The sequence below is a fragment of the Thalia democratica genome, unplaced genomic scaffold, assembly GCF_965202585.1.
Source record: "Thalia democratica unplaced genomic scaffold, ktThaDemo2.hap1.1 HAP1_SCAFFOLD_188, whole genome shotgun sequence".
NCBI classification, from domain to species: domain Eukaryota; kingdom Metazoa; phylum Chordata; class Thaliacea; order Salpida; family Salpidae; genus Thalia; species Thalia democratica.
Window position 1 is genome coordinate 1 of NW_028139317.1, and position 55,853 is coordinate 55,853.

Consider the following 55,853-nt stretch of genomic DNA (forward strand, 5'->3'; position numbering starts at 1 on the left):
TATTTTACTATAAAAACTGATGATTTTAGTAAAACAAATATGTATTAGTTTTAAATTAGTATTAGTTTTCATTCTTAATAATTCAAAATAATCTCTGAGTTGAAAAAAGTTTTTCATAATTTACAAGTATCTTAAAACTTTATAATTTTATAATTTTTTTTCTGTAAAATATGTAGCTAAAAAATATGACTCTATAAAAAATCCAATTTTCCAAGTTAATATTTCTTATTATGTTACTCCATAACTTCAAAATTATATTCATTAATTTTTGGATTGCTTTTTAACTAATGCATATTTGTTATCGTTTTTTTATTTTATACTTTTTTAGATTGTTTAGTACACAAACTAATAGTTTTTTAATTCTTAGGCTTGTTTATAATTAAATTTCAAACTTTTGTAGGTATTTTAATCAATTTCCTACTATTCTAGACTGTTTGGTTACCAAATTAATAAATTCTTACTATTTTAGATTGTTTAGTAATCAAAAAATTATTTCTTACCTTTTTAGGTTGTTTAGTGGTCATATTTCTTCTGGTATTATAAGGAGACGAAGTAGCTGATTTTGACTGATAAGTTTTTTCTGTAACAATTATTATAAGGTTTAAATAATTAGAGTTTGTTTTTCACTTATTAAAAAAAATTACTTTAACATACTTAAATATATGTACTACTTTAGCTGTGAATTTAATTATGGCCTTAAATATTTCAATTTTGAGTAAAATAAGTTTTCTTGTAAAATATTGTGAGCTAACTCTTGAAATTTATTAAATTGTCTATTTAAAACTACTTTTTAAACAAAAAAATTCAGTTAAAGTTTAAACACTAATTTTACTATTAACTTTTTTTCTAACTACCATAAAAACCTTAAAAGTATTTTATTAAAACCAAACTACTTATTTAAAACAAGCTAGTCAACTAATTATTATGTACATTAAAAAAAAAGTATTTACTTTTAAACATAACTGTATAGATAAAAAAAAAATTAATTAAAAAAAAGCTGCTATAAAACCACGTATACTTCGAAATAAACAAATAAACCCATAAAATAAAATTAAAAAATTAATAAAATCTGTTTTTTTGCTCTAAATCGTAAGTAAAAAAGTAAATGGCTTATAATTACTAAGAAGTATTGTCTAAACAAATAACTCTTATTTCTTTTATTAAAGTTTTCATCAATGATCTTGCCTTCTAAATTTTCCTTTAAATTATTCTAAGATCATCTCTTTAGTCTATTGTTTAACATGTACACTGTTTGAAGAATAGGTGTTTGTGATATATATTTTTATAGCACAAATTCCCAAAATAAAAATGACTAACACTTACTGTCTACAAAGTATCTCTCAAATTAAAGTCTTGTTTATTTTTTACCTGAAGCTTTGAACTAAAACCAGGTATAATCTTTTCTAGTAACTTAAGACTTTATTTTATACAAGTTTTTAAGTACTTTTTACAGAATTAAGTAACTTTATGTCAACAGACATAAGTTTATTTAAATAAAAGTATTTTAAATTACATCGTAGTTATTGCAGCTACAAAATTTGTGTATTGCAGTAGTTATTTATAAATTCTAATAGAACCTTTTTATTTAAAAACAGAAACAGTTTCTTTTAATACTTGCTAATAATCTTAATATTTAATTTAGATAAAATACAAATAAATGTAGAGTATTTTTTTGACAACAGCATAAGTTAAATGCTGTCAATTTAGGCCATACTAAATAAAATTAATTTTCTCTTAGCATTTCTTACTTGTCATTTCCAAGATGACAGATTACAATCATAGATCATGAAATAAAATTGGCAAATTATTTACTAAATTATCAAAACTTGAAAGAAAAGTTGTTTTAAAAATAAATGATGACTAAACTTTTTTTTTTGATTCTTACAGAACTTTGAATTTCAATAAAAATTTGTACTACAACAAATTGAAAATTCTAAATATGTCAAACATTAATATTTTTACAAAAATTTGTATAAAAGGATCAAAAGAATCTATTAAAATATCGGCTTTTAAAAACCTAGTTTAAATTAAAACAAATGTTTTCATTAACTAAAATAAAGTTACCCACAATTATAAAACATTTCAAAAAGCAAATTAATAAATACCTATTTGAAGTTTTTCAGTTCTTGTCACTGCAGACTTCGGTTTTGTGTTTCTGAAATTGAAAATAAAATAAACAAAATAAATAATTGATTTTATGGTAGGATATAAACAAAATTTTGTAAACAAATTGTAAAAAGATCAAAGGCTCTTTTGTTTACGTAACAAAAGAAAACGTAAAATCTTACAGACATTTGTTTATAAAATAAAAAATAGTCTAAGATATTTGTTTATGAAATAAAAGTTTATTTGTCTTAATATAAAACTTTTTACATTTATGTATAAAATAAAGTTATAAAGTTTTGTTTTTTTAGTGTGTTTTATATAAAAAAACAACTTTTAGCGTATACCTTAATGTTAATCTTATAGAAAAAAACTTAAATTACATGTAATTAAATACCTGTTTGTATATTTAACTTATTGTTTTCTAAATTTAGACTAAAATGATCTTAATTTTTTTTGTACAATTAAAAAAAAAAAAGAAAGTGTAACGCTTTATTAATTTTGATATCTTCTATGCAAGGTTGTCACACTGATTAAATTTTCATGAGAATATAAAATATAGTAATACAAAACATTGATTGTATTAAAAGTTCTTTTTAACAGTCAGTTCATAGTTACGCTATTAATTAATTTGGAAAAAAATGACACTGAAAATTTGAACAATAAGTGTTTTGATATACCATGAAATCTGAAAATTAATAGGAAAAAGTATTCGAAATTAACAATTCATAAATGAACAGTGTATGTAAAAAATTGTAAGTTATAGTTATTTTGTTGATGGATATAGATTTAATTAAAAATAAATTTACTTAAAAAACCTAAAGTAACTAACTTTTAACTTTATAAACTACTTCAAACTATAACAAATATTTTTATAGTTATATATTGTTTAAGAGTATTCTAAAACAAAAAATTCTGTGTTTTAAATTTACGGAATGTTAAATTTATTTTTTAAAAGAAAAATGTAAAAAAACTACCTGGATTTAATTCCATATTTTTCTTTAATACTTTCAGTTGTTGGTTTAGGAGTTTTGGTTGTTGGTGTATCAGTTCCTGTTAAAAAAAATAAGTTAAATTAAAATGTAATTATATATATATATCCAATTGTACATTTATTTAAATGTAAACTATTATGTGAATTTATTTTAATGACTTAATAAATATAATTGTTATTCTTCTTACCAGTTTTAGGTACAATTGTTGTAGCTAACCTACAACCAAATATATATTAATTTTGTTTTATATACTCGTTTTTTTTGTATTTTAAGTTAATTATTTTTTTAGAAAATTGTACTACAATGTAGGTATTTAACATTAAACTTTTAATAAACAAGTTAAAAAATACTAAATAAAATTCTTGTTTAAAATCATACTGTTACTTATTGAAATTGTAATGAATAATCTCATATACACTTGTAATATTATTTGATCCTAATTGAAGTTGGAGCCAATTCACTAATTACATTGAGATTTAAATTGATTAGCTTGTATTAGTTTACCAGACTGGTTTACTATAAATAATAAATTTACTTTTAATTTATGTAGTATACACTAATCTAGGTTTTAAATTGTTTTGTAAATAACAAAGTATATGTTTGTTATACAAACTAAAAACATTGAACAAAAGTTTAAATTTATGGTAGAATACGTATTAAAACTAAATTCAGTACTTTTAAAAGTTGCAAAAAGAACAAGTTGTTTGTTTATTTGTTCTTGTAACATGTACTATCATACAACTTTTTAACTAAAATTAGCACATTAACTTTCAATCACTAATAATATTTAAATAAAACAAACCATTTTTTTGTGCTTTTAATTTTCTTACTCTTGATCTAATCGCTTTTCTATCTTCATAAGTATTGTTTGAATCGAAAACCTAAGATTATTGTATGATTAAAAGTTTAAAAGTATACACAATATAAAAGTAAGTTCTATTGAAAGTTTAAATTTTTAAATTTTAAGAAAACAAAAAGCCAAAAAACTATTTAACATTACATTATTTATATACTAACCCTTTCTGTAAGAAATTCAATATCAAAATATTCGTCTAATCTGTCCAATGAAAAGTCGTCTTTGCTTGGTTCGGCTTTTCCTTTTTCCTGAATGAAAAAAGGTTAATAAAATTGTTGAAAGTTTATAATTTATTTGGAATTTAACATTTTATGTTGTCTTTAATAAGTGAAAAAAAAACTTTATTTAGTACACTCGTAAAATTGAGATGAACTTGCAAAAAATTGAATTAAGTTTATAGATCTTTACAAAGAATCAAATTTAATCCTTATTGCATTTATAGCTAATATTTGGTAAAACTATTTATATTTTATTGAAGTAATTTAAAACTAAAAATTCAGCCTAAACACACCATGAATAACATATTAATTTTCTAATGCTCCAAAAACCTAGTGTAAAGTTTATTTAGAGCAAGAAAATATATTTTTAAAATCATGAATTTGCGGTTTTCCTCTAATTAAGCTAATTCAAATGTTCACCCACAAAAATAACTGAAGAATTATTTGTGGTTTCGCGATATAATTACAGTATGAATTAGGAAAGTGTGTATTTAGGTTTGTGGAAGTTACTAACATTGTGGGTGGTTTTAAATTTTTTTTTTGTACATACAAAGGTATTAGTTTACTATTTATTAACATTCTATTTTTATTCTGTTGCCCTAAAAATAGAAACATATCTTTGAAACACTATAAATTTAAGCTAAAAGACCTGAATTAATTAAAAATAAAAACATTTTTGGCTAACAACTTAATTAGTTACAAAACCAGGTATAAAGTTGAACAGAACAAATATTTTTTAAACCAATAGCTTAGCTCTCTAACACAAACCATTTCTTTTAATTAACCATTTAAACTATGACGTAATTAACCAATAAAATTATTACGTAATAAACTAGTCAATAACCATTTGTTCTCAAGGTAAGTTAAGTTAAATTAAATTAATTTCAAAGGTGAATATCATTAACAAAATATCAAAGTAGTTTTTATGAGACAATTAAATTCCACAAGTAAATGTCAAGCTTATCATTAAAGTAATTTATGTAATTTTTATTTTTTTGAATTCTTAGCTGTTTTTAAATAGCCTAATCGAGATAAAATTTTTTTTATTTCAGTTTTAGTTTGGCTGAATAGTGATTTCAAATTTTTTTTAGTAATTTAAACAAAAAATGATGACCATAAAGGATCTGAAAAATTATGTTTTGTTTTACTTGTTTAGAAAACTAATAAAATGTACTATGATATTTGGTTTAATAAAAATTAAGTATATCTCTATAGAAAAATTTACTCAAATTTATTTATGTATAAAATTTCAAATGTATATCACAAGTAGCGAAAGTTGAAATGAAATGTTTATTTTGCACTAGAATTTCCACTTAAAATACCAAGTACATCACAACATACTTACTGTGTTTAATGTAATTTTTAGTTCTAGTGCAAAATATTGAGTTTTAAATATAAGTTAAGTAATTTTGATACTTTGATACATTTTTGTATTGGTAAAAACCAAAATACATTATTTTGTGCAGTAAAAACTTAACAAATATCTTAAAATAAATATAATAAATTAACTTACTATGCTAAAACAAATCAAATCATTGTAAACATTAATATTTTTTTATTTACTGTAATCTTAACACTATAAGTTAATGTAAAAACAAAATAAGAACTAACTTCGTTTTCTGTTTCAACTGTAGTTTCTGTGACTTTAACTTCTTCAACTTTTTTTTCATCTTTTGATTTAGCTTCTTCATTTTTATTTTCTTCAACTTTTGATTTAACTTCTTCATTTTTACTTTGATTAACTTCTACTTTAAATTCTTCTTCAACTTTTGTTTCAGAGACTTTTTTGTCAGAGACTGGAATTTCTACAGTTTCATCTGAAGTTTTGTTTTCTGTATTTTCTAACTCAGGAACTTTTACATCTGAAATTTGATCTTTAGATTCCTCGCATTCAATTTCAGGAACGATCTTTTTATCTGAAACTTCGGAAAATTTTTCAGGTTTTTCATCAGGAGTAATCTCTGTAGATTCATTTTTTGTATCAACTTCTTTCGAAATTTTTTCATTATTTTCTTCTTTTTCAATATCTAATTCTTTAACTTCTTTGTTTAAATTTTCATCAGCTTTTTCTTCTACATCTTTTTCAGTACTTGCAATTTCTTCATTAATTTCTTCTTCAACAATTGGTGCTTTTTCTACTACTGGTGATTGTTTAATTAAAAGTTTTTCTTCAGCTATCGGTGATTTTTCTTCAACAATTGATGCTTTTTCTTCAACTACTGGTGATTTTTCAACTAATGGTGATTTTTCAACTAATGGTGATTTTTCAACTACTGATGATTTTTCAACTAATGGTGATTTTTCTTCAATTACTGGTGATTCATCATTAAAAATAACTTCATCTTCTGTTGTTGTAGTCGTTGATTCTAAACCTAAAAGTATGATAAAGTTTTAACTTTTGAGCAAAACTGAAAACTAAAAATAAAGTGTTAAGTATTTACCTTAATATAATAGTATTATTAAAATATAAACAACATAAAACAATAATTATTTTTTGGTTGATATGTTACTGTAAATATACACTTAATAAAAAGTAAAAAATTGAAAGTAATGTATAAACTCTTATTCAATTTTTTTCATTCTACATTTCTTGTATGCTTAACATGTTCTTTTTATTAACTTAAATCACACTTAAACAGTAGTACTAGTAAAACAGATACTTAAATGATTAAAAAATAGCAAACACAAAAAGAAAACAGTAGAATACTTTCATACTAAAATGTTGTACTTATTAGGATAAAAACACGAAAATTATTCAACTTTCGGTGAAATTATTTCCATTTTTGTGGTTTTGTTACCCAGCAGATAAACATTCCACAATATATTTAAAATCTGATAAATCCCAAACTATATTAGAAACCTGATAAATACCAAAGTAAACATTTTAAATGTTAATAATATCTGGTTTAAGCATGAATAGATAAATTATATGTACCCGCTAATAACTGGTTTATCTTAATTTGTATCTAAATCTCCTTAAAACACAGTAAAGCTTTTGAATGTTCCACGAAATTAAAATTGCCAGACGGTATTGTTTCTACATTTTAATTTGTTACATGGAATTTTAACAACAAGTCAATGTTTTCTTAAAAACTTTTGTAAGTTTTTGAGTTTAAATTTAGGTTTAGTAAAATGTCTATTGTTAAGTTTATACTTTTTAGATAGGAAAGTAGGAATTTATTAAAATTAAAAAAAATACAAATTCTGAATAGGTACTGAGTTAGTTCTTACTCGAATTAATTTTTAAATAAACAGTTTACAAGGTAAGAAATTGAAATTAGAATAACTTTAAGCATAGAAATATATTAAAAAAGTTTACTTTAGCTTTCAATTTAAATGAACAACAGCTCTAGAAAAAATTTCTTAAAATAAATTTATCTTAAAAGTTGATTTTATAGACACATCTTTAATACTTTTAGAAATTAAGAAAAAGTCTTATCAGTGATTAAACAAACAATAAAATAAAGAATAAAAGCAAATAGTGGATAAAAATAAAAGCAATAAATACTTTTAATACATCTCCTAACAAAAAAAAACTTTTGCAATTTTTAATTTTTTGGTGGTAGATAATTCAATATTTTTTTAAACTTTATAATAAATTAAAATAAAACAAAAACCAAACGAACATTTCCTTCTGCTGGATCGGTCGCTGGAAGCCACGCTCGTTCTTATCACGTCACAATCATTAGACACGTCATCATTCGCTTTTGTCACGTCATCTTCCAACTTTTGCGACGCAACGGAAGCCGGAGAAGGAAGCGACGATTGTGACGTGAGAGAGGAGTGGCGATCTTTTTGTATTGTGACGTCACAGCTCTTCATCTTCTCCTCCAAATATTTGTTCCTCCGCCTGATGCGCCTCCTCAGGTTCCGGGTCACCTGTGAAAATTGTTAAAAAAATTTAGTTTGAAAACTACATAGCTTTAAAACTATTTAAACTAGGTAAGTTTTTAAATTTTAAAAATTTATAATTTTTTTAGTGAATTATTTAAAAATCACTGGAAACCTGAATTTTTTAAAATAATTATTATTAATTTGCGGCTATAAGTTGATAATTGTTTTAAAAATCTATGATAAACTATATCAATTGGGTAGGAGTCACTTTTGCACGAGGGGCCACTTTTGCACAAAGAATTTTTTGCACGGGTTGAATAAAAAGAAAAAAAAATACTATCACTGTTATCCCTAACCCTTGGTCGGTAATTTTTCTTTTCTTCTTTTTGATTTTTTTAAACTTTTTTCATTATTGTTATTTTTTTTAAATAGTTTTTAACTTTATTAGTAATTTTTATTAGTTATTATTTGTTTTAATTTTTACCATCACTGTTACCCCTAACCCTTACCCTCGGTCAGTAACTTTTTTTTTACTTTTGTGCAAAAATGACCCTCCGTGCATATTTGACCCATCTTAAACATAACACAAATCTTTACATTAAAACAAAATTTTAAAACAAACCTGCACGTCAGAATCTTCAGTTGTGTGGGACTCCCCGGAGACGGAGGGGGTTTTCTGGGTTTCCCCGCAGTTTGAGGGGGATTTTTGCGTGGCAACCTGAGGGTTCTCGTTGGTTGCCACGGGCAACAGGGGACTCTGGGGCGTTTGTGGGCTGGTTGCTATGCAGACTCTTGGGTTCTGTAAATTGAGCTCCACAGGTTTCGCAGCTGTTTAGAATTAAAAAAATAAATACACGAAAATATAATTTAAAAAGTTCTAAATACACAACTAACTAGGTGAAAGAATTCATAAACTAAGAAAGTTTTACTGTATAATAGATAACAGAGTATCCTGTATAAAGATAAAACATTAAAAAGTTTAATAAAAAAAACCGTAAATACTTTATTTGCAAATATATGAAAAAAAAAGAAATATTAACTACCAAAGTAAAAAAATGCAAAAAAAAGTTTTCACAAGTTAGTGTAAAAAATTCATGTTTAAATTCAAGTCTGTTTTAAAACTACGTAACAAATATTATAGGAACAATGAACTTATACAAACTAAATTTAATAAAACTGTTTATGATTTGATTGATAGTGTTAAACTAGCATTTAATTACAGATAACAAAAAAATGTCAACAAATATAAAACTAAAAAAAAAATACAATTCATTTAAAAAAGTTATATGTGTTTAATTCATGATAAGCTTAGCTGATGAAAAATTATATTTTTTTTTGAAATACTTTAAGGTGGCTAATTTGTGTTTAAATTTCTTAGTGTTAGTTAATATCAAGACAAAAATTAAAAATATAAAACTAATTTTATTTCGATAAACAAATATAAAACAAACGTGAGACTCTTGAGAACATGTCAACAAAACTTGCAGGTTTTGATTCAGATTTGTTTTCATTATTCTCTGCTGCTACAGGGCTCTGTTTATTAAAATAATGTTTTATTTATTTATTAGTTTTTCTTAAAGAAAGGTTAGTTATCAGAAAGTTTAATTATTTTTTACTTTAAAATTCTTATAAAAAACTGTTAATTATATTAGATTGGTTTATAGCTCTATCAGACTAATGAAAAAAAAAACATTTAAATCAGATTTAAAATACTTTTTTATTAAAGTTTCTTTGTGCTAACTTAATTAGTCTGCTAGAAAAACTAAAGAAGAAGCTTATGACGACTTAAATTTTAAGATGATTTATTTCGTTGTTATGATTGATTAACAAAAATTGTTTGTATTTAACATCTTGCAACAAGATTTAGTGTATAAACTTGTTATAATCAAAACAATTAATAAAAATATTTAACGAATAAAACTTGATAAACCAGACAATTTAATTAAAGTTGTTTCCGGATGGATTGTAATTAATCAAAATTATTTTAGGCTAACTAAATAAGAATTAAGGTCAAGTTAAAATGTTTAGATTTACGAGTAAAAATTAACTCATGCATTTTTTTAATACTTTTGATGTATAAGTTGAATTTATGTTTTATTTTGCGAAAATACGAAAGGATCAAAATACTATTTACAAAGTTTTTGTTTAATTATAGTTTTTTTTGTTTAAAACTTAAAATAAATATCTTAGCGTAACAGAAATTTTAATATTAGACTTTTTTTTTTAACTAGTCTAATCTTAAGAAAACCTTATGAATACTATTATTTATTTTATTATAAGTAAACTAAAAAAACAAACGTTTTCTTTAGAACTACTTTCTAGAGGTCCTTCTGTGAAAGATTTCATTCTGATTCTCTCAACTTCTCCGTTTTGTATAACTTTCTTTGGTGTTGATGGACTCTAATTTATTAAGAGTGTTTTATAATAATAACATTTTAATTATTCCAATTTGATATCTAGTTCAAAAATGTGATCTTATGGTTTAAAAATTTCAAAAGCTCTAAAACAGTATTTTTTACTCTAAAATTAAAAAACAAATTAAAAATATAAAACAAAATATGATATTTTACATAAGAGTTCTGATTAAATGTATTCTAATCGTTGAAACTTTGAAAGACTTAAGTTATAATATATTAAAAATACCACTTAAAAAGTTATTAGTGGTTTGCTAACATAACTTTAAAGCTAAACGTTAAAGTTCACAGTTAAAAATTTACGCTTAATTCAAAATACTTGAAGCACTTCATAAATAAATTGCTTCAATTTAATAGGAGTACATCTTGTTAAAAAGTACGTCGGTACAAATAATTTTTTATCAAATCGTTTAAAAAATAATTTAAAGAAAATGTTAAAAGTTTATAAGTTCACTTTTACATTCAGTTTTCTTTGTCAAGATTATCATAATATAGCACTTTTATTATGATAATACTTTATTATTTTTATCAACTGCTTTACAGTTTTTTTAATAGCAGATGTATAACTTCATTTTTGTTTAATAACATACAAGTAACAACTACAAATTAAAAGTGTGCCAATGTTACTATTGAAAAAAGATTATAAAAAATTAATCTGTTATAAAGTATTAGATATGATTGAACAAAAAAGTTTTTTGGATAATTCATCTGATTAAATTTATAAATAAAAATGCTGTACTAATAAAAGTAACTTCTAACGTTTTCCTTGGAGCTGGAGGCGAGATCACGCGATTCGTTACGCTTGGGTGACTTTTCACGCTTCATTGACTTCGTCTCAACCTCCTTGGCAACCTCCTTCTGTTTGTGGAGTCTCCTCCTGGACCTTGCTTCAGCGGTCTTCGGTCGCTCCTTGTTGTTGGATCCCGCGTCCTGGAGTCGCTTCATACGAGACGAGAGTCCCTCCGCGGATCGCAAGCACCTGGAAATACGTCTGGTGTGTACAAAAATATAAAAGTTAATATCTGATTTGTAAGAAGTGATAAAATTTATAGTAAATAACTAAACATCAAAGCATAACGGTTAATAATTGATATAAGTTATCTCTTTGTAAGTTTAAAATGTTTTGATTGGAAAGTTATTAAGTCAAACTTGAGTTTGAACAGATCAATGATAGAATATGAAGTTTAATGAACACGCAAACATATTTTAAATATGTTATTTATTATTTTTTATATATTAATTATCAAAAAAACAGTATAGAAACTACATACTAAATACTTTTTGTTTTTTAAATAACCTACCTTTGTGCAAATATAAAACTAATAATATAACAATCACCAAATTAAAACAAAACCTTTATTTAGTATTAGAACTTTAGTTTTAAACATGGCAGTAGATAACAAACTAAATTTTTAATTTTACACACATAAAAACCTTTTAAAGTTATCAGAAAAATAAGTTTCTAAAGTGCACTCAACATTGTAATGAATAATATAATTCATTATGGAAATATGATATATAATTGCAGCAGTTAAAAGTTATTTTAGGAAGCTACAATTTGATGGTACATGTTTATAAACTTTAGCGTGACTTGTTTTATTTAATAAATATGGTTATTATTAAATAAGTTTTCTAAACTTTTATTTTAATAAATTTTCACAAGCTTAATACTATAATGTTGGAAAATTAATGGTTTTAAACAGAAAAAGTATTTGAATAATAAAGGATCAATCTGTAAAAACTCTGTATACCAAATAAAAAATTGTATTAAAATTTTAAGTGTAGAGACATGATACAAATTTAATAAACAGCAATCTATAATCAAAATAAATAAATAATAATAAAATACAACAGTTGGTCGTAATATCTTTTCAAAATTTAGAAAATAAGGATTAAGTTTTAAGCATTAGTACAGTTTACTAAAATGCTTTGAAAATAAAACAAACACTAATATTTCAACCAGTTTAATTATTAAACTAACTTCTATAACTATTTAAGTAAAAAAACTAAATGTTTAAAATTCTAACCTTTTTTCATATTCTTTATTTGTAGCATCCTTATTTTCTTTTTTGCTCTCAGTGGCCTGAATCCTGGATCTAACAGATCCGAGGTTTTTACCGAATCTCGAGCTCATCTCTTCTTCACTTAAGTCTTCTTCCGGACTTTTTACTTCTTCAGTTGAAATCAAACTAGATCCTTCAAACTTGGGCTTGTAGGAATGAGTTGGTTTCTTCTCGGAGTAACTCCTCACTAAAGGTTTGCTCAATGGTTCTTTTAGTGACGAATCAACGAAAGAAAGAGGTCTCTGCAAGGGGGGAGTCTTGCTTATTCTGGAAGACAGAAGTCTGCTTATATTTGACAGAGATCTTAATTTGCTCTCTGCTGCAAAGTCTGTGGCAACTTTCTTTTGCTTGTACACGAAAACCGACCCTGGTTGCTCGATTTCTTGCTTTTCACGGATCGGGGACTTTTCCGGAGTGGTCTTTTTTTTGAGGAAGTCTGAAGGTCTGCGGAATAGTTTTGTAGTAGGGGATTTTTGCTTGTTTAGCTTTGAGTTGTCGGCTACTACGTAAGTTGAGGAAGGAGAATTTAGTTTCCTACTCTCAAAATTATCTGCAAAAATAAAAAAATATGTGAAAAAAAACAGTTTTAGAACTTATACTAATCAAACAGTGATTGCTACACATTATTTTATGAAAAGTGTCTTAAAAAATATCAAAATAGTTGTAATAAAAATACAGAACATATAATTTAAATAATATAATAATTATAAAGATATAATTTATATAAACTTTATAATATCTAAAATATAATTCAAACTTTGTCCTAAAACAAAAACTTTAGTATGATTAAATTTTAACTAAAAAAAAAACTGCAGTTAACAAAAACTAAATAATAAAAACATAAGCAACACTTGAAGAGTTTAAACATTCAAACTGATATATAAACATTGAACTTATATTTATATATCTTCAAAGTATTACCGTGACCGTCTTAAATAGTTTACTTATAATAAACGTTTCTAATTTAAGCGCGTCATATGTTTATAATAAAATATACAAAAATATATCAACTCTGAAATTGAATTTTAAATAAACATTCATGACGTGATATTTTGAAAGTTTTTTATATACAATTAATGATGTATTATATAAAAAATTTCAAGGTATTGTGTTTTGTTTATTCTTTGGGCTGGTCGCTAGAATTTATTGCTACTTAATCAAACTTTGGTGTTTTTTGTTAGCAATGTAAATAAATTTGTTTCTTTGATAAAGTATTTACTACTATATTATCAAATATTAGAGTACTTGAAACAAATAAACACTCCTAGGTATCAGCTGTTTTAATCTTTCATTACTTTGACCTAGAACTTTAATCTAATAAATAATAAATAAAGTAGGTAACATTTGTAAAAGCCAGGTAACTGCTGAAGTAAAATTGTTTTTTTAAAAGTAACAAAAACAAGTATAAAAATTTTCTGACTCGATTTTGTTACACTTCAAAAAAAAACTTATTACACAGTGTATAACTCTCTTATACAAATATACTGTACAAAATTTAAAAGAATACAATAAATAAAGAAATATACATAATATAAACTATGATTTATCATTGCAGGTATGTAAATTTTTAAGATAAACCACAGCTTAAGTAGTAAAAACGCCAGAAAACATATAATAAACTAAAACAATTTATACAACTCAACATAACAAACAAGTTTCAAGCGTTTTACTTAAATAAAAAAGAAAACATTTTATTTCAGTCATTTTAAAACAATTTTTAAAAACTTGATCAAATTTAAAAACATGTATATACAACACACAAAACAGTAAGACAACTTTAGTTTAAATACATGACAAAACTTTAAAAAGTACACCAAGTAAACTTAGCTATAAAAAAAATTTCAACTCAAATTTATAGCCATGAAAGTCTACTTCAATAAAGAAAACAAAGATAAAAGCATCTAATACACAAAATAAAAGCAAAGATAAACTTATAAACCCAACTAAATCCAACAGAATAATTGTTTACATTTGAAGTTATCACGAAATTGTACTTACAAAGATTTAAATGTTATTACAAAGTGAACATTTCTATTCATGTTTTTGCAAAATTGTTTTGATAAGAATGCAGTCTGATCAAAGCAATTTAGTGATCTCTAAAACAAATAATTTTTTAAAAGGAACACCTACTAAGTTTAAACCTGAATTGTTTTTGAAAACTTAATGCAAGTATTATTATAGCTTCAAACAACTTTTATTAGTTTTTTTTTGTTAACTTATCTACAAAAACAAATGACTTAACAGATACAATGCTAATAATAAAATACTTTTAACTTTTTATTTTTAAGTGAATGCATTAATCTGGTAATTATATTGAATCAAAGTAAATTTAAAACAGTTACTAAACTACAAAATAATTTTCATAAGTATATAAGGAACTTTTTCAATATAACTTTTTTTAATTAAAAAACCATAGTGCTCTGTTATACAAAAAACATTTAAGCTTCATATTTGAGTTATTAAACTTTCAGGTAACAATATATTCTAATACAAACTTAATACAATATCAACTTAACGTTTCTAATTGTTTACAATATCGTATAACTTTGTCGTCAATTGAAATTTTTTCAAACTATAACTCAAATACTTTTGCCAGTTCAAAACAGATTTTACTAAGATTTCCCACTATAAATGAGTATTATACTTTTTTCTCAAAACAAAATATTTAAAAGGATACCAGACAAAACATTTGGTAACTTTATAAAACACTAAGTGTAGTGTAAAAACCAAGTTGTTTAGGAGAATATTATTTTATTATAAGTGGTATAAAAAGTGAATATGTTTTAATACTAATACCTTTTAATTAAACTACGAAAAAAAAATTGAACATTTTTCCCACAACTTTTAAATGTTTGACCAGAGTCAATATGGTATGATCAAGAAACAATGAAAAAGTCATCAAAAGAAATAAACACATGCCCCCTTAGTCAACAGTTGTTTTCAAACTTGTTTGTTTTAACTTTATATTTGTTTTAACTTGCTAATGCAAACAACACAGTGTTACTCATATGGAGAAAAGTTATGGAGCTTTTTTGAAATGTACAATCTTCTGTGTTTTTGTTAAGACTTATTTAGTAGTTTTTCTAATAAAATAGTCAGAACATTTGAAAATTTAAGATTTTAACATAATTGAAAGTAACTTCAACCAAAATTTGTTTGTTTTAATCATTTAATAAACACAAATATAGTCAATATAGTGGAAACTACTCATTTTTCATACTAAGTTTCTAGCGTTTGGAGATCTTATCGTATATAAAGACTTATTCTCAGCAACTTAATTGTGACAATAATAAATACGAACTTTAACACAATTAATAGAAAAGACATTGAAAAATAACAAGTGGTTTGTTTTATTTTGACAATTATTTTAAGTCGCAAATACAAACAACACTATTTAGTTTAATGGAGAAATAATTTTAAACGCTTCTTGTTTATATTACCTGAAGTGGTCTAAAAAAGGTTTTTAGTTGTAAGATACCTTTAAAAACTAAAAATTTTTAATTTAAGAAAACACCAGGTTATTTGTTTCAATTTCTAATACAAACAAAACAGTATTAGTTATGCTGAGAAATTTAAAGTGACATTTTATCTCTTCAAAAGTTGTTTTAAAGATTTACTTTGCAATCATTTTACTTACAACAACAATTGTTGTAAGTTTTTTTGTGACCTTTTGGGCTACTTAACTATAAAAACAAACCAAATTTTGTCTGTAAAAATTTAATTATTGCCACAAAAAGTTCAATTATAGCCACATCCTTTATTTTTATTGAGCCAATAAAAATTTTTATGGGTGGAAAGTTTTCCTATAAAGTTTGTGGTTTAACTATTAAGAAAAAGTTTTAATTTTATTAAATGTATAAAAGTTTATAAGTTAAAAAAATAAATTTAAGTTATGTTCTTAAAATAAGAGTCTTAGTAAAAACATTGTTATAACTTTTATAACTTACCTGGTAAAAATATACAACAAAAGAATAAATGCTATTATCGAAACTAAAAGTACTAATTATAAAATTGTGAACAAATTATATTACTATTACTACCATCAAAAGTGGAACTAACAATTATTATTCAAAAAAAAAGTGAAGTATAAACTAGAAACAAAAAGTTATATTAACACTTAAATATTTATAAAAGTTTGGAATGTAATAACATTATATTTATTAAAGCATTAAAAACTTTAGTTCGCAATTTAAGAAAATTAACAAAATTCCTACTAGGAAACAAGTGTATTTACACCCAAATATTTTTGAAAAATATGGAATTTATAAACCACAGTAGTTGTAAATGAGCATTAAAACTATAATGGGAAGATTTATTTTTTGTATGAAATATTTTTGGCTGAAATATTTCAAATATAAGTTGTTTTAGTCATACAATTTATAAAGTGTATGACAAATGTCTAAGTTTCAGAAGTAAATAAATATTTTAATTATTATATAACTTAAAGCAAACAAAAAAAAAAAAGTAATCAAGTTTATTTATAATCTATTTTATACAAAAGCAATACTAACTAAAAAAATCACTTAACAAAAAACTGTGAATTTATTAAGCTAAAATAATTTCCAAACTAGTTTATTTAAAAAAAAATATGTTATAACAAATAAATACTTAACTGTTTTAAAGCTAAAAGTAAGTACTAGTATTGTTATTTACATTTTTAAACTGTTCAAAACAACAACAAACAATAATTTACTTTAGTAACAGTTTAACCTTAACACTAATTAAGTTTAAATATTAGTTTTAATAAACAGCTTTTTTAAATGCTATTATTAATTTATCTTAACTGATTTAACTATATTTATATACATAATATTATCTATCAAGAAAAAATACATACATTCTAAATATCAATTAAGATTTGAAAAAGTCTTAAATTACTTATTTAAGTTCAGTAAAAAAAAACTACTAATTTAAACAAATATTTGTAACCTAACTAAAACTATTAAAACTTTAATAAAACTAACAAGAAAAATAAAATAGAATTTTCATCTAAAACAACATATTAATCAAAAAAATTTTCAAAACTGACAAATCTTTCTTAGATAAAACAAAGAGTTAAGGTTATACAAGACATGAGCTGAAGCAAACTGATTTAAAAATGTCATCAGCTAAAAAGCACTTGTTCACGAAACCAGTGAAGCATGTCGAAATGAGAAATTAACCGACACTTGAAATTATGCGAAATATTATATTTCATTTGAAATAATTGTTTTTGGTATAAATAATTGTGTTTATTTAGTTTTATTTTTTTACGGCGTATAACACTTTGGACTTTTACAAAAGGTTATAAAAAGTCTATATAAATATTTTAAACATTTTGATATATAATACATAGAAAGTAAAATGTTTGATTTTGGTTTGTAAAACTATGAAATATGATTCTTTTTGTTAATTTTTTTGTAAAACAAATTTCAAAGCTTTCCATGTGAACAAGATTTTTCGCGCCTAAATAACTGTATTAAAAAAATTCACTTAGTATAATAAGAAGTAAAAATATTTAGCTTTATAATACAATTTTAAAGACTTAGTAACAACTTTTAGATTTAACGCTTTTTTAAACATATATTTGTAAAAACTACTTTAAATTATTTAAACTTTTATATTCTAAATAGAAATAAAAATAAAAACTTAGTATGGTATAAACCTAACTAAAATAAAACCAACAATAACTAAAAATAAAATTTATTTAAAAACCTTGTAAATAAAAAAAATATAAACTTCAACAAGCGTATACTTAAAAATGCTGTAAAATATTTTGCTTGAAATGTTTGAATTTTTGGTTTAAAACATTTAATTCAAGAATTTAAAAAGTAGACATTGAAAGAAGGGTGAAAAGTTTAAACTGAACTGATTGATTGATTTTGAATAAGTTTTATTTGCTGAGGAATTTCAAATAGTTATGGTTTTTTGCACACAGCTTATTAATCATTTTTTAAACAGCTAAAATACCAATTTAAAAATTAAATATCTTTTGTTAAATAAATATACAACTTTATTATATTTTCATAATTTAAGCTTCTAAATAACTTTCTAACAGCGTAAGAACTTTTCTAAAATTTTTTTTTTGTATCAAACTTTACTGTATTAAATAACTAATTCTACTAGCTTATGCTAACTAACAAACGAAAAACTTTCAATAACATAAAGTTTCATTTACGTATCAAATTTTTATGTTTTCAAAGAAAACTTTCGTTTTAAGTGAATTTAACTGTCACGTATTTATACGGAAATCGAATTTTTCCATGTTTTTAATGTCTTAATGTGTATTTCATAAGCTTAAAATTACGTTAAAACAAAATACAACTTTTTGAAATACAATTTATATAAGATTAACTTAAATTTTAATTGTTAACAAAGTTTTTTTTGAACGCTTAAACCGCAAAATTCACGTGAAATATTTGGAAACAACCTGTATAATTTTTAAAAGTATTTTTTTTGTCAGTTTCTTAGTAAACACATGTAAAATATAATTCATGACGCATTTCGTATCATAAAATTACTATTTCAACTAAATTGTTATTTTTTAATTAAATCAATATACGTTATATAATCTCAACTGAAATAAAATACAACTATACTTTTGTGACAATTTAAACACAAAAATTTCTTGACAAATTTATTCATGCTCAAAATGCCACAAATTCAATAACATTTTTAGTTGGAAATAAATAAATAGTTACATAAAATCAACTGAAATCGTTGAAACTTGCTAATGAATGCAACATTATTTTCGCAAACAAACAAAAACACCTTTTTTGTAAAACATATTTTCTAAGGAAATTAAAACACGCTCGAATTCATGTAAATGGTAATAATTTTTTGAGAGAAATTGAAAAAATGCTTTTAAAAGCCGCCAACTTAGCTACAGGCGAGAACTTGTAAAAAGCCTTATTCGGTTGTGAAGATGACTTTTTATAGTGACGTCATTATTGAATTTTTTTTGATAACTTTTGGAATAGTAAATTTTGTGTAGGAATTTTAAGAATTGTTGAAAACTTTTTTTCTACCTTTTATTGAACTAAATGGAACAATTTTTTTGAAAATATTTTAAAGCATTTTAGAATTAAAACTTTTTAAATATTCGTACTAACTTTTTCTAAAGTTTATTCGATCAAGAAATACTTTATTATTAAAGAATATTATTAAGATAAAAGATAAGTTATAAAAAAACGTCTGACTCAATAATAATCATTTATTTGCTTTTATCAATATGTTTAACTATATTAAATATTCAAGATTTGAAAAGGTCTTATAAGTTGTATGGTTTTTAAATTAAAACTTAGAGATATGTCAAAGACTTGACCAATTTTTAGCTAGAACGTTATTTTTGCAAAAACCTAGAAAAACATTTAAGCGGCTAAAATTTACTTTGAATAAAAATTAATTGTAATGGTTTTTATCACAATTTATATACATATATAAAATCGCGAAAAACTTCAAATTTTTTTTGGAATTATTCGTAAACGGAAACTTTTAACGCATATAAAGTCTTAGTTATTTTTGAAATTTTTAACTTGAACTTGCAAAAATAAACTTTATAACGATTAAACATTAAAAACAAACTTAATAGATTTTTAAATTTATTTTTTTTGAAAGTACAACGTAAATTTCAACTTGTATCAAAAATAAGTTCTTACATCATGACAGAAATAAATAGTTTTAAGCTTATAATTGAAAATTACTTTTCTATAAACCCATTATATAGCTGTTTAGAGATTATAAAACTAACAAAAGGTTTTTTATTCGTATAAAAAGGTTATTCTTTGGTATCTAAATCTAATTTAATTATACTTTTTATTGTATTGAAGTCTAAATAAATAGCCGATAAAGTAAATTAATTTGGAAAAAAATCCTATTAGTATAAAGTAATTATTGAAACCACTTTTTAAGTTTACAACGAGATACAAAATTTCAAATAGTTAAATTTTTTTATTGTAACAACTATATTGTATATGATAAGTTTTCAACAAAAAATTAAACAATAGTCAGTATTAATAGTATACAAAACTTTTGTAATAATAACTTCCAAACCAAAATACAGATTTTATCAATAAGTATATCAGATAACAACTTAACCAAGGATATAAAAACACTTATGATATATCTTTCTTATGCGAAAGCACTTGTAATATATATATAATCTTTTTGAAGTACATATGATATTACTAATCTATTTGAACTGAATTGTAAGCGCTTCAACTTTATCTATGCATGAAACAATGCATTTATTTAGTTTAACATCAATCAACAACTAATCATATTATACTTAATTTGTGTCTATTTATAAATTATAACCTGTTTTAACCTGTATTGTTATTTTAAGAAAACTTTTAGTTCATTTTACAATACTATTGTAGTTGGTTTGCTACTAAAACAAACTAATTGAATTATGTAAAAATAAATTTAGTTTAATTTAATTTATAAAGTTTTGAGAATAAAAGCTTTTTGAAACGATTTTTTAAATTGACATTTGAATAACTTAAAAACTTAACAAACCCAAATACTTATGTATTTTTTTAAAAAACGATAATTATTAGTAACAAATGTTTTTTACCTCTTTTAGTTTGTAGAAACATCATCGTGTGACTTAATTTAAATTTTTAACACATTTATTCTAAAGTTTAAACATCTTAATTACCAATATTGAGTCATTAACAGCGTATATAAGTGTTTGAAAATGGGAAAAACCAAAATGTTAACGATTCAAGCAATTTTTTTCAACAGGAATTTTTTTAATGAAAAATATACTTATTTGATCTTAAATTTCATAGGAAATTTTATGAGAATAGAGAAATAAATGTCGAAATTAAAATTTTAGAAGTTTTATTTAAAAATAATATTTTTATGACATTTTATGCGTGATATTAGTTTTATTTTTAATCAGAAACTTAATTGAACTTTAATTTAAACATTTTCCTGCTTACGCTCTAATTAAATTTGAAAATAATTAAAACAAATGAAAAATACACGTAAGTTTGTATAAAATAACAATGAAAAAAATTTATCAGTAATTATATTAACTTCATTAGTTATTTATTAGTACTTAATGAATTTTTGTAGCAACTAGAAAAGCATTTTTTTACACATAAAATATTTTATGCATCTTACAGATACATATAAACATATTTTGTATAACATATAAACAACTTTTGCTTTATCTATGGGCCAGACAAAGATTGCCAGTCTGAACATTTAAAATAGGAATTCAATTTTAACTACTTTGTATAAAGCATGTTACTGAACTATTTTCAAACTAAAAGATGAAAACCTTAATTTAGTTTTCAAAAAAAGTACAAAGTAAAGAAGTTAATTGTTGTATAGCCTAATTTTTTTCTACACAAAATACTAAGTTAGATTCGGAAAAATATGCTTAAAAAATTTCAAATATATAAATTAAATTTCAAACTTTTTGTAACAAATAAACAAGAAAAATCATAAACTAAATAAATTATTTTAAAACTAATAGAAAGCATAACGAATATGTTATGCAATAACATTATTATTTCCTAAATAAAATAAAAACAACGTAAAATTACAGAAATGACAATTAAATTACTGAACAATTTGTAAGAAAGTTTAGTAAACTGACATTTCAATTGTTTTAATGACAATTTCACAAGCAACAATTTTTTACGTGTATATAAATTATTTAAAAAGTGTAACAGTTTTTATTTCAATTTAAACTTAAAGTCTTAAAAATTGTTGACTTAAACTTGAAAAGTGGCTTAAATTTTTTGAGGTCGATTTTATTTTTCAAATTTTAAAGATTAATGATCAACCTAGACAGAAAAACGTGTAAAACTTTTTTTGAATTTATTTAATAATTAATTCTAATTCTAGTCTAAATATTGTCTTTAAGACCATTAAATAAATTTATGCATAACTTTCAAAAACTAAAGACATTATATAAGAGTTATGAAGCTTTTAAAAGAGTAAATTTAAATGCTCCCGAAGTAAAATGATGTTTTCAAAATAGTACAGGCTGTACTAAAAAAATTATATTTGAGTTTTTCTTAAACATAAATTGAGTAGTTATAAAAACTAAGTAAGAATTTAGTTTGTTATACAACTAAAAATTACATTAAAATAAAATGAATTAACTTTTTTAAACATACACTGCATGTGAATAAAACTTTTTAGAAATAAAACTCTAATATTTTTATTATTAATTCAAAAAACAAATTATATGTTTCTAAAAAAGTGTTTTTTCGTTAAAAGTATGTCTATTCATATCTTTAAACCGATTAGTATTATTTTTTTTTGTGTTGCGATTAAAAGAGAATAAAAAACAAACATTTAATTCAAGAGCAAATTGTATTTAATGAGAAAAATGAGTTAGTATGAATAAATATGAAACAACTTCTAAATACCTTAAAGCTAAACAACTTGCATACCAAACATATTACAAAAAATTACGATGTTTTACTTCTATTTTAAACTTTATTAAACTTTAATTTAGTTAAAGACATACTTGCCAAACAATAAATATATAGTTTAAAATAATGAATTTTATGACTAAAATGTTTTTGTAGACAGAACGTAATAAGAATGATATGAATTTCATATGAACATTTTTTATAAACTCTGTTGAACTACTGTTTAATTAAAACTTATTTAACATTAACAAAAGATTAAGAATTACTGTTTTAAATATAACCAATCTTCGTTTAAAATAATTATTCGGAAAATTAATATATTACTACTTAATTACAAATAAAATATTTGCTAAAAAACTTTCATTATGTTGAAAACACAAAATTTTATTTGAAACTTTCACTTAGTTAGTTAAAAGTCTATTTGACATTGCCTTAAAAATTTAATAAATTTGTTTTTATCAATAATATTTAGTATTTATTTCAAAAATTTAAAATTTTAATATCAAACCCTAAAAATCTGAAAAGATTTCTAGAAACTGTTTTATCACACAAACAAGATATTTTTATTAATTTAATTGTTACTTTATTAATACAAAACAGTTTTGTTTGATATGAAATTTTAATTTAAACTATCAATGGTAGGTGAATTAAGCTTCAGTTTCGGAAACACTTTTGTTAATATAGTGCACAAATCTTTAAAAACTTTTATTAACACTGTTTTTCAAAAACTAACAATTGATTTGATAAGAACACCGCTATTAAAAAAGAGTTTAATAAAAAAAGCTATTTATACAAAAACAATACTTACCTCTTAACAAATTAAAACATATATTTGAACAATAATAAGTTTTTATTTATATTTTTTAATCTATAAAAAAAGAAAACAAAACTTACCAAGTGCTTTAGTTTCCGGTTTCAAATTTATCACCGAACTTTCATTTTTGTCTATTTTGTCTTTTTTCTGCAAAAAATAGAACAATTTAACCTTTTTTATAAACAAAAAGAAAGCTAAGTCTTGTTTATTAAATAAGTTACACTAGGAATATTTTAATACTTAATAACATTTTTACAATAAGTAAATACTTAGCTAACTATATTTATAGTTGAAAAAAAAAGCTTTAAGCTAGAACATTTATATTAAAATGAAAATAAAAGGTTCATAAGTTATGTATAACTGCTTAAAATAATACATAAATAAAATTCAAGAAATAAATAAACATGCTAAATAACTTGCAGAATTTTTGGAATATAAAAAATTGACCTTATATTGAACTTTAAAGTTAGATGAAATTTAGTAAAAACTACAAACATTTTTTATTTTGTAATAATATTAGTCAAGGTTGGTTGACAACAAGTAATTTTAATTTAAATAATTAATTACTTCAAAACAAATTACTAAAAGCATGATTACTTGCACCTGATATTTTAAGATATTAATAAAACATTTAAACGCTTTTTATAGCCATAAATTAGCTTGGATCAAAATTTGTTTTTGAAACTTGAAGTTTTTAAAATGATAAATTAATAAGTTTTACATTTAAAAACAGCTTAAAATTTCTACAAAAATGATGGAACAGAAAACTTAAAAATCTAAAAAAAGTTATCAAATTTAATTTCATAAAAAAAGTTTATCAAATATTCTTCAGTTCTAAACATTATTAAAGTTAAATATAAATTACATGAGTAATTATTAAATTATTATTAATTATTAATTGTCATTGATTGGTTTTAAGTAAAAATGTAAGTATTGAAAGCAGCAAAATTAAAAAATATATATCAATATACATTCACACATGCAAACCTTGCTTTTGTTAGAAATGCGGTTGCTAGCATCGCCTAGCGGATATTTTTTACCGGACATTTTCTTCGATATGAAGCGAATTATGTTCAAACGGGCAGATAGGTTGTTGCTTTCAGACTGTTTGAAAGACTTGTTGTTGTTAGTTTGTTCGTTGTTGTTAATAAGCTTGTCTTCAGAAAACTTGCAGTTAGTTTGATTGTTGTTAAGAAGATTATTGTTGTTGTTTAACTTGTCTTGAGTAAGCTTATTATTCATAATATATTTGTTTTGGATTTTGTGCAAAGCTTCTTTGTTTTTATTGTTGTTGTTAATTTTCCTCACAAAATTGTTATTGTTTTGATTGGTTTGACAAACTTTATTATTGTTATTCAGCTTGTCATAAACTGCATTCTTGTTAATTTGCATGCTAAAACATTTGTTCTTATTAGCATTCTTTTCAGTAGCAATATTGTTATTTTGCATATTTTTGTCGTTGTTAGTTGGAAGAATGACTTCAGCAAAATTATTGTTGTCATTGAGCTTATCTTGAGCAGTACAGCTGTTAACTTTCATATTGTTATTGTTGCTGTTAAATTTTATGTTTTTATTGTTGTTGTTAACTTTCATATTGTTATTGTTGCTGTTAGTTATTTTGTCAGGCGGTTTCTTGTTAGTTACATTTACTTGTTCATCAACCTAAAATATTGATGTAACATATCAAAATAAATAAACACATATATAAACTTATAAATGTAAAATAAGGTTTAGTTGTTATTATATATCAGACTTTGTTTCACTAATAAGTTGTGATCTATATTATTAATATGTTAATGATAAAATAATTTTCAAAGCTTTTAGTAACTTTAATGTTTCTTATCAAAGTAAAACTTTTCAAACAGTTTCAGATTCTAGGCAAAAACTAGCAAGTTGTAAATAAAAAAAAATTTAGAAAAAATACTTTGTATTTGAGCGTAAAGGTATAAAAACAAAAGACATTATAAGTGAAATTTTATTGTTTTGAAGAAAAATAACCACTGTTTGTATATATTTAAAAAGGGATTGTACAATAAACATTAGTTTACTTTGTTAAGTACAAATAAAACTTATAAATGAATGATATTTAACTAACACTTTCATATAAACTAACTTTCTAGAATTAATCGTCTTTAAATAGACAAGTTAGCATTACTATTTAATTACAAATTTAATAAAATTATAGAACTAGTTGTTTGATACATTTAACTAATATTTACTTCTACTTGAAGTTCTTTTGTTAGTTCTGGTGTTTTTTCTTCTGATAACGTTACTTCTTTTTCTTTTATTGGTTCTGTTTCTATAACATCTAATTGCTGTTCTTCAATGCTGGTCTCTTCTGCTATATAATTCAAAAATTCATAAGAAAGTTTCTTTTTTTTACGATATAAATTTTACATCTGAATATATATATTGAAATACTTGTTCGAATTGTAAATTAAACTCGTACTAAAATAATCAACATGATTTTTTTTGATTTATATAAAAGTATAAACTTTTTTGATATTTATATGAAAATAATTATAAAGTTTACACCAACGAATATGCTAAAAATTGTTTAATAAATTATATATGATTTTTCATAAACATTTTTAGATAGATATTCTCAATATGCAATGAAAAATCTATCACTAACATTATTACTACTTCAAAATGGTAATATATATATAGAAAATAATGTTGTTAAATAAACTTAAACACTTTCCACAGAGCCCATTTGAATGGCTTTTTAAAAGCTTTAGATATATAAAACTAAACTAAACAAGTTACAACTATAAAAAAAGAACTCATAGAAATAAAATTATACATACAAACCAAAATAAAATATACTTTAAACACAAAATTAGTAAGAATTTTTTTGATATTTTGAATATAAGCTCATCATACTTAGAAATTCTTTAAAAAATTAACATTCTTTTACTGCATTATCTGTTATACTGTCTTTAGTACATTAATAGCAAAAAATACTTACTACAGCTTAAAAGACAGTACTTAAAATCGTACATTGTTTAAAATAAAATTTAAATTGTTTCAAAAGAATGTTGCTTTGCTAACTAAAGTTAAATTTCACAACAATTTATAAACAATGTTTTGAACAATCAATATGCCAATTATTCTCACGTCATAATACTATTGCCAATAATACAAAATGTTTGCAGATATTAAAATATTTGTAGTAGTTGTACTAAAAGTATTTGTTAAAAAAACTTTTTTTTTTATATAAGTTAAAAACACATTGTGAAATAAAAACAACAAAACTTACTTTTAAAATCAATAAATTTAACGTTTGTTTTTTCATAAAATATTCATGCTTCTTACTTATAACATGTTGTTTTTATGATAAATCAATTAAAACGTTTGAGATACAGGTTTTAAACATGAGTAGTTGTATTGACATTTGTTAAAATATTTGTTTTTAATTCTCAATTGGTTCGGTATTTATAAAAAAAAGTATGACCTTAAAAAGACATTTTAATTTATCGAAACAAAACAATTTTGTGCACTTTTGTGCTTTAATCTAATTTATTGAAAAAGTTTAAGTTTTACTTAGAGATCATAAATCAAAAAATTCTAGGAAAAATCTTTATTAACATAAAGCTCAGAAAGATATTTTTTACTTCCCATTTTCAAACTTTACACAATAAGGTAACATTTTAAACTCGTAAAAAATAGAATGGAACATTAAAAGATTAAATTGCTTGCATTTTTGCGGAATTTCTCAATTTAAAAAGGTTTTATCGTTTGTTTAAGATTTTAAAAGGCAAATATAAATGCACTTTAGCAATTAAAAAAACTAAAAAATTTTATCTGCTAAACAAATGTTGCATCAACTTTTATATTTTTAACTATATTTTTCAAACTTTACGTTTCAAAAAATATTAATAAAAATTACCAGTTTAATTTTTATAAGATTTAATTTTTGAAGATTCAATACAACGATACACTCCTATAGTAATCTATAAGGGATTTTCAGTTGTTAAACAAATCTAAAAATGTTTCGAACAAACATTTAAATTAGTTTTAAATATGTTTAACTTTTACTGAAAATATTTAATCGTGTTTTCATTTAAAGTCTGTTAAACAAGTTTAATTTGTAGTTTATAACATATTTTGTAAGATTAATCATTCAATACTTACTATTTAAAAACATTGAAACTTAATTAATAGAAGTTTTCTAAAGTATAAAAGTTTATATAGTATGGCTATCGTTACATAAGTAGCTAAAGTTTGTTTATTTTTTCTCTTTATTCTAAATCAAATAAATGACTTTGAAATGTTTACTTTCGATTTTTAATCAAATATTTACAATCAAAATTAAAATAAATAAAGATAACATCTATTTTGTAATTTGTTAAAAAAAAACGTTTTAAAGTAAGTTGATAAGTTAATTACAGTTTAACAAATATCACATATTTTTGAAACAAATAAAACCTAACAAAGAATTAAAACTTTAATTACTTTAACTGGTACAATTTGCTATTTTATTTAAAAACCAGTTCAAGTAGGTTTTCAAACTGAAAGTTTTAATATTTAATTTCTTTAAATTAACGTTTATTTTGAAAACCGTTGGAAAAATTGATTTTTGGAAAAAAAATGTTGTATTAGCTGGCTAAATTAGTTTTTAACTTGAAATTAATGGCTGGCATAACCAAAATATCATAACAATCTGCAAGAAATTAATCTTTTTTTGCAGGCAAATACCATTAAATTCTAATAAGTACATTTGAAAATATTTTTTCATAATGATAGCTTTATGAAGCTAGTTTTAAATAATTTGACCTGATATAACTTTATTAAAATAGTATTTCAAAATAGCATTGCCTATAAATACCACTAACTTGAAATTGATTATATTATATATAAAACTAGTTTGTTATTATGTACTGACTTAAATATTAAAACTATTATGGCTACATGGTTTAACTTTAATAAAAGCTTAGCAATAAACATTCTATAAAAAAATATCTTTTTTGTTGTTCAAAAACCTCAAGTAAAATTAATTCTTACATGTTGTTTCAATTCAAAACCTAATTTTTAAGAAATACAGTTAATTTTTAAATAAGCTTATAGTCAGTTAATAAACTTAAGGAATTAGTTATTAATTTATTGAAAAATAACGTTTATTTTAACAAAAACGGACATTAGGATTTATTTATCATTTTAAATAGTCAAAATATTTCGTAAATGTAGAAATGGTTCAAGTTATTTAAAAAATTTTAAAATACAACTACTAGTTTCATGTTTAAAAAACAGTCGTTTTTAGCCATACATTTACTTAATTTTCATTAATTTTATTATTAGCTGCTTTATTTTAGGTAAAAGCTTGAATGAAATAAACTAAAATTTATTTCTAACAGTTTAGAATTATAAATTTGTTAAAACAAAATTATACATTCGTAAACTGATAAATTACGGTCGAGCAAAAAAGTTTTAAGGTAAAAGTTAAAGAGTTTGAAAAATTTATTAGATATTTAGTTTATATTAAATTTAAAAGTTCAGAATAATATATAAAATTTACTAAAAACACTCTACTCAACCAAAATAAATCACAAACATAAAATATCAAAAACAAATACAAAACGCTTAAGTAAAACATAAAAAGGCAAATTGCTCCTAATAGACATACAACTATCATAATAATGACCCATTTGTTAAGAATTAGATATAAAACACAACAAATTTTTACGTTTTTTGTTTTAATGATAACATTTCGAACTATTATTACTATAATTTCGGCAATTTGGCAAGATAAACTATCTGTTGAAAACAAAAACAACTTTTATTTTTTATTCAAATTTTACAACTATTTAAGTGAACTTAAAAAAAAATCAAAAAAACATGCTTTTAAATACTAAGACTAAGGTTCATGAAACTATTTCATGTTAGAATCTATAGGATGACACATTAATTGTTGGGAAATTTTTTTAACATCGATAAAAACACAAAATGAATTTAGAATGACGTTATTGTTTTCAACTTTATGTTTCAAAGTTTTAACGAATATTTTCAAAGTATTTACAAAATAGAGACTTGAAGGTTTAAGCGGAACTTATTAAATAATAGCGCTATTATTCATATTATTTATGATAATATACTGTTTTATTGTTTAAAACTCATTTGAATAAGTAAAGAAAAAAATTAACTTAAATTTGATAAATTTAATTGAAAAACCAAAGACTACTATAAGTTACTAAAAAAACTTATGCAAAACTTTAGTAAGGATTCAATATTTCAATTTATTTGATTTGTGTGATTAAGTCTTATCTAAAAGTAGATCAACAAATATTGTCTAACTAATATTTTCTCATTTTTTGAAATAAATGTATAATTCAAATTTATTTACTTTGACTTTGAAAACAAATATTAACAACCTAAATGACAAAACAAATACAACATTTTATGTAGAAACAATATTTTAGCAAATTAATATTATGAAAACAGTTTGAAAATAAAAGAGAAAGAAAAACTACAAAAACACAATTGCCTATAACTTTAAAGTTTATATACATTATTTGCACCTTAAATTTGTTAGCTAACTAAAAACAAAAAAATAACTACTTAATACTTTATTAAGTTATTTTATTAGTATTATTATTGAGACATTTAGTTTTTTAAAAGCCTTTCAAAATAAAATTTATACTCTTTTTAATGATGAAAAAAGTCTTTTTTACTTAGTTGTGTTATTAATTTACTTTTTATTTTAATCATTATTTTAATTTTTATTTAAGTTGCCTTGAATTGTTTTGTTACATTTTAAATAACCTAGTTTTATTGTATCGTTAAGTGTACAAAATTTATAAAAACCTATTTGAAAGTAATTGTTTACTAAGATTAAATCTAGTTAATTAAAATTGTAAACCAGTTTTATAATTATAAATATTGACATGATATAAAAGTACATAAGTAATTACAGTACATAAAAATAAAGGATGCTTTATTATTTAACAAACAACAAAATAAACAGCATTTAAACAAAAGTAATTTGGTTTTATATAATACTGAGATTTTTATGAGTTGATAGAAATATTTGATGGCATTAAATTCAATATATCAGATAAAATTAAGCATACAATGCCACATAAAAAAAAACATATATATCTAAAGTAAATTGAACACATTAACAATAAAAAAATTTACTCAGCTTACATAAAACTGTTAGCTAAAATACTTAAGTTAATTTACAGACCGATTTTTAAGACCAGGCTATTTATCAAAAAAAAAATTACCATTATGTTTCTACAAAAAACCCGTAAACTACTTTCAAATTAAGTTATACAGAGTAGAATGAATCATATAATGACAACAAATATGTTGTGAAATAATTTACAATACTTTAGTAAGATATGAAAGCAATTTAAAATAAAAAAACTGCTCTAAATATGCATGCAAATATCAAAATAATGGTTCATTAACAAAATATGAAATATAAGTTTTAAAATGTTTTTACTTCTATTAAAAATTTTAAGATCATTACTACTTTTATAAAAATAAGACTTTATAGCCCATAACACTTTAGAAAAACAAAATTTTAAGGTCATTATTTCATGCAAATATCTATTAGATGCAACATTATTATGTGAAAAATCATGCAGAAAACATTAAAAACATAAAACAATATAATTTAATTGCGATTCAATTTAGTAACGCATATAAACAAAAAAAAGATAAAACAATATGTCAAATGAATATGTCAAATGAGTATTACGTGAATATTTATATAATTATCATTAAAAACATGTCATCAAAAATTAAACTAATATTGTTTACATTAAAATTCAAAATGAAAATGCATATAAGCATAAAAAGTCATGTAAATAATACAAAATGACAAATTAATTGTTTGAAATTTCACGGTGACATTTTTACAGGCTTTATATCAGCACAATTTAAACAGTAACACGTAAACAATTTAAAACGTCAATATAAAAATTACAATATGACAAAGTAATTATGTGAAATTGCACGAAAGACCAGTAAATTGCCTACAAAGTAGTTCGAATGGGTTCAGAACGTTACCGGGATTACTTTAATGAACTTGTAAGCGATTTAATGTTAACGCATCAGCAATTGTTTTGTAAATATTTCAGTTAATTTCACGCAGAAGTTTTAACCTTTTTCGAACAGAATTTCATGTTTTTGCTTTATTATTATTTAGAGTTTTTTTAGTGATTTATAGTTTGAACTTTTGTTATGAATGAATAAAAATCACTCATTCATCAATAATCATTTCTTTTCAATACTTGTTTTAAATAAATGCAGTAACTTCTACTTGCTTAAATGATGTTATACTCTAGAAAGTGTTGTATTTTATTTGCTTAAACCTTTTGTTAACATTTGTTTTGTAAACTGGATAAATTGCTAAATATTAGTTTTAAATATTATTAAGGATATTGATTTGCTCATGAATATCTTACGCTAAGAAATGATATTCTTAAACGTATACATCAAAATAATTTGCCCAAGTAGTCTTCTTAATTAACCAAACTTCTAAAATCATTTATTTTTTTTCATAATTTCACGGTTTGATTTAAAGTGTATTTTATTTTCAAAAATAGTTCCAAGAACTTTAAAAGTACTTATAAAAAAAATTGTCATTTATATTCTCAAATATTAATATTATACTTTATTAAAATCTCGGTGCCTACATTTAATTTATAAAGTTTATGAAAAATAAATAATTTTAAATTTAGCAGTTTTCAAATTGACTCATATTGTATAAGTGTAGAAGCATAATGGATGAACTTTTGTGTGAGATATTTTTAATATTTATGTTAAGTTTCCGCCACTTAAGTACACACTTATTGCTTTTATTTCAAAACATAAGTACGTTCTTATTCAAGTAAAATAATTTTTGTCTTTTACTAAAATTTTAAAGTCATATTGAATTGGTAATAGTTCTTTGTATGATTTATCAAAAAAAAAAAGGAACTAACTAGACTTGAGAAAATATGTCAAAGTAACAATTTAAATTTGTTTTGCAAACCAATTAATTTTGTTGTTAAATAATTTGGAATAATGTTTTGTTAGTTTTTAGTCATATACAACTAATAAATCATGTGGGAATATTTTGTGATGTCATAAAGAACACAGATTCAAATTAATCCAAGCAGTTAGGAGAACAACTACTTATGATGTCATAAAAATGATTGATTACAACAGAAGGATTTTTTAAATTATTATGTGTTTCTTATTTATCATATATATATATGCATTTTCAAATACTGTTTTTAATTTGTTATTATAAAATGAAAAACTTCTACTTAATCTTTAAATTTTTAAAATATCTTTTAAATAAACAATAAATCAATAATAGTGTTGTAATTTTAGGTTAATTTATAAAATCTTAGATATTTACAATCAGTTTATAAGTACAGAATTTTTAAGGCTATGTAAAAGTTTATTTTTTATAAGGTAAGACCTATAATGATATTTTACTTTTGTCAGTAATACCTATTTAAATTCAATTTATTTACAAAGAAACTAATCTTAACAAAAAGCAAATGACAATAATCAAATTTGTATCGTACTTTAAAAAAATGTTAAATATTTTTCAATGATAAATAACCACATTATGAACTTAATAATAGTAATATGATAGTAGAATACAATTATATGGTGATTAACGAATTCAAAAAATACTGAATAAAGATCTCAAAAATAGATAAGTTACAAAATGTACTAAAAAAACTTCAGATTACAGATTATTTATCAAAAGAAACCACAAAGTGTAAAATATTCAAAAATTTTCAAAGAGTTTAATTTATCAAACTGACTTATCTTATTAAGAATTATTATAATATTAGATTGGGTATTTGCACCTATAATCAAACATCAATCTAAAATTTTACCTGTAAATATTTAAACCACAGTATTAAGGTACCAAACAATAAAATTTTGTTATCTCAAAGTTACAGTTAAACTTTTTATTCTTATTTTATATTTCTATACTAAAAATGCGTAAATAATCATAATTTGATGAACCACAGATTTTTTACAAATTAAAAAGTCATCCAAACAAAAGATGCTTTGTCATATAGTTTGAAAAAGTCGTAATTATAAACTTTTTCTTGTTTGTAAACATTTTACGCAGGCATTTAAGAGGAAATGTTTTTATAACCATAACTTTCACAAATTTATACTAGACAAAAAGACAAGCGCAAACTTATCAAAACAAAAACCTTTTGTTGTTATTAAATGCGTGTTTGCCTTTTAATTTATTTTACTTTTATAAGTTTTTTTTTTGAAACTGATAGGATAGAATCTTACCGATAACTTATTGTACAGGCATCATAGTATTTAAATTGTAAATGTACAAAAAATTAAATTCTTACAAATTACAACTTTAGACTATTTTTTGAAGAAAATTTTTTAAGTTTAATCATTACTTTATGTTGTATATAATTATTTATAAAGTAATAACCAAATACTAAGAAACTTATTAGATGTACTTGATTTTTAAGGATAATAGAAATAAAATTAACTTGGCAAGTATAGAGGTCTTCTGTAGGGGTAAAAAATAGCAAAGTTTAAGTCGGCAGGTCAGATTTACTAGAAAACTCTAAAATGGGCTGCACAGTTTAAAAAATTTTTATTACAAAAGTTAAAAAAAGAAGATCAAAATATAAATTAAATAATAATTTAATAGTTAAATGCTATATACTAAAAATTAAATTAACAGCATATTTCAAAATGTTTTTTTCAAAAAACCTAAAACTTTGCAAAAAAGCAAATAAATATCATACTAATGTGTTTTAGTATACTGTTCTAAATAAACTAGTTTATAAAATTAAAAAGAATATTTTGAACGGAAACCTATATACATAACCTCGAGTTTCTTAAAGTTTTAACAAAATATAAACCAAATGCAGAGAGTTGTGCAAACAAAAGCTTTTTGTTGTTATAAGACTCGACATACTGACATAATTGCTATTTATTTTGATTATAATTGATTGCTTCTTATTTAATAAGATATTAAAATATTTCTTATATTCGTAAAAAATCACAGTTTCAAAAAAAAACGTGATACTATCTTTAACGTAATTTTAATAAAATATTCTATTATCATATGTTTTCGCCCGGAGCGTAATATTTTACAACTAACTTTTGCCAGCCATTGTTGTAGGTATTATGACGTCATAATAGCTGTTAGAAAGCACCTCCTGGGCGACCTTGGATGCGAAGTTCAGATAGTCGTTGTTTGGTACCTTGAAAATAAAAGAGAATAAAAAAAGTGTAAACATTAATGTGATAGTCATTGTTTCTTTACAAAACATACATTAAATAAAAATAATTAAAATTTTTAGATACAAAAAGTTCAAAGCAGAACACTATATTTTTATACTGTGGATGAAAATTTATTTCTCATACTTCTGAAATTTTGAAAAAATTTATTATTAATAAAGTTTTATTGTTAGTTATAGTTTAAGAATATGTTTTACATAGTAAAATAAATTTTTAACTTTGAGAAGAAACATGTTTTTATTTTGATTTATTTTAGACAAACTGATACCGATTTTGTTATTATTTGTTTAAAATTAAATAATATTTTAAGGACTTTTAACTTAAAAAACTGGGCTACTAGCAAATTGTTATCATAAGCTTTTTAAAATTTTAGTTCATTGAAAATATCAATCAAAACATGAACTATTTCTTAAAACTATTTTTTGCAAAAAATTTGCATTTCAAAGGAAATAAATAGCTACTTAGCATTAAATGTTAACTTTTTATTTTATTTTATACTATATTAAAGAAATTGACTAAAAATTAAGCCACAAAGTATTCGATGTATTTAAAAGATTTTTTTATAAATGTGAATATTATTTAGGAATTTGGAATTTAAAAGTTTTTATGTTCGTTACATTAAAATATTCTTTTTTATAACATACATCAGTTTAAAAACAAAACATACTTTAAAATGTGATAAATAAAGTTTCTTTAATGACCATATTGTCTTATCTTAAATGTTTTTTATAAGTAACGTTAGGGGAGTCAATTGTTTGTTTAAAAGCAGTGAGTTAATCAAAACAATAATTTCAAATGTGATCAATTATCGTTTAATTAAAAGCTTAAGTCAGAGTTTTAGATTTTATTATAATTAAAATATAGTTATCGTATTTTAGGTTATTCAAACAAGAAATTATGTTATAAGTATTAAAAAAAAAATTTTTACTAACTGTGTTATTTATTAATATTGTACTACAAAAAAATTAATCATGTTTAAAGTTGTAAATAAGTTTAATTTGTATAACTCGTTAGATTTTTTTAAAATTTAGTACAGCAACACTGTATACAATAAAAAAAAATATTTAAAATAAAAGTTGTTTAGTTTCAAACTAATCCTGCTAACTAGTTAAACTAGTTTCAAAGTTATAAAAACCTTGTTAACATTAAAACCGCTTATAAAAAGATCAAAAAAAAAGATTTAAGTTGAGATAACAGAAACAAGAATAACTTTATTTACAAGATAAATCGAACGTAAATAAAAATGCAGCTTTCTTAAAACTACCAAACATTTACAAGTGCGTCTTTGAAGTAAATTAGATTAAACTTGAGTTTTTTAGATTAACCTTGAAATTGTGTAGATATAGTATAAGATTATAAAGTTTGAAACTTATCTTAACAAAACATTTCTTGTACTAATGTTTTTCTTTTAATGTTTTTGACTGTTTAATGCTTGTACTTTTACAACAACAACAACAAACAAAATTTATAAAAAAATTTTTTGTATGTGGAAGAAAAATGTTAAAAATAATTTTGTCTTTTTGGATTTCATAACTGAAAACTATTAAGTCTTAAATTTTTTTTAATATTGTAAAACTTGCAAATTAAAAAAAAAATATGAAATTAATATTTTTATGATTAATAAATTAAAAACTTATTTGATTACTTTTAAAATGAAAGTTTGGAATCCTAATTAAAATTTCAATTAAATTACCAAAAGGAATTTTGAAAGTAGCTTCTAAAAGTAATTACTAAAGTTAAAAATTGATATATTGTAATAAATAAAAACAAATTATACAGTAATCTTCCTTTATTCTACCAACATATGTTTCTGTGTGTCAACGAATCAACACACTTCAACTGGGTTCTGTAAAAAAATAATTACTGTAATGAGAGAATAGAAGCATAGAATAAAGTAGGTGTATATATGTTTTCATTAAAATAAGATATATTCTACAGATAATAGTTATTAATAGGTGAAATACTTAACATTAAATCCGACTGTTATAAAATTATATGATATTTGTAATTATTAAGTCCAAAATAAATAAGTAAGCTAAATTACACAACAAAATATAATATAAACAAACAACTTACGTTAATAGGAAAGATAACTAAATCAAAATTCACGGTTGTTAACTAACGAAAAAATACATTTTTACAACCAATAATTACGTCACAATGTAAATGAGGCCACCTAAACTATTCAATTTGTACTGCAAGAATATTAATTTTGTTTTTATGTAATCCATTCTGAACAAAAATAAAACATTAACCATCAGTTAGTAAATCAATAAAATTCAATAAAACTTAACGGCGCTGAAGGCAATAAAAGTCACAGAAACTCAGTGTAACATGTATATTATATATTGAATGTTAGTAATGATTGAATCAAAGTTATATAGAATTAGGAAGCAGATTTAGTTCAAATGTAAAAATCAAAGAGTGAAAAAATTAAACTTTAAGGAAAAAAATTAAACTTTAAGGAAAAACAAAGCACAAAAAAAATAATTATTACTAGGCTTACAATGTACTGACCGATAATTAATTTACAGCGACATACATAAAATCATAGTGACCTGAATTAAATATATATTGTATTTTATAATTAATAAAATAATTAATTGGTAAAGTAGGAGTCGGCTGTTTAATTTAAATATCCCTTACAGATATTTTATATATTTAATAAGTAAATTGTGTTATATGTGAAAGTTAAAATGTAAAACAACAAGGTAGTCATATGCTAAGTATAAACCTGCAGTAAAAAACCTACTAGCTCTCTTGGGCGTAGTAGGTAAAAAAGCACGGTTTATCTGTGATTTGAATACAGGCTTCCAATTAAACTTGGAACTTAACATATAAAGGTGTGAAGAATTATAGTCGGAGGGTAAAGTGAATATATGAAATTTCAGAGAATAGAAAGTGACTTGTGTGAAATAGATATAAATAATAAATGAATAAAACTATATGTTACTTAGGATATATAATTATATTAATATAAGTTAAGTGAATGTGTGTGTGTATGTGGAAGGTGAATGAAAAGTATGAAAGGTGAGAAGGCGCCAAGGTGTTATTTGAAGAAGAACCGTCGGTTGTGTACACAGTTGTTTGAAATATCACGTCTTTTATTTAGTAATTGTTTACTATCTTCTGCTAAAATTGCCATTCGTTCAAGGTTGCATATTTGGCAGATCTTGCTCGCGCTACTGATGTTATTGTTGGCGTGGTGGAGGATGCTCCATTCCATTTCTGGTTTGGTTCCATACCTATCAAAATTTTTGATAGGTATGGAACCAAACCAGAAATGGAATGGAGCATCCTCCACCACGCCAACAATAACATCAGTAGCGCGAGCAAGATCTGCCAAATATGCAACCTTGAACGAATGGCAATTTTAGCAGAAGATAGTAAACAATTACTAAATAAAAGACGTGATATTTCAAACAACTGTGTACACAACCGACGGTTCTTCTTCAAATAACACCTTGGCGCCTTCTCACCTTTCATACTTTTCATTCACCTTCCACATACACACACACATTCACTTAACTTATATTAATATAATTATATATCCTAAGTAACATATAGTTTTATTCATTTATTATTTATATCTATTTCACACAAGTCACTTTCTATTCTCTGAAATTTCATATATTCACTTTACCCTCCGACTATAATTCTTCACACCTTTATATGTTAAGTTCCAAGTTTAATTGGAAGCCTGTATTCAAATCACAGATAAACCGTGCTTTTTTACTACTACGCCCAAGAGAGCTAGTAGGTTTTTTACTGCAGGTTTATACTTAGCATATGACTACCTTGTTGTTTTACATTTTAACTTTCACATATAACACAATTTACTTATTAAATATATAAAATATCTGTAAGGGATATTTAAATTAAACAGCCGACTCCTACTTTACCAATTAATTATTTTATTAATTATAAAATACAATATATATTTAATTCAGGTCACTATGATTTTATGTATGTCGCTGTAAATTAATTATCGGTCAGTACATTGTAAGCCTAGTAATAATTATTTTTTTTGTGCTTTGTTTTTCCTTAAAGTTTAATTTTTTTCCTTAAAGTTTAATTTTTTCACTCTTTGATTTTTACATTTGAACTAAATCTGCTTCCTAATTCTATATAACTTTGATTCAATCATTACTAACATTCAATATATAATATACATGTTACACTGAGTTTCTGTGACTTTTATTGCCTTCAGCGCCGTTAAGTTTTATTGAATTTTATTGATTTACTAACTGATGGTTAATGTTTTATTTTTGTTCAGAATGGATTACATAAAAACAAAATTAATATTCTTGCAGTACAAATTGAATAGTTTAGGTGGCCTCATTTACATTGTGACGTAATTATTGGTTGTAAAAATGTATTTTTTCGTTAGTTAACAACCGTGAATTTTGATTTAGTTATCTTTCCTATTAACGTAAGTTGTTTGTTTATATTATATTTTGTTGTGTAATTTAGCTTACTTATTTATTTTGGACTTAATAATTACAAATATCATATAATTTTATAACAGTCGGATTTAATGTTAAGTATTTCACCTATTAATAACTATTATCTGTAGAATATATCTTATTTTAATGAAAACATATATACACCTACTTTATTCTATGCTTCTATTCTCTCATTACAGTAATTATTTTTTTACAGAACCCAGTTGAAGTGTGTTGATTCGTTGACACACAGAAACATATGTTGGCAGAATAAAGGAAGATTACTGTATAATTTGTTTTTATTTATATTCCAGTGAAGTTACTTTACTAGGATCTTTTATTAGCAAACAATTAAAACTATATTTTGAACAGTTATATTGTAATAAAGGAATATAAATTATTTTAATTAGTTTTACAACTTAACTTTTTTTTTAAGTTTAAATTTTTTTTAAATACATGTAAACGCAAACTCAATTGTAGATAATTAACAAAAGATAATAGTCTAATGTCAAACTAAGTTAACGTTTAATCAGATAAAAACAGATTACATTTTTGTTATACTCTCATAACCTTAGTTGCATACAAAATAAACAAAATTTAATGCAAACAAATTAAAAACTAAAACCATTTCCAACTCAAAACATGAAAACTGAAATATATTTCTATAGATAAGATCATATTTTTATACATAATTACTCCAACTAAAAACTTATAATAGTAATCATCGCAATTAAAATAAAATTGAAGTTCATCTTATTAAGTCTAGATAAACTTCATTCCAAATTCATATAAACAAATCTTTAAAGAGGTTGTACTAAGTTATAAGTATTAAGTTAAATTAAAAAACAATCATGTTAAAAGTAAACGCCCTTACTTGGCCTCATGTAATTAGCATAAAACTAATTTCAAACTTTTCAAGAATTTAACATCGAAGCTTATACAAGAATTTCGTAACCAAAACTCGAATTGCTAACATTAAACTTGTGTAACATTTAACTATTTTCAAGTAAATTGATCATTATATTTCATTATAGCCTTTTTTATGAAATTTTGCTTTTATGTAAAGGCTTTAAATGTTATGAAGCATAGATAGTATTTGTAGTTTAAAAATGTTTTTTTTAATTACAATACCTAGTTGTAAAATAATTTCAACTATCAAGCAAATTTGAAAAAATAAGTTAGTAGTGTAGAACAATAATTTCTTATACAAGGTAAGATACAAAATACAAACTTAAACTAAATATACTTTTTTTATCTTACAAAGTTAAAAGTATTCATCTAAAAATTTTCGATTGTAAAGTAGTTAATTGTGTTTAAAATAAGAGAACTTTTTGTTCAAAGTAAGCTCCAGGGCTCTTAAATAACAATTGTTTAAAAAACACAATAGATTAGAAACAAATTTTTTAAAAGGCGTTTAATTAGATTTAATATATTTGGCAAAAATGTTATAAACTAACCAAATTTTTTGCTGTTTAATGAGTTTGAAATATTATTTCTACAAAACTTTTCTAATTGTAACTTTTAAAAATCGATATTGAAAGAACAAATTAATTAAAGTTTAACTTACCTACCTCTGATCTAAAAAAATTTTAAATATCTAAAAATCAGTTGAAGTAACAAAATTGTTGTAAAATATGATCATATATCTAAATTGTTTTATATTAAATTTTTTTAGTATACAAATTGCATTATTTTATTCAAACTACTATAAGAATATTTTTTGCCAATTAAACATCTTTAGCAAACTATATGTTGATATAAATTGCGAAACTTAGTTTAGAAAAGTTTTTTGTTCTCGATATACTTAAGTACACTTATACACTTCAGATTAAAAATAAATTTTACAAAAAATTAGCTATAAACTTTAAACTCTAAAAAAAGCAAATTTACGTTTAGATTTTTCCAAACATTTGTTAAAACTTAGTTGCAAAATATTTAAAAATTTCACAACAAAAGTATAGTTTAGGAATAATTTTCAGTTTTCTAGTTCCAAAGAATAATAAAAATAAAAATCAGGTTAATAAAAAAGTTTTTTTGTTAAAAAGTTAATTGTTTCAAACTAAGTAGCACAATTTGAGTGACATAATTTAAATAATTAATAAATATCTAAAATTCTTAGAAACTTGATTTGCGGGTAGCCACTAATACTCTACCGTGGCATATTTGTACCGTATGATTACAATTAGTTTTTTGTAAAATTTGAATTATACTTATAAGAAACATTTTGACTGAAACCCGACTAAAAAATAAAAAGTGTGTTTGATTCAAAGAAAACACACAATTAAAACAATATAAATTATTTTACAATTAAAACAAAAAAATTACAATATAAAACTTAAAAAAAAGTTAAGTTTTGTGAGCATCTTTTAAAACAATATTTTTCATAACAAATAAAAAACATACGAGTGAAACTTAAAGAGACTTTTCAAGTAAACTGAACTGCATAACAATTTATTTATGAATCAAAAATATTCGTTTAATTGTCACAGCTGTTTAATTAATTAAGAACCGTTTTACACAGTTTAAAACTTTTATGTTAAGCTAGTAAACAGTTTTTAAACAACTAAAAGTCTGATTATTTTCGAATACAAACAAACAACTAAAATAACAAAAACAAAATAAAACATTATAAGTGGCAAACCTTTTGATTATTGATTGATAAATTGTTTTCACAGTTTGGTAGAGTATCTAAAATGAAAATAAATTATTGCAAAAATACAGAAGAAATAAAACATAAATAACTAGACTTAATATAAAGGAAACATGGTTATTTTATATTAGTAAAAAAATATTTGAGTAAAGCAAAAATCACTTAGATAGTTAATAATTAAAAAAACAGTTTCAAATGTGGTAACTAAATTTTATATAAAAATGTAAGTAAATTTTTTACTTAAAACATAAATAACTTGTAAGCTAAGAAGAATTTATGAGCACTATCAAAATTATTTTTATTATTTAAACAAATTTATAATGTTATCATAATAAAAATAAATCAAAGTTCATTCTAATCTTTAAATAATTACAAATACTTTATATATCTTAAGAATCAAACAGTTTTAATTTCAAAACCATGAAAGTAAACATTTTTGATACATTTCAACCTTAAAAAACAGTTTTTTGATAAAAATCAAAATCATTTAAGTTATTTATATTAAATTAAAAATCATTTATAGTAATTTTGTGGGAAATTAATGTTTTAATTAAAACTTTTGTTCCAATCAAACTCAAGTACACTTGGATAGCAACTACTTCAAAAGTTTCAGTAATTATGAACTTTTTTCTAAAAAAGCTTTAAATAGTTATCGAAAATATAAACTTAAATTTATTCCAATTAAAAACAAAACAAAACTTTTCTCACTTTCTAAAATTACATTTAAATTTTCTATATTCATAATCTTGGTTTTCAATTAAATAATTACAGTTAGCAAATTAAAATTTAAGCAGATAAGTTTACATTATTTGTTCTGTCAAAACTTATAATAGTAATTATGTAAATTTCTTACCATCTTTTCCAGTTAATGTTTTGATTTGGTTGTTTATTTTCCTTGGTTTTGGTACTGGAGGTATCTCTAAATGTATTGATTTAACTTAGTTAGTGAAATAATTTGCAAACGTTGAAGTAAAAAACATAAACAAAAAAACGTGAACAAAAAAAGTGTTAAGTTATTTTAAAAGTTTTGTAAGTGTCAACTAACAAAATTGTGAATTTTAAGATAAATCAAAAGTCAATACTTAATCAAACTTTTCTTTTTATGATAATATGTGATAGTTATAAAATATCAAGGTTAAGTTATACTGTTTTATCAAAAAAGACTAAATTTTGTTTCAATAACTATAAAAATAAACAGTAAAAACAATATTGATGGTTTCTATATTTTAAGCAAAAGGTCAACCTGAATATATATATATATTTTTTTTCAGATTTTCCATATAACAGCTCTTAATACTTTTTTTAATTACTTTATATATAGTATATAAAGTATTTTAAAAAAGTATTAAGAGCTGTTATATGAAAACTCTGAAAAAGTTATAATTGACCAAACTTGAATACTTAAAAATATATAATAAAAACAAAAAATCTAATCTTTTAGAAGAAGAAAACATAATTTTTTTGAGAAATAAAACTGATTTCAAAATCACAAAAACTACCATTATGCTTCAGAAAAAAATATCAAACTAGCCAAAGCCAGCCTTTTACATTTAAACTGTTCATACTCTGAACATTTCACAATCAGTACTTAACAGCCATTTAAAAAAATACATATCAATGTTCAGGAACTTCAATAATTATGAATAAAAACCTTTCAAGGCAGTTTCATCAGATGAACTCAACTGTTTTCTCTTTCTTGGTGTAGGAAGAGGAACTTCATCTGTTGAAATTATTAAGTCTAAAAACAATAAACATGCAAAACGTAATATAGTATATTAACTATGTATCATTTTGTTTCATTAGTTTTAAGTACAACTCATGAAATTTTATAGATAATGAATAAAGTATAAATATATAAAGTACACATTTTAAAATATACTAATGAATAAAACTATTTATTAAAAAAAAAATCAAAACAAATAGATCTAATATGCCATAGTTATATACTCATTTAGACAATTTGGTTCACAAGCTATTATGTTTTGTATTTGTACTCTTTCAGAAATTTTTTTCTTAGATAACATAAAGAATACAAAATTAAACTTGAACTATTCATATTTTATTCAACTTACTTGTTTATAAACAATAATACCTATATATTTTCCTAATTAAAACTAAAGTTTTTTTCTTTATTTTTTAAAAAAGTTTTCAGTTTATAGGATAAAAATCATACACAGCATAAAAATTTAATAAACTTTGCATAAACTATTATTATTAAATATTTTTTTAAATACAAAAGTATATCAAAAAATTTTGAAAAACTTTAAAAATTAGTATAATGAAAATAAAACAGCACTTACTTTTGATTAAATTTTCAGTAAGAATATTTGATTCCATGATATTCTAGAATAAATTTCCAAAAAAAATTGATTATAAATTAATGTGTGAATACAACATGATCAGTTTGAATTTCTCAATTGAAATATTTTTTCCCATCAAAATTGTTTATTTTGAAACTACGGATAAACCTAGTGGATAAAAAATGTAGTTTTTAAAACTCTATAATGAGAAAGTATTTGGCTGAAATGATACAAGTCTGAAAGAAATGCCGAACTTGTAAAAAAGTAAGTTTGTTAGTCAGCTAAGTAGTTTGTAATATTTTAAAAACTATATAACTAACTATCATTTATACTTAGTAAAAATCTTCAGATATTTTAGCAATGTCCGTTTACAATAAATATTTTAAAGTTTTTTGAATACATTTTTACCATTTAACATTTCTTACAAATAATCTTTAAAAGACTTAAAATTTAGCTCAAAATAACTTTAATTTTTTATAACTGTTTTCATAGTTTATAAAATTTATTTATTATTACTGGTCATAACATATTTCTAATATTTTTTTTTAGAAATAATTATTTCAGTTTCGTACTATTTAAGGATGTACTTATGTAATAAAATTTTACAGAAATCAGACGGATTTCTAATTGAATTTAAGGTTTAGTAATTTATCTAAAAATAGGAACCTTAAGGCTTCCGTAAACTTACAACTTTTTATAACTAGTGGTTTAAACTTTTTATTTGTCTAGGCTAGACGATTGACGATCTAAGAGTAATAAACTACTTTATTTACGATAAATAAATGATAACATATTGTCTCAGAACATTTAGAAAACAAATATGAAAAAAAAAGATAAATTCAATGGATCTAAAAAAATATACTTATGTCACCTCACCATTGACTTTATAAAAAATTATAACTTTCTTTGTTTTTGTTTTATATATAATTAAAAATAAATCATAGATTTTATTAAGTTTGTAAGCTACTTTTTTGTTTTTCAGCATAAAATTTATATTAACCTTTTTCTAATGGCTATGATTAAAATATTCTACTTCCATTAAGTAATTCTTTAATTGCATTTATACTAAAAAAACAACTAGTTGTAATTAGTAAATTAAGTGCACTTAAATCAAAACAACAATTTAATATCGAAACTTATTTTTATAGGATTTCGTACTTTGTTTTATAGCATAAAAAGTACATTTGAAACTGAACTACAATGTAAATTTTGCTAAGATTGCAACTAACAAACTTAAGTTTTCTAAACTCTTTTAAAGTATTTAATATTTTGTTTATTCAAAAAATATATTGTTTTTATTTTATAACCTAAGTTTGAATTTTCGTAACTAATTTGTGAAGATGTCATAAGTTAAACTTAAACTTTAATAAGCAGGTTAAAAGACATATATATATATGTATATATTTGAGATTCCTAATAATTATTTCTTTTTTTAATGTTTTAGGAAAGTGGTTGTCAGAGTTTCAAAAGCTGAGCACTTCGAATTAATGAAAAGAAGTTCTGTACCAAACCAAGGGTTGGCAAGTATTTGGTGGTCGCTTCCAATTTTTAAATCAAAAAGTAACTGCTGGATAAAGTTTTACTTATTATGGGCCGCATCCCATTTATAACACATGCTCGCGAGCCGCAGTTTGCCTATCCCTGTATTCAACAATTAAGCATTTAATTTTTACTACTAAAACTAATATTTTAGTATTATTAAAATGCTTCATTAATAAATATTATATAGATATAGTAATAAAGGATCAACAACTAACTTTTTGAGACTACTTATATGATATAAGTTATATCATATAGAAAATTCTTTTCGACAATGTTTTTAGAACGTAAGAATTTTCTTTGTTTTGAAAAATAATTTCTATGCAAACTTATTTTTGTACTACTTTAATTAGAGTCTAAGCTTTTAGAAAAAACATAAAGCTTGTATATATATACAAAAAAGTCGGCTTTATACTTTTAACTTAGTTCAAGTAATTTTCTTAGACACGTAGAACTTTTATTTTACAGTTTGAAAAATGCTTTATATGTAGACAGATATCTATTGAAAATAGTTTCAGAATTACTAACTGTTCAAAAAGGTTGAAGATAATTTGGTAACAATCTAAAAACTTGTATTGCACGGTAAAAACTAAAAAATAAAAATAAAACATTTAGTTTCAAGAACGTTTAAACTTTACTATTTAAACAAATTGAATCTTTAGAGAAATGCTGAAGGTTATTTAATTCTATTTATATTATATAAAAGAGCAAGAAGAAAAAAAAGAAATATTTGTAACAGTCCAAAAATAAAAAAAGTAATAATCAATAAATATTTTGCTGTTTTGTTTTTATTAGACTTTTTCTGTTTTTTTGTGATTCGTATATTTTTTCTTTCAAGTTTTTCAGGCCTATGTTATAGGTGAAAATTTGAATTTTAACTGTACATAACAGCATATATAAAAAAAAACAGTTTAATTATAACATAAGATTAAACTTTACGAACAACTGTTTATTAAACTTTTAAAATTTTTAATACTGTTTAATTCAAACTGAGTTTATATTTGAAAAATATTTGTTAAAACTAAATAGAAAATTATATAGATTAACAGGACTAATTTGAACTTGAAAAATAATTCTAGAAACCTTAAATGATAAGGTTTAACATAATTGTTAAAGTAAAGATTTTTTCATGTAACTCACCCTAAACAATTACTTCAAAAACAAATTATCAACTACTTTTTAAACAAATAAATTTTCACGCTTGCCTAGTTTGTTTAGTATTATATCTTACTTAATATTAGTAGTTTTTTATTCCATTATTGATAAAAGCGTATTCCTTTATATCAGTCTATATATTGTGTTTTGCTGGGTACTAAAAGAATTTAAATTTTAAGGTCTTAAAACTGTTGTACAGCTATATATTCATACAAAAAAAATTATTACCTAGGATAGGATTGAATTTATCAGTTTCAGACTCAGAAATTTTCAAACATTACCTCAATGAGTTTATATTTTAGCTTGTTATCACCTTTTTATTACAGTAATTCAAAAAAAAAATTATTAATCTGATGGATTAATGCTTTTGATAATTTTGAGAATTTTATAATTAAGAGCTACTAACACTAAAAGTTTTTGAAAAAAAGAAGTTAATAGTTTAAAAATAAAAAAGTTGAAAACAAACATTTATGTATTATAAACTAAAAATACGCTATAAATAAATTAAAATGTAAAAGAAAATAAAGGAGTTTTGTTATTGATTTAGTTAAACTTTAAATCATGTTCGAGTTCTAAAACAAACTAATACTTGTTACTTATTCACAAAATTTAAATGCATTTACATTACGAGTTTTAATAAAAATAGAAAACTTTGAGAAAATTCAACGATCTCTAATATTAGTTAGCAGTTTTTTAACTTTTTGTTTTGTTAATTTTATTTAGAATTTAATAACTATAATGTTGATGTTTTTTTAACAATTATACTAGTGTTATCGAGTTTGAAGCATTTTTTAATTTGTTGCTATATCAACCTGTTTTTATCAAAAGGTTATTTTGGTTTGCATAATTTCATAAAAATTATTATAACCTTACTTTAATATTTTTTTTAATTAATAAGTTCTAAATGCACATATCAAACTAAAAAATTTTAAAAACATTGAACATTTTTTGCTAAATAAGATAACAATGTTTCAAGAAAGTTTATCAAACTTAAGCTTAAAAGGATAAATATATGAATTTTTTTCTTTTTTTTTGTGTTGAAACGAATGGTTTAAACTTAGAAATATAATGCTTTATGTATTTTTTAAAATTTTCAATATTTTAAACTTCAATTCGCTGTATAATATTCGTCTTTTAACGTCTAAACATAATCTTTTAATGTCCTGGACAAAACATTAAAAGGTATCCGTGGTGTGCGACTCGATAACTAAAAGGTTTTTTTGTGCATCAGGTCCTAGGACCAAATAACAATAATTTTTTTTGTTCAATAAAGTATACTAATATGTAGTTGTGTTGAAACAGTTATATGAACATTGAATAACTAAAAAATTGTTATTTGTTTTCTTAAGATCCAAAATTCTAATCATAATAAAATAAACAAAGGTTTTTAAAAAACTTAATAATGTTGAGAGTAACTAAAATGAAAAATGAAAAATATATAAATAATTATCTTAAACTACTTTTTTAATCATTACGGCAACTTAAAACTTTTTTGTGAGAAATATTTAAGAAAAACAATATTTTTACGTCAAAAGATTTTATATTTTATTTATAGATTATCTAATTTGCAATCAGTTTTATGTTCAATCTTATAACCAAAGTATTCTACAAATTTTTTACATGTTTTTTACTAATATTGTTTATTCTTCACATACTCTGTAGAGCTGTATACATTTTATGAGCAACGAAATGTAAGTCAGTAAAGTATTTGCGTACAAAAACAGTTGTTTTATTTTTCTGACGGTCTCTGCTTGTTTTTATCTGACAACTTAATGACTTATTGCATTATCTATGACTTATTTTTTGTTTTTCTTTTTTTTAAATTGATATGTTGAATACAAAAGTTAAGTAAATTGTAATTCCATAAACAAAATCATCTTTATTTTTTTAGTTGTTATTTTGAAAAAAAAACTTAAACTATATTGGTAACTTGATATACTTACAATCGAATATATAACTAAAACAAATAGAAACATTTGAAAACAACTTAACCAACGTTATAGTAATCAAAGCTTAGTTTGTAGTTTAAAGTTTTTTGCATCAAAAAGACTTCACACAATTATCTGAAAAGTTCAATAAAACCTTTTTAAAGTCATTATAAGTATAAATAGAATTTTTATCAACTCTTCCCGGCTGGGTAGTGAAATTTCAAGACAAGATTTTATCTTGAAAGTTTTATCGTTACTTTGATAAATCATTTTAAGTTCTATGAAAATTTTGAATCTTTCTATTTCTGTAGAACACCCGAAGCTATTTGTGACGTAGACTTGTGTATTCGATGCTGATGAGTTAGTACTAGTTTAAACGGAAAATTTATGGTAAAAACATTTGATTAATTACTACAAATAATGTTTACATACCTTTATTAAGTATTTCTATATATACTACTTTGAAAAATTTTATGTTAAGTGTTTTTTATTTTATAAAAAAATTTATTAACATACATTTTCGAAAAACAAGTAACTGTAAAATTAAAAACTATTTCTGTTTTTATTAAAAGAATCGACGGTTTAAATAAAACGATTTAAAAGTTTACTTTCATAATTTAAGAAATAACCTAATAATAAAATTTCGACATATATATAGTTATTACATTTTCAAACACTATAAAAAAAAAGCAGTTAAAAACAACTTTTTATTTAACGGTTTAATCAACTAGTTATAAACTTTTATTTTTATTAGTAGAAATCTATAATTTTTTATAATCTCCTTTGCTTAAAATTAAAAAAAAAGCAGTACAAGTAGAAATTGTTTATAAATTTTTGTGGTTGATAAGTTGTTTAGAATTTAGATCATACTTCATCTTTTAACTTTTTGACTTAAATTTTAATAAACATTCGATAATTTTATCCAACTTTAGATTTTAGTTTAAAAAGCTACTTTTAATTATACTTTAAGGCCAAATTGTTATCAGTAAATTATTTTTTTGTTTTTAACATTAAAAATACGGTCTTTAGTTTAAAATTTTGCCAATATATAAACTCATTAGAGCATGTTTTTATGAAACTTAATTATCGACATAATAATCATACGTATAAGAAATAATTATGTTTTCATTAAACTATGACTAATATAACGATTTATTCAGGTTGTGAATTAAAAAGGATTTATTTTTTTAAAGCTTTTGTTTACGCTGTTAAACGACTTCAAAAGTTTATTTGAAAAGTGAGTCAAAGTAATTTATTTTTAAAACAAAAAACTTTTGAAAAACTTTTGTTTTATAAATGTTACCACACAGGTAGAATAAATTTGTCATAAATTTAAATTAGTTATGGAGAAACTCAAATCAAGTAAATCATCATTTGATATCTGTTAAGTACTTTGATTTACTGAAAGGAGATAAAAAGTTTTTACTTTAGATAAATATTTTCAAAAAAGTACAAACAAAAGTACACGAATATGATACATATTAACGGTTTTTTTTTAAACTCGTGCTATAAATGATTAAAAGTTTTACTTGCAGTTTTTTGCGTTTGTTTATTTTAAAATGATATATCAATACAAAATTTTTGTTTTTACGTCTGAAAACTTAATACGTGATTTATAATTCTTCATACAAATTTGCACGTAGCTTAAATTACTTATGATTTATCCAAATATGGTAGTAATAATTGCGAGACAATAAAACGGAAGTCTAAACAAAAAATTACTCAGTTCAGGCTAAAAGGTTACCAAAATGTCTAAAAGTTCAGACTATCAGGTTACCAAAATATCTAAGAGTTCAGACTATTGAATTACCAAAATATTTCTAGTTGAGTTCGAACTAGCGAGGTATTAAGACCGGACGTGATTTAAACTCAGTAGAAACGCCCAATAAGTTAACGTCTTATAATACGTAAATGAAATCAATTGTGAGTTCATAGAGTCTAGTTTTGAAACAATTGTATACTAAATAATTGACTCGGTACCTTAAAACGCTAGCTAATTACTAATAATACACTTTTAGTTGAAACTAAATTACTTTAGTGTTTACCGAAGTGTTTCTGATTCGCCTAAAAAGAATTAGCTACAATCCAAAAAATAATTAGCAAATTGTAATTAAGCATAAAAATCACAAAAAAAATATTTCCAGCATTTTTAAAAGTAAGCAAAACTTGCTAATAGGTACAAAGTTTAGTTCAACATAAAAAAACAACGTAATTTTCGTAAATTTTGTTAATGTTTTTACACTATTGGTTTAAAAAAAATTTTTTTGAAATATATAAAAAAGAATTACAGTCATTTCGACACACCTAGTTTCATACAAAAACTTTGTATACAAAAATTCAAAAATTTTGTACACAAAAAGTATTTTCTAAACAGGTTCATGTTGATTGAAAACGCACAAAGAGTCACGTTCATCCTTTCTTAAGTAATTATGACGTCACAACAACGATCAAATCTTAAATTTTCTTCATATTTGCAACTTTAATAAAATTTTGATTTTATAAAAAATTTTGAATCAACTTTTTGCTCCCGCTTCTAATTCCGTCGGCGAGTTTCAGCTCCTCTTGTTACGTCACAATACGCCCGAGGCAACCAACCGGACGGCTGTATTATCATAAGAGAAGAAGGCAGTTGGGGGGAATCTGAAAAGTATAAATTGGTTCGACCGAGTATAAGTTTTATTCGTTGAAAACTGCAAAGTTAACACTACCTCTGAATACAATATTGTAAGGTAAGATGTTGTAATATTAATATGAAAATATTTTTTTTAATGTTTTTATATTATTTCACTGCATAAAATGAACTTTATGAGACGTAAGGTGAAAAAGTCTAATTGTATTCTAAGTTGATACACTTTAAATTGTCAGCCTTATCGTTAAAGAAAACTTTTGTTTATAATTATACTTAACTTAACAACTAAAAGAACATTTTTTACATAAAAAAATTAAGTATTGTTATTTTTTTATTGACGGTTTAAATTTTAAGTAACGAATGTTTGTCATAATAAGGAACCTTGAAAAAAAAAATTAAAGTTAGCTTAACAAGAAGTTTATGACTATTATATATATATCTTTAATTTATTAATCTTAGACACACAAAGTGTTATACCAAAAAATTATCGTAATGCAGCTAAAACATACATTATCAAGTATGAAGCTAATAATAAATAACAAAAAATTAAGTCGAAAACAAATAACCAATTTTTTTCAGTATGAAACTACTACTCCTTCTGATATCAGCGACTTTATGTTGCGCCTCATTCAATCCTTCCACCTTCGATCAGGATCTGACAGATGAACAACTCGATAAACTGTCTCAACTCATGGAAACATTGGACGCCAGGAAATCTGAATTCAGGAAGAAAGCTGAGGTCGTCAAGAGGTCAAAAACTAGACTGCCAGTAGGAAGTCGTGAGTTAAAATTTTATTTGTAAAAAAAAAAGAAAATTAAAGACTTATATCAAGTAAAGGTACGATAATAAAACGGCCAGCGAAATACTTACAAATTCATTCTGTTATTTGTTTTTTTTAATAAAAATAGATTTCTACACTGTTCTTTTTTGTTTTAAATTACTAAGTTTGAATATTTATTATTACTATTTAACTTGTTTGTTTTAGTTTTTAGAAAAATACCAGTAATAATAAAACTACCTAATTTGCTTCTTTTTTATATCAATTTAAGTTCCTAAAAAAATTTTACTATAAAAAATAACTTTATAGTTCATAGACTAAGTATCTAGAAAAATTTGATGGTAGATTTAAAGTTTTAAAAATCTCAATTTCAAAAGTACTGAAAAGATATACAGACTTATCATGCTTATTTTCTTCAATTAAAGTTTTAGTAGGCAAATCTTAAACTGTGAGAAAAACCATCATTAAGTTTTCAAAGTTTAGTTATAAACTTGAAATCACAGAATTTTATATTTCAGAACTTTATTGAACAACTTTGAACTTTTTTTTTACTTAAACGTTAAATTATAAAAAGTACAAACTTTATCTAAATTTAGTTAATTCTGGAAAAACGTAAGCTTAAAAACAAACAATTGTAATTTGATATTTAATCATGTTCTCTTATAACTCGAACTCGGCTAGACAGATGTTTTTTATAAACAATTTTCTCACATTCATAGAGACTTTGACAAATATAATATTTATTTTTTATAGTCTTTATACAAAAGATATGAATCAAAAACCGATCATTACTGTGTAAGATTACCTACTTGGAAAGGTTAAGTCAGTTTACTTAAAAGTTCACCTTGTTATTAGTGTAAGTTTTAGTAATTTATAGCTCTACCGAGTCAACGATAATTTTTGAAAGTAGTTTGCCTGACAAGCATTAAAAAATGGTTAAGCTGGAAAATGTAAACTTGTAGAGTAGGCTAAAAGATTTTTTTGAAAACTATGACAATATATTAGTTTAAGACTTTCCGAACAATTATTACCAGACTACTTAAAATTACGAATAGTCAGTTTTACAAATTAGCTGTAAACTACTTTTTGCAATATTTGAAGAATTGTTATCAATTTTTACCTGAAAAAGAACTAAAAAAAGGCAAACGTGTATTAAACTGTAACTACAATAGAAAAGAGCTCAGTTGAAATATATGTCATTTTAGTTTTAAACTATCACACCTTAGCGATAAAAAAACATTTAAAATTAAGTAATTGGTAATTACATAAAGCTTGAAAGACTGAAATTTTAAATGATTCATCAAATGTTTATCTTATCTTTTACTTAAGGTGTACTAGTAACAATGCACATAAAGTAGTTAAGTTTATTTTTGGTTGTTTTTAAACCATCACTCAAAATTTCACAAAAGTTGTTTTACTATTAATCTAGTTACAAAGATTTCATAGCAACTTACTACTCAGTTGTATTTTCAAAATCAATAATAAAAGTATCGCTAAAAACAAATTAAAAAAAGCACTTGTTTTTACAAAATCAACTTCAGTTTGTTCAAAAAAAGCATATTTAACATTATATTGTATAACAAAATTAATATTTATTTGTTGTATATTAATAACGAACGAAACTACCATATATGTGTTTTAATTTCTATCATATATCATTATTATTAGGTTAAGTTTGGTTAAGATACAAAAGTTTTATTAAAACTAGCTAACATTGAATATTTTAGCAATATTAATGTCAAACAAAAAACAAATGTGGTATAAATGAAACAATCTCTAAAGTTCGTAATAAAAACAATCGCAAAAACTTTTTAATGTAAATTTTAAGTATACCTTAGATAAGAAAAAAAAAACATTTTAAAAATTAAAAAAATTTCTATCGTTTATTACGTCACAACAGCTTGCGTAACCGACTCCGACTGCCCGATGGATTCCATTTGCGTTGACATGCTCCACCTAGCGACAAAATTCCTCCTCCGCAACGGAGCCTTCGACCAGTATGACGTCATAGTCAGAAAGGCGGGCATCAAGGGCAAGGAGTGCTGGGTCGATCCGCAGGAGGCGCTGTCGAGGATTGACATGAGAGACATCGTTAGGGAAAACACCGCTTCTAAGAACAGGTACCAGTAAAGTTTTTTAATAATTTTGATAAATTAAACCATTTTTAATATTTTTTAGTTCATTAGTTTTATTTTTAACCTATTGCATTTATATTTCAGATCTTAAAAACTGTATGACTGAGTAATGCGTAAAACTTTTTTTTTTATTTAGGCTGGAGAAAGTATACGCAAAATTATCAGAGAAGTCAATAGTTCTCAACCAACCAAAAGCTTTGTTCTCAAGAAACGCTGAAGAGTTGAACTTCAACAATACGGAACTGATGCCTTCTACAAGAATGGGTAAGCAGTAAAAATTATTTATTTATTTAAGACTAGATAATTAACAAACAAATAAGAGTATTATGGACTAAGCTTATGTTGAGTTTGAATGCTTTAGAAATGAAAAATTGTTTTATTGTTTAAACCTATAAAAAAGTCAAAACACAATAATACATAAGGTTTTATAAAAAACAATATTCCAATAAAATATAATTAAAAACTTTAAATTCTAATAACAAACAATATTCCAGGTTTGTCAGCAATGCAATCACAGCAGAGTCCTTTACAGCAAATGCAGATGCTGCGACAGATCCTCAACTTGAGAGGATCCTCATCTAGCATGGGACTGTCAGATGTTCACAAGCTGTTGATGATGCAATCCGCTGGAGGCTCAGAAGGAAGCGGAATGATGAACAACCCCTTCCTCCTCTCCATGATGCTCGGTATGACGTCATAATATATACTTGTCGAATATACTGTATGTATTTCGGAACAGCTTTGTTATTTAAGGAAAAATTGCAGTTAAATTTTATGTTTTATATGAAGATCAAATTTAATGTTGTCTATATTTCATTGATAAATCAATACCAGGAGACGATTCATCATCTTCTTCAAAAGATCTGATGACAATGATGACAGTCATGTCTTCGGGATACTCTGCAGGAGGCGGCAACTCAGCCGATCTCATGTCCTCCCCTCTCCTCATGATGACTCTCCTTGATGAAGACTTTGACATGAAGGTTTTTTTAATTTTCATAATGATCGAAAATTATTACATTTACTAAATAAGCTTGTTTTAAAACATAAATAAAAATTCAAGTCTAAGCTTACACTAATTTGCTCTAAAAAGGAAAAATAAAACTTTATTAAACATTAGCAATCTCGTAAAACAGTATTTATGTATTTATCCTCCGTACAGAGCATCCTCCCACTCCTGATGATGAGCGGAGGAATGGGGCAAGACAACGCGATGATGTCAAACTATCAAATGATGATGCTCCTGCTCCCAGATGATGACGACACCACCGGTTCCGGTTCCACCTCTTCGTCTGCTGGTAAGATGGAGTTCTCTACAATTTAGATTAAATGTATTCGCAAGTGTTAAATATCATGACACTTTTATTACTGTTACAAAA

The 55,853-nt window shown here is 23.2% G+C and overlaps 1 protein-coding gene across 1 annotated transcript; it reads right to left on the minus strand.

Moving 5' to 3' along the window:
- Positions 1-500: 500 nt before the first annotated feature.
- On the minus strand, positions 501-44,422 carry LOC145845881 (uncharacterized; the record flags this gene model as incomplete). Its single annotated transcript, XM_082952898.1, has 21 exons — positions 44,310-44,422; positions 43,661-43,729; positions 42,863-42,928; positions 42,001-42,047; positions 34,775-34,877; positions 25,893-26,014; positions 24,661-25,335; positions 23,754-23,820; positions 12,448-13,033; positions 11,180-11,399; positions 10,305-10,406; positions 9,458-9,539; positions 8,629-8,834; positions 7,799-8,051; positions 5,855-6,544; positions 5,784-5,821; positions 4,116-4,202; positions 3,901-3,979; positions 3,081-3,156; positions 2,106-2,155; positions 501-580 (listed from the first exon to the last, which is right to left on the minus strand). Coding segments are annotated over exons 1-21 (3,735 nt in total), but the record flags the coding sequence as incomplete, so codon positions are not given.
- Positions 44,423-55,853: the final 11,431 nt, after the last annotated feature.